This window comes from Triticum aestivum, chromosome 3D (assembly GCF_018294505.1).
Source record: "Triticum aestivum cultivar Chinese Spring chromosome 3D, IWGSC CS RefSeq v2.1, whole genome shotgun sequence".
NCBI lineage: Eukaryota > Viridiplantae > Streptophyta > Magnoliopsida > Poales > Poaceae > Triticum > Triticum aestivum.
The window spans coordinates 156,823,813-156,895,901 of record NC_057802.1 but is presented as its reverse complement, the minus strand read 5'-3'; the positions used below and the strand labels follow the sequence as shown (position 1 = coordinate 156,895,901).

The 72,089-nt window shown below is 49.7% G+C and overlaps 1 protein-coding gene and 1 pseudogene across 1 annotated transcript; one reads left to right on the top strand and one right to left on the bottom strand.

Annotated features, from left to right (window-relative positions):
• The first annotated feature begins 24,154 nt into the window (after positions 1-24,154).
• LOC123076220 (uncharacterized) lies at positions 24,155-28,605 on the top strand (annotated as a pseudogene).
• A 10,391-nt stretch (positions 28,606-38,996) lies between these two features.
• Positions 38,997-44,586, bottom strand: LOC123076219 (uncharacterized). Its single transcript, XM_044498589.1, has 2 exons — positions 44,207-44,586; positions 38,997-39,255 (listed from the first exon to the last, which is right to left on the bottom strand). The coding sequence occupies exons 1-2, from the start codon at positions 44,584-44,586 to the stop codon at positions 38,997-38,999; spliced, it is 639 nt and encodes a 212-aa protein (XP_044354524.1).
• Between the last annotated feature and the right edge of the window lie 27,503 nt (positions 44,587-72,089).

Here is a 72,089-nt window from a genome sequence, read left to right as displayed (position 1 = left end):
AACATTAAAAGTAAGCCACATGTCTCAGAGCTATAGCTTAAAATTGACTTCGTTTCTGTAGGAAACCCGAGTCCCATTGCACATATGTGTTTCCCAGAAAAGCAGCAACTTACTAAATGAAGGTCAGTGATCTGAATTCAATAATTTAAGGTTATTGCACTTCAGTCATTCTGTGTATTACTCTGCTGGATTTCAAAAGTATGTTGTTGATTAAACTACTTTTCTGTAAATTAGCGCGATTCACTCACTGAAGAATGCATGCGTACTTGTTCACTGAGCATGTGGGTTACATAGCTTTTGTGTGTGTGTGGGTGCCTATATATTTTTGGCAAGGTTGGAAATAATTATTAATTATGATACTTTGTAACTATCATCAGATGCTCAATAATGCCTTTTTTTGGTAATACTACATCCACACCTCACACGTCACAGCTCGTGCTGTGATTGTTATATGTATCCTTTCAAAGTTCTCATAACCTTCACATCTTTGTGCGGTTGATACTGTCGGCGTTTTGGGAACGGGGGTCCACAGACTTGCCTGCCTGCGGCCCATGGCGTGGCTCCACCAGCGGCCCCGTACGGCCCATCTTCACCAGCAAACACTCAAGACCCTCGCGAGGGGCCAAGCCTCGTGAGGCGGACAACGCAAGACCTCCTCGGGGACGGCCTCACCAGGCTGGCTGGCAAGGGCGGAGAGATCAAGGCAAAGGGCACCTCGCGAGGTTCCTATGACGCGAGCCATGACGACCAAGGCCAGGCAGGCGCTAGGCGGGCGCCAGCGTGCGTAGTGTCCTCGTTTCCTCTTTGGTGCTAAAGAGGCAGGCGCAGGCGAGGAGTCTTGAGGCATCACGAAAAGGTTTCCATATCGGTGCAACGAGACCAAGACCAGCAGGACGGCAGGATGGAGGTCACCGTGGAGCCCAAGACGGCGTCACCACCAGAGCCTTTGGCAGGCGAAGACCACCTTTAGTCATGATAACTTGTACTAGTTGTCTCCCTTCAAATTTGGCCGTTGTGGCATCCCTTCCCGCTCAATATTTGGGAAGAGGACCGGGGCCTCCATAAATAGGACTAGCCACCACCATAGGGGGACAGATCTAGATCGGCTAGAGAGACACCACACCAGCCCACCGAGCACAAGAACACCTCTCCTCAGGAGGCTGTTCTTCCCTTGTAACTGTTCATCCTCAGCCCAAGAGGCAATCCACCACACCACACTGGAGTAGGGTATTACACCACATCGGTGGCCCGAACCAGTATAAACTCTTTTGTCTCTTGTTCTATGGGTTGGACGCGCTAGGCCTGGCGATCGTTGCGAGAGCGAGCCAGGGGGAGGGAGAGATCTTCATGCGCACCCCAGTGTTCGAACCTCAAGGGTTTTGCCGGAACCCGAAACCCGACATTTGGCGCGCCAAGTAGGGGTGCTCCGAAGCTTCCCCCCCCCCCCGATGGCTTCGCCTCTCCGACTGGCTCTCATGGACGGCCGCTTCTCCGACTGGATCGACGGGCGCCATCAGTAGTGCCATGGGGCTTCGCGCCTTCACCCCCGCCTTCCGGCGGGTGCGGTGGCCGCACAAGTTCAAGCCGGAGATGCCGCACCGCTACGATGGTGCGGCAGATCCGGCGGCTTTCCTGCTGGCATACGAGGAGGCCGTTCTGGAGGCTGGGGTGATAATAAGGTCATGGCCAACTGGCTCCCCATGGCCCTCGCTGGTGTGCTGCGCGCTTGGCTCCTCCACCTGCCGGGATCTTCTGTGGGCTCCTGGGGGGAGCTGCGCGACCTCTTCATCGCGCGCTTCGGGGGACCAGCGCCCCCCGCCGTCGCGGCTCTCCTCGGCGGCTCGCAGGTGCCGCCCTCGGACGGTCACACCAAGTCGTTCTTTCGCCAGATCGGCGCCGCCTCCACGTGGCAGGGGGCTCCCCCGGGTTGGGCGGCGCCCAAGGCCGACCTGACCTTCGACTTGGGGGATCACCCAGTCACCAGCGTCGGCTCGGGCATGCTCCCAATGCTTCGCATGCCCACCATCTGCAACGTAGCCGTCACCAAGACCCTCACCGACGGCGCCGGCGGCCTCAACGTGCTCTCTGTGGAGACTTTTAGCCTCCTTCACGTACCGCTTGAGCGGCTCCGCCCCAGCAAGCCCTTCTCCGGGGTCGGCGGCGGCTCCTCCAACCCCCTGGGGCAGATCCGTCTCCCCGTGACCTTTGGCACACGCGACAACTACCGCACCGAGCTAATCGACTTTGACATCGCCCGCATCGACCTACCGTACAACGCCATCCTCGGGTACCCGGCACTGGCCCAATTCATGGCAGCTACTCATCCTTCCTACAACCTCATGAAGATGCCAGAAAGCAAGGGCGTCCTCACCGTGGCCGGAGATACCAAGGAAGCCTTGGAGGCCCTCAAACTCACTTTCAGGGCCACGGCGGCAGCTTGCGCGGCCGACAAGGCCGTACCCAGGACCAAGGGGGCTGCGCCGACCAAGAAGAAGCAGCTATTCACTCAAGGTCAAGCCAAGACGAAGCAAATATCGGTCGACGAGGACGGGGCCTTAGGCGCCACCTTTACTATAGGCGCTGACCTCGCCCCAGATCGAGAAAGGGAGTTGGTGGACTTCCTGCGGGCGAACAAGGAAGTGTTCGCCTGGGAGCCCAAGCAGCTAGTTGGGGTCCCGAGAGGAGTGATTGAGCATCATCTGAAGGTATGCCCCAACATGCGCCCTGTGAAGCAGAGGGCGAGGCGACAGTCCACGGAGAAGCAGTCTTTCATCATCCAGGAAACCCACAAGCTGGAGGCAGCAGGTGTCATTCGCGAGGTCCGGTACCCAGAGTGGCTGGCGAACCCGGTCGTCGTGCCGAAGAAAGGAGGGAAGGAGCGCATGTGTGTCGACTTCACCAACCTCAACAAGGCCTGCCCTCAAGACCCATTCCCGCTACCGCGCATCGACCAAATTGTCGACTCCACCGCCGAGTGCGACCTGCTATGTTTCCTGGATGCGTTCTCGGGCTACCACCAGATCAAGATGGCGGTAGAAGATGTGGAGAAAACAGCTTTCTTGACCCCGTGCGGGGTATACTGCTACACTTGCATGCCATTCGGACTGCGCAACGCAGGAGCAACCTTCCAGCGGCTGATGCACATCGCCTTGGGACGATAGCTCGGGAGAAACGCTGAGGCCTACGTCGACGACATTGTGGTGATGTCTCGGGAGGCGAGAACTTTGATTCAGGACCTAGAGGAGACCTTCGCGAGCCTGCGCCAAGTGGACTTGCAGCTCAACCCGGAGAAGTGCGTGTTTGGTGTCCCATCCGGCAAGCTGCTGGGCTTCCTCTTGTCCCACAGAGGGATCAAGGCCAACCCGGAGAAGGTCAAGGCAATCAAAGACATGAGCCCACCACAAACCCTCAAGGAGATGCAGAAGCTTGCAGGCTGCGTGACTTCGCTAGGGCGCTTCATCTCCAGGCTGGGGGAGCGCGCCTTGCCGTTCTTCAAGCTGATGAAGAAGAAGGGCTCGTTCGAGTGGACCCCCGAGGCCGACCTGGCCTTTCAAGACCTCAAGAGATACTTGACCAGCCCGCCGGTGATGGTGGCACCTCGTCCTCTCGAGCTCTTGGTACTCTACCTGTCTGCCACACCCCACTCCGCCAGCGCGGCGCTGGCGTCCCTCAGAGAGGAGCGCCGGGTCAAGGGCCCGCCAAGTGGAGCCGCCAAGCCTGACAAGGTAGCGCAACACCGAGGTGATGCTCCTGAGACAGCGGCTGCCCCGGCAAGTCATCAAGCCCCTGAAGCTTGAAATCCACAGGAAACACCTCAATCCCCGGGAGCCAAAGACTCCGTCAGCTCTCCCGCCCTCGTCGAGCACCCAGTGTACTTCGTCAGCACAGTGCTACGAGATGCGAGAGCACGATACCCCATGCTTCAGAAGCTCTTGCTCGCGCTCCTGGTGGCCTCGCGTAAGCTGCGCCACTACTTCCAGGGTCACCCCATCAAGGTCGTCTCAGCTTACCCACTGGAGAGAGTGCTCAGGAGCCCCAATGCTGCGGGGAGGGTTGCCGAATGGAACATCAAGCTGCAAGAGTTTGACTTGGAGTTCAGCACGACCAGGGTCATCAAGGGGGCTGCGCTTGCCAACTTTGTGGCAGAATGGACCGACACCCCGGAACTCGAAGCAGGCGAGAACCGATCCCTCTCGCCAGGGAGTGAAGCGCCGGATGGCTGGGTCATGTACTTTGACAGCGCGTTCGCACGCCAGGGTGCGGGGGGTGGAGCAGTGCTCATCTCGCCCACTCAGGACAAGCTTTACTACGCCGTGCAACTCTGCTTCCAGCGGGGCGAGAAGGTCTCCAACAACATCGCAGAGTACGAGGGCCTCATCACGGGCCTCAAGGCTGCGGTGGCCCTGGGGGCGAAAAGCCTCACCATCAAGGGAGACTCGCAGCTCCTCGTCAACTTCTCCAACAAGGTGTACGAGCCGAAGGATGAGCACATGGAGGCATACCTCGCGGAGGTACACAAAATGGAGAAGCTGTTCCTGGGCCTGGAGCTACAGCATGTGCCTCGTGGCACCAAAAGGAGGCCGACGACATCGCCAAGAGAGCATCCAAGCGGCTACCCCAAGAACAACTCAAACATGGGCACCCGTTGAGCACAGCTCAAAATGTTGCTTGGGGATTCTTTGCTATCGCAATGAACAAAGAAATCTACACTTGCAATAGGCTATCAAGCCGTGGCTTGGAAGCCTGGTATATACACCTAAAACCCCGGGTTAACCTGCCTTCATTATGTAAGTCACTCCACCCAGGTAAGCCTGGTATGACCCGCCAACTTGACAAGTCAATCGCATATGACCCTGAACTTATCAATGATAGGCCGGCGATTGGTTAAAGATGGAGGACCATCTTAAAAGGCTTTGTGAAATGGTTTAACTCAGTGGCCTGGCAGCCCATGAAAAGCCTCGAATTTGGGGGCTGGCAGCCCGTGAAAAGCCTCGACTACAAGTTTTTCATATGCTTTTGTTTGCCAAGTTTTTTCTCTTTTGGTGACATTTATAATGTTTTGATAAACCGGTGTTCATTAAACCGGCTTGACTTTCAACTACGAGTTGTCAGTACATGATCAGTTCTAATCCGGTGTTTATTAACCTGGCCTGGCTTTCGACTATAAGTCGCCAGTATATATTTGGATTGCGCCATTGGAATCATGCGCTTATAAATCATTGGATTATATTATTCAAATCTTTAATAGCCAACATGGCTGGATTTTTATTATGGTTATCAATAGCCAATATCATGATGGAGGTCTTCAAAGTTGCTTCAGCGCAATGGTTATTATTTTATTAATGGACATGATTTATTTTTACAATGGAGGGAATAGTCCCGAGTCGCTGCAGGCTCACGACCCGGCGCTTGGGGGCTACATTATTCAAATTGAGATTACATCAAACATGCAAGTCTCATGTCGGTGCAAACATGCACCATGACACTTGGGGGCTAATGCAAAGTCATTTTTACTAGTCTTATTGAAGACCCGACTCATCATATCATAATGAGCCGGCCCTTGGGGGCTACCAATTGCTCCTATCAACAATTCAAGGTACACAAGTTTTCATCCATTATATTGAAGGATCCACTGCTCAGTTGGTAAAGCACAAAGCTCTTAACCTTGTGGACGTGGGTTCAAGCCTTACGCTGGAAGCTACATTATAAGATGTTATTTTCATTGAAGTATATATCAAGTCCCAGTTCAGTATTATCTTACTAAGCCGGCCCTTGGGGGCTACACATCACTGCTCAAGTCTACATGATTATATTTACAAAGTCCATGCTCATTATTGCATAATGATCCGGCCCTTGGGGGCTACACTGATTGAAGTTTTTATAAGCAATTACAAGTCCCAGGTTGCTGCAAGCATGACAACCCGGTACTTGCGGGCTACATATATGGAGTATTCAGTTTTTTACTAGAGATGAACAACATGGATTTCTTCAAAGTGGCAGTAATTATATGAAAACAAGTCTCAAATCATCACTTTGTTCTGTTCAAAACTTGGGGGCTACAGGTAATATGGATAAAAGAGAGAAATATCTTCCAATTTTCAGTTTTGAGCTAACCAGATTGACCCGGTGTCTGCAACAACTATGACCCGGTGTCTGCAACAATCATGACCCAGAATTATCAGTTTCTATAACCCGGCAGTTTTTGGCAAATGATAAACCGGCAAAGTTCTACATCTTCAAACCGGTTGAATATCAGATGAGTATTTCAAGACCAATATTTCTTAAACTGGCGCTTTGGAAGCCAACTCAAGTGGATTATTCTTCACAATATTTCTCTGTGAGAAACCAATATCAGCAAATTGAGTATGAAGCTGGCTTATTGACCTGGATTTTCTAGAAGAAGGAAATGACAAGGAATTAAGGATGATCAGGAGATGGTTTACAAGAATTCTTAACCCGAAGCATAATCTGTCAAATTCATTCTTGTGTTTATGTTGCAGGATCAGTTTAACATGGATAAATCCAAATTAAACTGGGGGCAATGTCGGGGATATACCCTGCGGCGTAAACTGGCCGGAAGTATAACCCGGCCGGACTTGGCGGTTTATTTGAGACCCCGCTAACACTTGGCGATTCACCAGCGACCCGCACAGACCAGACGGTTTACAAGCAACCCGACTGAACATTATGATTCACTAGTAACCCGGCGGGCGGGACAGACGGTGACAAGGCCCAAGGCCCAGAAGGCCGGTTCATGTTATGGTGGGCCGGTTTAAGAGGAAAGGCGTGAGGAATATTTGTCTTACAAGGAGTTAAGACCTGGACTTGTATCCGGTTTGTATTAGAGATAGACTAGTCCTAATCCTAATAGGACTCCACATGTAACTCGCCCCTTCAGCATATATAAGGAGGGGCAGGGCTCCCCAAAGGGGGACAAGCGACAAGCAAGAATAAACAATCTCTAGGGCTAGACACAAAGAGCCGGTTTACCGGCGACTCCCTCGTGATCATAATGAGACCTAGCCTCAAACAACATGTAGGGTTGTTACCGGATGATGTTTCCCGGGGCCCGAAGCTGTCTAAATCCTCGTCTTGTGTTGCGTCTCTCGATTCCACTCAACCCCTCTCAAGCTACTACATAGATGCGTTGGCCTCACGACTAAGTCCTGACACTAGGACATCTGCCGTGACCAAACCACGACACCTGGCGTCTTCGAGGAGCGGCTCTTCAAGCCTTCGGCAGCACCTCCGCCTACGAAACCGGCGCCACCTAAGGAGGAACTCCCCCAGCCACCAGCTCGGGAGCCCCCGCCTGCGGCCCGACCTCGGGAGCGCGCCTGCTCTTAGTGCTCGAGCCTCAGGAGGGGTGCTGGATCGAGGAGTTCAAGGCATACCTGACGCAAGGCACGTTGTCGGAGAAGGAAGAGGACGCGGAGCGTGTGGCCCGGTAGGCTACGGCGTACTGCATTCTGGACGGTGAGCTATACAGGAAGCGGCCAAATGATGTTTCTCTATGATGCATCTCCAGGGAATAGGGGAATGAGTTGCTGGCTGACATACATAGCGGAGAATGCGTGCACCACTCGTCGTCGCGCACCTTGGTCGGCTAGGCTTTCCACAGCGGGTTCTACTGGCCCACGACACTCAACGACGCGGCCAAGCTAGTGAAATCCTGCGAGGCCTGCCAATTCCACGCCAAGCAGATCCACCAGCCAGCTCAGGGCCTCCAGACTATCCCGCTCTCATGGTCGTTCGTGGTCTGGGGGCTGGATATCCTGGGCCCATTCCCTCGAGCGCCTGGAGGTTACCGCTACCTCTACGTCGCCATCAACAAATTCACCAAATGGGTGGAAGTGGAAGTCGTCCGCACCATCCCGGCCGGGTCAGCAGTTAAGTTCTTCAAGGGCCTCGTAAGCTGCTTTGGGGTCCCTAACCGCATCATCACCGACAACGGCTCACAATTCACTAGCAATCTCTTCAAAACATATTGTGCTAACCTTGGAACGCAGATCTGCTACGCTTCCGTGGCGCACCCCAGGAGCAATGGCCAAGCCGAACGCGCCAACGTGGAAGTGCTGAGGGGCCTCAAGACCAGGACCTTCAAGAAGAAGCTCGAGGCCTACGGCAGGGGCTGGCACGACGAGCTCCAGTCCGTGCTGTGGTCCATCCGCACCACCGCCACCAAGCCGACAGGCGAGACCCCGTTCTTCCTCATCTACGGAGCAGAAGCGGTTCTCCCACACGAGGTCAGGCATCACTCCGCGCGGGTCCTGGCATTTGATGAAACGCAGCAGGACGCCATGCGGGGGATGGACCTCGTGATGGGGGAGGAACGCCGCCGTGAAGCCTCGCTCTGAGCCTCAAGGTACCAGTAGGCGCTGCGGCGGTACCACGGCCGCAGCATCCGCTCCAGGACGCTCGAGGTGGGTGATCTCGTCCTGAGGCGGTGCTCTCTAGGGAAGGGTTACACAAGCTCTCACCCATGTGGGAGGGCCCGTTTTGGGTCGCCCACGTTCCAGGCCTGGCGCCGCGCGCCTGGAGACGCAGGACGGGATCCCCATCCAGAACGCCTGGAACATCCAGCACCTCCGGAAGTTCTACCCATGAAGCAAGGCCCGGCGCCTCTGAAGCAAGGCCCAGTGCCTGTGAAGGTCTCTGCTCGTGACACTCTCACGTAATAATGAGTGGGGTTGTACATGCCCCGGAGTCTCAGGAGTGCCGCCCTCGGGCCTGAGGGGCTCCCTCCCACATCCTAGTGGCAGCACTTAGCTCCGCGCTGGTGAGAAGACAAGAAGACTAGACTAGGTGTCGGACGCGGCTTTTCATTTGCTTTCCGCAGTTGGCTTTCCCCTCTTTAATGAAAATTTGCTCTTTGATGTTCCTTGCCGGCTTGGTTCCATCGCCTTTTGCCTCCATTTTCTGCCTTCGAGTCCTCGTTTTGGCCCGTACTCTTCCTCGCATGCCTCGCGAGGGGGCTGGACAGGTGCCCTCATGAGCATTTTTCCTGTGCCCTCGTGAGCACTTTTTCCTATTCTTCGCGAGGCACCCTCGCTTGAGCTCGCAAACTGGCGCACCCCTCTAATTCCGTGCCCCTCAGGTACCGCGATGCGAAGCGCCGGGTCGTGGCCGGCTGCGCCCGCGAACAGGGCTCGGAAGGGCTTGGAAGAATAAGAGTTTCCGAACGAATTTTTGTAGTTCCTAGAAGCCTCCCAAGTCAAGGAGGCCTCGCCATGTACTGGGAAACGCATGCCTCACAAGACGGAAACTGCTTCAAGCGCGTCGAGCTAAGTTATTTCTACGCGTTTACATAAAACATTGATGCTGCAACACGACATAGGAACAATAAACATAGCATAGAAACTTGGAAATTATGGTTCATTGCACGCCCCTACGGGGCCCCATACTTGTCTCTCTCTCAATGCAGGAAGAAAAGGAAGAACGAAACAAAAGTGGCGTGTGCCCCTGCAGCAGTTCGCGAGGATGGACCCATGGCGCTCTCCTGAGCTCAGCCGGACCCCTCCTCGCGCTTCACTGGGGCACGGCGACGAGACGACCCTCTGCCACCCTCGAAGCGGGCACGGCGACCCGGTGGCTGGTCGTAGCCGCCGCTACTGGAGCTGTCGCGGGAAGAAGAGTCATCGTAGCTGGACGAGCCATGGCCGGCGCCAAGGACAAGCCCGCCATCACCCTCGTCGCGGCTGTCGCCAAGGCCGAGCACCTCACCACCATCGTTGTCCTCAGGGCAGCACCCCACGCGGCGACCATCTTCCCCGAACACCCTCACATAGAGGGTCCCGGTTCCGTCATACTTTAAGTGGAGGGTGCACCGCCAGCCCAGGCCGCGTGCGCGGGCGAACGTCTGCCAGCCGTGGGCCAGGGCTGCGTTGCCCGCGACAGAGACCTCGACCGCAACCCATGAAGCCTTGCTGCAGCAACCGTCCGCCTGTAGCCAGAGACCGCCTAGACCTGTGGCCGGCAGCTCGCCGGCGAAGAAGCGTGGGAGCTGAAGCCAGGTGCCGGCCGGGTTCTCCGACCACACGACGAACTCCGGCAGCACCTCCGCCGAGTGGAAGCACGGCCGGGGAGGCTGCGCGACCATGGCACGCCTCCCTTCATCGACGGGGCTGCCATGACCTGGGCGACTCCCATCGCGCGAAGAGGCGTCGCCGCGGCCGCGAGGGGCCACGGCAGGGATCGCGGCGTGCTTGCGTGGGCGGCCGCGCCCTCTCTTGGGCGGCGGCGAACTGGGCCCCTCCTGGCGGGCCTTCCCCTTCTCTGCGGCCGAGAACCTCTTCGCAGGCGCCATGGGAATCACTCCTAGCAATGAAGCACGGGAGCAGAAGCGAGCGGAGCAGGAAGAGATGAGCGACGGGGGCTCCGCCCCCCTCCTCATTTATAGCAAGAGAAGGCCAACCGGCGATCCCCATGATCACAGGTAATGATGATTTTTCTCTGCATGCAGCAGGGACTCGTCAAGTCGGGCAGTTGCCGAGGCAGCGTGGGGAAGCGGAGACGCCCACGTCCAATCAATTGCCACGCGTCAAGCAACGCCGCAGGCTGTTGGGGCCCGTGGCGCTCCGCACTTTCCCTTTGGCTTCGCCTCGAAGCCAAGTCCGAGCGCGCCTTGGGCCCGGGGGCTACTGTCGGCATTCTGGGAATGGGGGTCCCCAGACTTGCCTGCTTGTGGCCCACGGCGTGGCTCCACCAGCAGCCCCGTACGGCCCATCTTCACCAGCAAACATTCAAGACCCTCGCGAGGGGCCAAGCCCCGCGAGGCGGACAACGCAAGACCTCCTCGGGGGCGGCCTCACCAAGCTAGCTTGCGAGGGGCGGAGAGATCAAGGCAAGGGGCACCTCGCTGTTGGGGAACGTAGTAATTTCAAAAAAAATCCTATGCACACGCAAGATCATGGTGATGCATAGCAACGAGAGGGGAGAGTGTTGTCCACGTACCCTCGTAGACCGAAAGCGGAAGCGTTAGCACAACGCGGTTGATGTAGTCGTACGTCTTCACGATCCGACCGATCAAGTACCGAACGCACGGCACCTCCGAGTTCAGCACACGTTCAGCCCGATGACGTCCCTCGAACTCCGATCTAGCCGAGTGTTGAGGGAGAGTTTCGTCAGCACGACGGTGTGGTGACGATGATGATGTTCTACTGACACAGGGCTTCGCCTAAGCACCGCTACAGTATTATCGAGGTGGACTATGGTGTAGGGGGGCACCGCACACGGCTAAAAGATCAAGAGATCAATTGTTGTGTCTATGGGTGCCCCCCTGCCCCCGTATATAAAGGAGCAAGGGGGAAGAGGTGGCCGGCCAGGAGGAGGCCTGCCAGGAGGAGTCCTACTCCCACCGGGAGTAGGACTCCCTCCCTTCCTTGTTGGATTAGGAGAAGGGGGAAGGAGGAGGAGGAGAAGAAGGAAAGGGGGCGCCGCCCCCCTCCTTGTCCAATTCGGACTAGAGAGGGAGGGGGCGCGCGGCCTGCCCTGGCCGCCCCTCCTCTTCTCCACTAAGGCCCATGTAGGCCCATTAATCCCCCGGGGGGGTTCCGGTAAACCCCGGTACTCCGGTATATATCCGATAACCCCCGGAACCATTCCGGTGTCCAAATATAGTCGTCCAATATATCAATATTTATGTCTCGGCCATTTCGAGACTCCTCGTCATGTCCATGATCACATCCGGGACTCCGAACAACCTTCGGTACATCAAAATATATAAACTCATAATATAAGTGTCATCGAAACTTTAAGCGTGCGGACCCTACGGGTTCGAGAACTATGTAGACATGACCGAGACACGTTTCCGGTCAATAACCAATAGCGGAACCTGCATGCTCATATTGGCTCCCACATATTCTACGAAGATCTTTATCGGTCAGACCGCATAACAACATACGTTGTTCCCTTTGTCATCGGTATGTTACTTGCCCGAGATTCAATCGTCGGTATCTCAATACCTAGTTCAATCTCGTTACCAGCAAGCCTCTTTACTCGTTCTGTAATACATCATCCCGCAACTAACTCATTAGTTACAATGCTTGCAAGGCTTAAGTGATGTGCATTACCGAGTGGGCCCAGAGATACATCTTCGACAATCGGAGTGACAAATCCTAATCTCGAAACACGCCAACCCAACAAGTACCTTCGGAGACACCTGTAGAGCACCTTTATAATCACCCAGTTACGTTGTGACGTTTGGTAGCACACAAAGTGTTCCTCCGGTAAACGGGAGTTGCATAATCTCATAGTCATAGGAACATGTATAAGTCATGAAGAAAGCAATAGCAGAATACTAAACGATTGTGTGCTAAGCTAACGGAGTGGGTCAAGTCAATCACATCATTCTCCTAATGATGTGATCCCGTTAATCAAATGACATCTCATGTCAATGGCTAGGAAACATAACCATATTTGATCAACGAGCTAGTCAAGTAGATGCATACTAGTGACACTCTGTTTGTCTATGTATTCACACAAGTATTATGTTTCCGGTTAATACAATTCTAGCATGAATAATAAACATTTTTCATGATATAAGGAAATAAATAATAACTTCATTATTGCCTCAAGGGCATATTTCCTTCAGTCTCCCACTTGCACTAGAGTCAATAATTTAGATTACACAGTAATGATTCTAACACCCATGGAGCCTTGGTGTTGATCATGTTTTGCTCGTGGAAGAGGCTTAGTCAATGTGTCTTCAACATTCAGATCCGTATGTATCTTGCAAATTTCTATGTCCCCCACCTGGACTAGATCCCGGATGGAATTGAAGTGTCTCTTGATGTGCTTGGTTTTCTTGTGAAATCTAGATTCCTTCACCAAGGCAATTGCACCAGTATTGTCACAAAATATTTTCATTGGACCCGATGCACTAGGTATGACACCTAGATCGGATATGAACTCCTTCATCCAGACTCCTTCATTTGCTGCTTCCGAAGCAGCTATGTACTTCGCTTCACACGTAGATCCCGCCACGACGCTTTGTTTAGAACTGCACCAACTGACAGCTCCACCGTTCAATGTAAACACGTATCCGGTTTGCGATTTAGAATCGTTCGGATCAGTGTCAAAGCTTGCATCAACGTAACCATTTACGATGAGCTCTTTGTCACCTCCATAAACGAGAAACATATCCTTAGTTCTTTTCAGGTATTTTAGGATGTTCTTGACCGCTGTCCAGTGATCCACTCCAAGATTACTTTGGTACCTCCCTGCTAAACTTATAGCAAGGCACACATCAGGTCTGGTACACAACATTGCATACATGATAGAGCCTATGGCTGAAGCATAGGGAACATCTTTCATCTTCTCTCTATCTTCTGAAGTGGTCGGGCATTGAGTCTTACTCAACTTCACACCTTGTAACACAGGCAAGAACCCTTTCTTTTCTTGATCCATTTTGAACTTCTTCAAAACTTTGTCAAGGTATGTGCTTTGTGAAAGTCCAATTAAGCGTCTTGATCTATCTCTATAGATCTTGTTGCCCAATATATAAGCAGCTTCACCGAGGTCTTTCATTGAAAAACTCTTATTCAAGTATCCCTTTATGCTATCCAGAAATTCTATATCATTTCCAATCAGCAATATGTCATCCACATATAATATCAGAAATGCTACAGAGCTCCCACTCACTTTCTTGTAAATACAGGCTTCTCCAAAAGTCTGTATAAAACCAAATGCTTTGATCACACTATCAAAGCGTTTATTCCAACTCCGAGAGGCTTGCACCAGTCCATAAATGGATCGCTGGAGCTTGCACACTTTGTTAGCTCCCTTTGGATCGACAAAACCTTCCGGTTGCATCATATACAACTCTTCTTCTAGAAATCCATTCAGGAATGCAGTTTTTACATCCATTTGCCAAATTTCATAATCATAAAATGTGGCAATTGCTAACATGATTCGGACAGACTTAAGCATCGCTACGGGTGAGAAGGTCTCATCGTAGTCAATCCCTTGAACTTGTCGAAAACCTTTCGCAACAAGTCGAGCTTTATAGACAGTAACATTACCGTCAGCGTCAGTCTTCTTCTTGAAGATCCATTTATTCTCAATGGCTTGCCGATCATCGGGCAAGTCAACCAAAGTCCACACTTTGTTCTCATACATGGATCCCATCTCAGATTTCATGGCCTCAAGCCATTTTGCGGAATCTTGGCTCACCATCGCTTCTTCATAGTTCGTTCATGGTCTAGTAACATAACTTCCAGAACAGTATTATCGTACCACTCTGGTGCGGATCTTACTCTGGTTGACCTATGAGGTTCAGTAACAACTTGATCTGAAGTTTCATGATCATCATCATTAACTTCCTCACTAATTGGTGTAGGTGTCACAGGAACCGGTTTCTGTGATGAACTACTTTCCAATAAGGGAGCAGGTACAGTTACCTCATCAGGTTCTACTTTCCTCCCACTCACTTCTTTCGAGAGAAACTCCTTCTCTAGAAAGATTCCGAATTTAGCAACAAAATTCTTGCCTACGGATCTGTGATAGAAGGTGTACCCAACAGTCTCTTTTGGGTATCCTATGAAGACACATTTTTCCTATTTGGGTTCGAGCTTATCAGGTTGAAGCTTTTTCACATAAGCATCGCAGCCCCAAACTTTAAAAAACGACAACTTTGGTTTCTTGCCAAACCACAGTTCATAAGGCGTCGTCTCAACGGATTTCGATGGTGTCCTATTTAACGTGAATGCAGCCGTCTCTAAAGCATAACCCCAAAACGATAGCGGTAAATCAGTAAGAGACATCATAGATCGCACCATATCAAGTAAAGTACGATTACGACGTTCGGACACACCATTACGCTGTGGTGTTCCGGGTGGCGTGAGTTGCGAAACTATTCCGCATTGTTTCAAATGAAGACCAAACTCGTAACTCAAATATTCTCCTCCACGATCAGATCGTAGAAACTTTATTTTCTTGTTACGATGATTTTCAACTTCACTCTGAAATTCTTTGAACTTTTCAAATGTTTCAGACTTATGTTTCATTAAGTCGATATACCCATATCTGCTTAAATCATCTGTAAAGGTGAGAAAATAACGATACCCGCCGTGAGCCTTAAGATTCATCGGACCACATACATCAGTATGTATGATTTCCAACAAATCTGTTTCTCGCTCCATTGTTTCGGAGAACGGCGTTTTAGTCATCTTGCCCATGAGGCACGGTTCGCAAGTACCAAGTGATTCATAATCAAGTGGTTCCAAAAGTCCATCAGTATGGAGTTTCTTCATGCGCTTTACACCGATATGACCTAAACGGCAGTGCCACAAATAAGTTGCACTATCATTATCAACTCTGCATCTTTTGGCTTCAATATTATGAATATGTGTATCACTACTATCGAGATTCAACAAAAATAGACCACTCTTCAAGGGTGCATGACCATAAAAGATATTACTCATATAAATAGAACAACCATTATTCTCTGATTTAAATGAATAACCGTCTCGCATCAAACAAGATCCAGATATAATGTTCATGCTCAACGCTGGCACCAAATAACAATTATTCAGGTCTAAAACTAATCCCGAAGGTAGATGTAGAGGTAGCGTGCCGACCGCGATCACATCGACTTTGGAACCATTTCCCACGCGCATCGTCACCTCGTCCTTAGCCAATCTTCGCTTAATCCGTAGTCCCTGTTTCGAGTTGCAAATATTAGCAACAGAACCAGTATCAAATACCCAGGTGCTACTGCGAGCATTAGTAAGGTACACATCAATAACATGTATATCACATATACCTTTGTTCACCTTGCCATCCTTCTTATCCGCCAAATACTTGGGGCAGTTCCGCTTCCAGTGACCAGTCTGCTTGCAGTAGAAGCACTCAGTCTCAGGCTTAGGTCCAGACTTGGGTTTCTTCTCCTGAGCAGCAACTTGCTTGCTGTTCTTCTTGAAGTTCCCCTTCTTCTTCCCTTTGCCCTTTTTCTTGAAACTGGTGGTCTTATTGACCATCAACACTTGATGCTCCTTCTTGATTTCTACCTCCGCAGCCTTTAGCATTGCGAAGAGCTCGGGAATCGTCTTATCCATCCCTTGCATGTTATAGTTCATCACGAAGCTCTTGTAGCTTGGTGGCAGTGATTGAAGAATTCTGTCAATGACGCTATCATCCGGAAGATTAACTCCCAGTTGAATCAAGTGATTATATACCCAGACATTTTGAGTATATGCTCACTGACAGAACTATTCTCCTCCATCTTGCAGCTGTAGAACTTATTGGAGACTTCATATCTCTCAATCCGGGCATTTGCTTGAAATATTAACTTCAACTCCTGGAACATCTCATATGCTCCATGACGTTCAAAACGTCGTTGAAGACCCGGTTCTAAGCCGTAAAGCATGGCACACTGAACTATCGAGTAGTCATCAGCTTTGCTCTGCCAGACGTTCATAACATCTGGTGTTGCTCCTGCAGCAGGTCTGGCACCCAGCGGTGCTTCCAGGACGTAATTCTTCTGTGCAGCAATGAGGATAATCCTCAAGTTACGGACCCAGTCCGTGTAATTGCTACCATCATCTTTCAACTTTGCTTTCTCAAGGAACGCATTAAAATTCAATGGAACAACAGCACGGGCCATCTATCTACAATCAACATAGACAAGCAAAATACTATCAGGTACTAAGTTCATGATAAATTTAAGTTCAATTAATCATATTACTTAAGAACTCCCACTTAGATAGACATCCCTCTAATCCTCTAAGTGATCACGTGATCCAAATCAACTAAACCATGTCCGATCATCACGTGAGATGGAGTAGTTTCAATGGTGAACATCACTATGTTGATCATATCTACTATATGATTCACGCTCGACCTTTCGGTCTCCATGTTCCGAGGCCTTATCTGTTATATGCTAGGCTCGTCAAGTTTAACATGAGTATTCCGCGTGTGCAACTGTTTTGCACCCGTTGTATTTGAACGTAGACCCTACCACACCCGATCATCACGTGGTGTCTCAGCACGAAGAACTTTCGCAACGGTGCATACTCAGGGAGAACACTTATACTTTGATAATTTAGTGAGGGATCATCTTATAATGCTACCGTCAATCAAAGCAAGATAAGATGCATAAAAGATAAACATCACATGCAATCAATATAAGTGATATGATATGGCCATCATCATCTTGTGCTTGTGATCTCCATCTCCGAAGCACCGTCATGACCACCATCATCACCGGCGCGACACCTTGATCTCCATCGTAGCATCGTTGTCGTCTCGCCAATCTTATGCTTCTACGACTATCGCTACCGCTTAGTGATAAAGTAAAGCATTACAGGGCGATTGCATTGCATACAATAAAGCGACAACCATATGGCTCCTGCCAGTTGCCGATAACTCGGTTACAAAACATGATCATCTCATACAATAAAATTTAGCATCATGCCTTGACCATATCACATAACAACATGCCCTCCAAAAACAAGTTAGACGTCCTCTACTTTGTTGTTGCAAATTTTACGTGGCTGCTACGGGCTTAGCAAGAACCATTCTTACCTACGCATCAAAACCACAACAATAGTTTGTCAAGTTGGTGCTGTTTTAACCTCCGCAAGGACCGGGCGTAGCCACACTCGGTTCAACTAAAGTTGGAGAAACTGACACCCGCCGGCCACCTGTGTGCAAAGCACGTCGGTAGAACCAGTCTCGCGTAAGCGTACGCGTAATGTCGGTCCGGGCCGCTTCATCCAACAATACCGCCGAACTAAAGTATGACATGCTGGTAAGCAGTATGACTTATATCGCCCACAACTCACTTGTGTTCTACTCGTGCATATGACATCTACGCATAAAACCTGGCTCGGATGCCACTGTTGGGGAACGTAGTAATTTCAAAAAAAAATCCTACGCACACGCAAGATCATGGTGATGCATAGCAACGAGAGGGGAGAGTGTTGTCCACGTACCCTCGCAGACCGAAAGCGGAAGCGTTAGCACAACACGGTTGATGTAGTCATACGTCTTCATGATCCGACCGATCAAGTACCGAACGCACGGCACCTCCGAGTTCAGCACACGTTCAGCCCGATGACGTCCCTCGAACTCCGATCCAGCCGAGTGTTGAGGGAGAGTTTCGTCAGCACGACGGCGTGGTGACGATGATGATGTTCTACCGACGGAGGGCTTCGCCTAAGCACCGCTACAGTATTATCGAGGTGGACTATGGTGGAGGAGGGCACCGCACACGGCTAAAAGATCAAGATATCAATTGTTGTGTCTATGGGGTGCCCCCTGCCACCGTATATAAAGGAGAAAGGGGGGAGAGGCGGCCGGCCAGGAGGAGGCGCGCCAGGAGGAGTCCTACTCCCACCGGGAGTAGGACTCCCTCCCTTCCTTGTTGGATTATGAGAACGGGGAAGGAGGAGGAGAAGAAGGAAAGGGGGGCGCCGCCCCCCCCCCCTCCTTGTCCAATTCAGACTAGAGGGGGAGGAGGCGCGTGGCCTGCCCTGGCCGCCCCTCCTCTTCTCCACTAAGGCCCATGTAGGCCCATTAATCCCCCGGGGGGTTCCGGTAACTCCGGTACTCCGGTATATATCCGATAACACCCGGAACCATTCCGGTGTCTGAATATAGTCGTCCAATATATCAATCTTTACGTCTCGACCATTTCGAGACTCCTCGTCATGTCCGTGATCACATCCGGGACTCCGAACAAACTTCGGTACATCAAAACATATAAACTCATAATATAACTGTCATCAAAACTTTAAACGTGCGGACCCTACGGGTTCGAGAACTATGTAGGCATGACCGAGACACGTTTCCGGTCAATAACCAATAGCGGAACCTGGATGCTCATATTGGCTCCCACCTATTCTACGAAGATCTTTATCGGTCAGTCCGCATAACAACATACGTTGTTCCATTTGTCATCGGTATGTTACTTGCCCGAGATTCGATCGTCGGTATCGCAATACCTAGTTCAATCTCGTTACCGGCAAGTCTCTTTACTCGTTCTGTAATACATCATCCCGCAACTAACTCATTAGTTGCAATGCTTGCAAGGCTTAAGTGATGTGCATTACCGAGTGGGCCTAGAGATACCTCTCCGACAATCGGAGTGACAAATCCTAATCTCGAAATACGCCAACCCAACAAGTACCTTCGGAGACACCTGTAGAGCACCTTTATAATCACCCAGTTACGTTGTGACGTTTGGTAGCACACAAAGTATTCCTCCGGTAAACGGGAGTTGCATAATCTCATAGTCATAGGAACATGTATAAGTCATGAAGAAAGCAATAGCAGAATACTAAACGATCGTGTGCTAAGCTAACGGAGTGGGTCAAGTCAATCACATCATTCTCCTAATGATGTGATCCCGTTAATCAAATGACAACTCATGCCAATGGCTAGGAAACATAACCATCTTTGATCAACGAGCTAGTCAAGTAGAGGCATACTAGTGACACTCTGTTTGTCTATGTATTCACACAAGTATTATGTTTCCGGTTAATACAATTCTAGCATGAATAATAAACATTTATCATGATATAAGGAAATAAATAATAACTTCATTATTGCCTCTAGGGCATATTTCCTTCACTCGTGAGGTTCCTGTGACGCGAGCCATGACGACCAAGGCCAGGTAGGCGCCAGGTGGGCGTCAGTGCGTGCAGTGTCCTCGTTTCCTCTTTGGTGCTAAAGAGGCAGGTGCAGGCGAGGAGTCCCGAGGCATCAGGCAAAGGTTTCCATATCGGTGCAACGAGACCAAGACCAGCAGGACGGCAGGACGGAGGTCACCGTGGAGCCCAAGACAGCGTCACCACCAGAGCCTTTGGCAGGCGAAGACCACCTTTAGTTAGGATAACTTGTGCTAGTTGTCTCCCTTCGAATTTGGTCGTTGTGGCATTCCCTTCCCGCTCAATATTTGGGAAGATGACCGGGGCCTCCATAAATAGGACTAGCCACCACCATAGGGGGACAGATCTAGATCGGCTGGAGAGACACCACACCAGCCCACCGAGCACAAGAACACCTCTCCTCTGGAGGCTGTTCTTTCCTTGTAACGGTTCATCCTCAGCCCAAGAGGCAATCCACCACACCACACTGGAGTAGGGTATTACACCACATCGGTGGCCTGAACCAGTATAAACTCTTGTGTCTCTTGTTCTTTGGGTTGGACGCGCTAGGCCTGGCGATCATTGCGAGACCGAGCTAGGGGGAGGGAGAGATCTTCGTGCGCACCCCAGTGTTCGAACCTCAAGGGTTTTGCCGGAACCTGAAATCCGAGAGATACTACCTTTTGTGCTTTCATAACACCTTATCCTTAGCAGGGCACAACTTATTTTGTTCAACATGGATACTCTTTATATCAGTTCCAGTTTCACCAGGGTTTCTATAGGTGCCCGAAGTCTAGTGGTTCCTTCTTTTAGGAAAATACTTGTAGCTTTCTGTTGAATCGGGAGAGAAGTACCTTCAGACGGGGTTTTTTCTCGTGTCTGGTGGCTCGCGCAGGTGCACTTTGTGTGTGGCGGCTCACCACGAGGACTGGATGCCCCTTCTAGTTCAGCTCCTCCACATGGGCTTGGGCCCTAAGTGACAAAGTATGATGGGCTTGGGCCCATACCGGTTCAACACTCCCCCTCAAGATGGGTGGTAGATATCTATCATTCCCATCTTGTCACATGCCAAGTTACAGTCCTTTGTTCCCTGTCCCTTTGTCAAGCAATCTGCAAATTGATGCCCAGAGCTGACATGAGTAAGGCTGATGATCCCAGCATCAAGTTTCTCCTTAATGAAGAAGCGATCAATTTCCACATGCTTTGTCCTATCATGTTGAACTGGGTTATTAGCAATGGTTATAGCTGGTTAATTGTCACACCACACCTTCAAGGGTCCCTTCCTCAGAAGTTTCAACTCGCTCAGTAGGTACTTCACCCAGAGCATCTTACACAACCCTGAGATAATGCTCTATACTCAGCTTCTACTGTAGATCTAGACACAACCGTCTGTTTCTTGCTTCTCCATGACACCAATTTTCCTCCCACAAACACAGAATAGCCAGAAGTTGATCTTCTATCATCTTAACAACTAGCCCAATCAGAGTTACTATAGCCATCCACCTCAAGATGTCCACTCTTTGCAAACCACAACCCTTTACTCGGAGTCCCCTTCAAGTATCTCAGAATTCTGTTCACGATATCAAGATGACCACTCCTTGGTTCATGCATGTATCTGCTCACCACACCCATGGCATATGTAATGTCAGGCCTGGTATGACACAAGTACAATAACCTCCCAACCAGTTTCTGATAATCTTATTCACCAGCTCTCCTGATTGTGCCGTCACTTGATGATTTTGTTCAATTGGAGCAAGGGGTTGCACGACATCCCATCATGCCCATGTCACTCAAGATATCTAAGGTTTATTTCCGTGCCACTTCAATACCAAGGAAGTATTTTAGGTTACCCAAATCCTTTACCTCAAACTCCTTGCCCAGACACCCCTTCAGTCTCTATTTCCTCCTTATCATCTCCAGTGATGATAAGTCATCCCCATAAACTGCAAGAATGGTGATCTTTCGATCAAAGTGTCTGTAGAACACCGTGTGGTCACCGTTGCACTGACCATACCCCATACCACGAACAACACGCCTGAATCTATCAAACCATGCATCGATGATTGCTTCAGTCCATACTCCATACAAGGATTTCTTCAATCTGCATACCTTCCCCGTGGCCTCTGAAGTACCAAAACCTGGTGGTATCTCCATGTACACTTCTCCTGCAACTCACCATGCAAGAAGGCATTCTTGACATCTAATTGATGCAATTTCCAACCAAAGTTTGCAGCACAGGAAACCAATATCCTTACTGTATTCATCTTTGCCACAGGAGCAAACTTCTCGTCATAGTCAATTCCATAAGTTCGACTATATCCTCTGGCGACCAATCTGGCCTTATACCGTTCCACCTTCCCCTCAGTGCTTCTAACTCTTCTATCATCGCTTCACGCCACTTCGGATCTTGCTTTGCAACCTTCCAATCCTTTGGGATTGACAGTTTGAAGAGAGGCAACAAACGATCTATAGGAAGGAGACAAAGCCTCATAAGACATAAAATTTCCAATGTCATGATCATCAAAAACATCTGGTGGTAAAGCCTTCTGTGCCACTTCATGTGTCCCCTTTCGCAACGCAATAGGCAGTTCCACTGTGTCAGATGAGCTTGCATCACTGCCTTGCTGCTCCCCCTGCACTTGTGGATGTGGTCGAGAGTACACTAGGGGAATCTCCTGCCATCGATCTCAAACAGCGAGCTGGAGATTACCAATCTGAATGGAACCCACTGTTGGCTGGACCTAAAGCTGCACATCACCATCAGTGAGAGTACCAACCGAAATTGTACCCACAGTTGGCTGGACTTGAACATGAACATCATCATCAGTGTTAGTGCCTACAGAATCATCCCGAGAATGAGACACAACCTTCTCCCCCCTTGACCATCCTGCACAGAGTGTAAGTGGTCAAGCTCTTCGAACAACAGACTTAGGTCTGTCAGCCCACCATAGAATGGTTCCGACTCCCTGAAAGTGACATCCATACTTATAAATCGGCGTTTCTCAGAGGGACACCAACATTTGTACCCCTGCTGACTTGAAGCATAGCCCAGAAAAAAACACTTCACTGCTCGCTGATCTAGCTTCCCAACAGAAGGTTGGTGATCACGAACAAAGCAGGTACTACCAAACAACTTTGGGGGAACAACAAACTTATTTTCTCCAAACAGCAATTCACATGGCGATTTCATGCCGAGTATCCTTGAAGGTGTCCGGTTGATCAGGTAGTGTCGTAACTGCTTCACTCCACAAGAACTTGGGCACATTCATGGTAAACATCAATGACCGAGCAACCTCAAGGATATGTCGATTCTTCCTTTCTGCCACTCCATACCGAGGGGGGGTGTCCGGACAAGAAGTTTGGTTAAGAATCCCTTGGTCAGACAAGAAGGCCCCAAAGATGTTGTTCGTGCCATTGTCAGTCCTGATCACATGCACCTCCACCTTAAACTGATTCTTTACCAAGGCATGGAAATCCTGAAAACTGCTGAACACCTCATCCTTGTGATGCATCAAATAAATCCAAGTCATACGAGTATAGCAGTCAATAAAGGTAACAAAGTACTTCATTCCATGCACTGACACAACCGAGTTCTTCCATACATCTGAATGAATAAGCATAAAAGGAGATATGCTCCTAAGTCACATATGTGTCTCTTGTGTGTTTGCATCTTCGCAAGCATCACATGTCAGCTTGCCCTTGCCTATTCCACACATAACATCTGTAAATATTCTACCCATCTTATCAAAAGAGACATGTCCCATCCTACAGTGATGGATCATCGCCTGCTTCTCCTTGTCCTCCATGGTCGCAGCACAAACCAAGTCCGGCTGCACCCCCTTGTCCATATACCAGAGACCCCTACGCCTGGTGCCAGTCCCAACCCCTGCCTCGCCTGTCGCTCCTGAATCTGTCAAGGATCACACGACAGTCTATTTGATCAATGAGAGCACTGAAAGAGACCAAATTGACAGGAAAAGCTGGCACATGTAAAATTGTGGATAGGGAGATGGTCGGAGTGCACTTTACTGTACCAACCCCAATGACAGGCTGTTTTGTGCCAGCAGCAGTTTGTATAGTGCCCCTCTGAGAAGGAGGATGCTTATTGTAAGACTCGAACACGCAGGATTTGCCCGCAACATGCCTAGATGCTCCAGAGTCTAGAACCCATTCTGGACCATTCTCATTAGTAGCAAGAGATGCCTTTTCCGGATTATCTTCATCGGTGAAGGTCCAGTGAGCACAGTCTCCATAGCGAGCATTCAAGCCTGCAGTTTGGAGCTGTGATATGAAAGCATGAAGCTCCTCTAACTCAGCCCTCAACTTAATGGTCTGAGCATCCTTCTCACGTGTTGCCCCCTCGTCTGTTTCCTTGCCAGCCTGGATTTCCTCCACCTTCCTCTTGAGGCTTTCCAATTCCTCCCTGAGCCTCTCAACCTCTGCTACAGTCATGATGTATTCCTTCTCTGACCCTGCACCGGCCTTCTCTGCACTGTCCTCACCACTCTTCTCTGGCTTAGCATCACCCCTTCTCATGTCATCATTCCCTAGATACTCCTTACTGCATGGTGAGCACCAACCGCAGCTATGGTATCACCCATCTCCTCCAGAACAACAACAATCTTGGCACTGCCAGCAGCACCATCGGCCCCTGCAAAACGGGCCTCGATGGTCACAAGATGACATCCCCTGCCGACCTACTGCTCCATCAGGAAGAGCCTATCCTTGAGCGTGAAGCTCTGCCCCTCAAGCCCTTCTCCTCTACAATCAGCAGCAGCAGCTCCAACACACAACACCTCGTCCACTTACAACAGCAGCAAAACCAGCAACTCAGATGCCTAGCAGCAGCTCCAGCAGCTACAGCACACAGCAGCACTCAAGTGCAAGCAGCAACAATAGCCTCTTCCTCCTTCCTCTGCAAACAGAAGCAGCGAGCACAGCAGACCAGCACCAGCCACCAGCACACAGCTGCACCCTTCTCCAGCAGAATAGCAGCAACAGTAGAAGCAAAGCAACAACAAGCAGCAGTGCAATTCAGAATAGCAGCAGTTCGTCACCTCCTTCCTTTACCAATCTGCAGCAACAGCAGCTCGTCTGGATCCTCACGCGCAGCAACAGCACCTCGTCTGCTTCACCTCCTCTGCTCCAGCAGCCGCACTCAAGTGCGAGCAACAGCAGGAGGACCCTTCTTCTTTCCCCTGGCGCAGCCGCTCCTTTCTTCTGGCCTCTCCTACCAAGCTTGCCGCCTCCAGCTCGCCGGACCCAGCCAGTCGTCGTCGCCCACGCAGCTCCTCTTGCAGCGCCCTGCCGCTCAGCCGCGCACGCACGCGCGCACACAGACACGCCCGCCCAGATGCGCCGCCGCCTCCTCGTTGGACCCCGCCGCTGGCCGGCGACTAGGCCACCGTCGCCAGTACCTCACCTGCGTCTTATACCATGTTGAATCGGGAAAGAAGTACCTTCAGACGGGGTTTTTCCTCGTGTCTGGTGGCTCGAGTAGGTGCACTTTGTGTATGGCGACTCACTTGGGAATAGGTGGACTGGATGCCCCCTTCTTGGTCAGCTCCTCCACATGGGCTTGGGCCCTAAGTGACAAAGTATGGTGGGCTTGGGCCCATACTGGTTCAACACTTTCTTTTTTCAACCTTTCATGAAAACCTATATGCATGACAGGCTTCTTAAATAATATAGTAGAGACTGACACCACAATCCTCTTTAAATACGTACATGGAAAACAACAACTGAATGCTGTAGAGTTGTTAGTGGATGTGCAGCAGCAGAAATTTAGTGATACTAAACTGCATACTATGTTAATCCTCATCAATGCTAAACTGTTCACATATCTTAGGGAGTTTTCCACTCTCAGTTGAGCAACTGAGTATATTTTGGAGGGAAAAATATGACGAGTCAGAATGGGTGAGCCCTTATTTAGCTTCTAACCCATCTCCCAGATTTCATCGCACTTAATTATTTTTTATCCTATGGTAGTGTGTTGTACGAGTTGTCCATAGTTATTTGGATTACTTAAACAAGGACATATCAGTATGCAGCAGATCTGTAGTTTGGAATTTTGTCAACTTATGAAAATAGTTGACCGTGGTAGGATCTGAAATGTTTTCCAGCGAATGGTATTTTTCATGTACACAGTAATTATCGACTAAATCATGTTAATCAGTGATATCCGTATATTTCCATGATTGTTGTTTCAACCCATGCTGACATATAATATTCTTATTGCAGATCAAAGCAAATGATAATACTGATCTAGAGGAAGGATATGATAGTTCGAAAGATGAAGTTTCATCGGTTTCCTCATACAACCCTTCCAAATCAAATTCTGACTTTCCATCAGGAACTGAACATCGACGCACTCCTTATCATCACGTCTTTCAACGAATGAAGCATTGTATTCTCAGGGAGAGCGCCCCACTTTCCCACCATATAATGCAATTCCTCGATTGTCAGTGTCCGAGATTTCTGATGACCATGGTGGAGGTAAAGAGTGAACCTTATTGTTTCTGTGGGACTGCTAGAGCTGCGATATTCACAAGGAAATACCAGTTTCATACTGTTAAATTCTGCTCTATAGGATTCTATCTGCCTTCTAATGATTAATGCTGTCTCATCTTACATATTGTCATATTAATTTTTAGTGTTTTAGCTCCCCGTTTTCTTTTCATGCACAAGGACCTCTCTTCAGTTCTCCTTAAAAAAAATTCAAATTGACTGGGCTTATTCCCCTTCCATTTCACAATGAAATAATGAGACTTACATTAGTCAGGTCTCCATGAAAATGCTACCTAATTGTCCTTTCTGTAAAAAAAGTCGTGGTTCTGTATGAACAAATTTTGATGAGCGTGTGTAAATGTTTAATGGTAAATACTTGGGTGTTTAATGAAGTAAATGGCACAAACAGGAATAGTGTCACCTCTAAGGAAGCTAGATCATTTGCATTTGGATCATCATCCATCAAATGGTCAAAGATTTTCTCTAGATTCAGATCGCCCAAAAGATGACGTTGGACTCCCTCTCATCCCAAAACATGTTGAACCGTCTGGATGTAAGCCACCATGTATCAGTTATGGAGTTATATTAATCCATCATTGCTCCTTTAGTTGTAAATTTACATGCCATGGGACCAACATTGATTTTGAATTCTTAGTTGCACATTCAATGTTTTGCAGCGGAAGGCTTTATGAGAGGAAGATCATACAATATACAAATAGATGATCAAGTCATGCTTCGTTTCTCACCAAAGAACTCTGACTCAACTTATTACTTTGGTGATATGGTATTCTAATTACCCTTATTGCGCTTGTTTACTGGCTTACTGCTTTGTTGTTGGTAGATTGATTATCTTAGTTTGCCGATTGCAAATTGGTGGAGCACTCACTTTTTTCCATGGAACTGGAACGCGAAGATGTCTAGAAGTAAAAGACCGAGTTTAATCTATTATTATGTATTGAATTGTGATTTAAACATATAACTAGTTAATGTGCTTCACAGATATCTATAACCTTGGAAACATCAGAAACAATTAATCCTCGTGTAATACACCCTTCACGAAGGGTCTCATCGACAGTAACCAAGGTATCATTTTTGCAGCTTGTGTTGTGAAAAATTGTACTATGTGCAGTTAATGTTTACTTGTTTAGCATTAAAGTCTAATTCGACAGAACATTTTAAAAGTAATCCTTGTTGTACATGTTCCATTCTATGATTTACAGACTGAACTTTGCCTCTAGTCCAAATGATGAGTAATTTAAGATATATATATATATCTCAAGTGTTAATGCCACATCGCCTATGCTTTGGTCTCAAGTCTTGACTAGTTCATGAAACTAGTACAAGGTTATGTTTGATGGTTTAGCTAAAGGGGTATCTCCATGATCAGATGCCATTTGTGCATGTAGTTTGATTAGGACGTAAACTTGATTTTGTTTGTTGGGATTACTTTAGATGCATGCCATTCCAAAGTACCCAATCTTGATAAATGGTACAATGAAGTTCCACCTTCAATAAATGCCACTGCAAAATCACCGTATTCACAAACCTGCCAGTAGACTTTGTTTTCACATGTATTGAATGCAAATGTCCTCGCCTTCTACTCCCTCGCCTATTTGAATATCGACTTCTATTCTGTAAAACACTAAGGCCTGTGTTATTTTGTGATCCAACGTTGACTCTTTGATCAGGTACACAACGAATATCATGAAGTTGTTGCAGATCTTCACCAGACAAGTTTTCTCTTTTCAATTCCTATTGATGGACCAATGTCATTTGCTACCTCAAAGGTTTCTGTACAGTGGTCCCTTAGATTTGAGTTCTTCACAACTCCGGCAGGAATGGACTCATCGAGGTATGGGACGTGATGATCTTCTGGAGTCGATTTTTGTTTACTATTACTCTTTCCATGTGTATGTGTTTATCGCAAGTTAGTCAAAAAGTCAAAATGATATACCCACCTTTTATGGAATTATATAAGCTGCATTTGGCTATTCAGTCTCCAACGAGCGATTTTGACTATAATTTTTTTACTTATAATAATGCCAAAATAGTAAAGAGATATATAGCATAAAGATTTTTGCTAGAAAAATACAATAATAGGATTCATGTATGCTCAGTACTTTTACACGTATTAGGGGCCAAAATTTTAAAACAGACTGCAGGCAAATAATGCACCTTGTATTTCTGGACAATACCTCTGAACATTTCAATACGCTCACTATGGTAACCAGTTTCTTGAGTTAACATTGCTTTGCTTATGTTTAGCAATTTTGGCAAAAGTATTGACTCGTATTGGTGAAGTGTTACTATTTCTAGTTTGTTGCTGCTAGCCTTGAGTGGTCAATTCTGGTCTCTCTTTGGCAGGTATGAGCACCCACTTCTTGTTGAGAAAAGAGAGAAAGGGGACTGGGTCCTCCCAATAACAGTTTATGCACCTTCAATGCGTAGACGAGCTACTCATGGAAGAAACGACAGATCTACGATAGTTGGAAATCTGTTCAACTCTTGAAGGTACGTAGTCTTGCTATATCTATAATCAAATTCTTACCTGTCGTCTCACCTTTTCCAAAACTGTTGCTTCCTGAAGCTGCATTACCAGAGTATCTTTTTTGCTAATGCAACAATGTCAAGGTAGTTGTTCACTACTAGGAATAGTTCTTAAGCGAGCAGTAACATTTTAATACCAACTGAAGTGTTCGTTCTTTTGGGTCGCAATTTATCTTCTGGTTGGTGTATAGCTCTAGGTTACAACTTGTATTTTTCCTCCTAGTTCTAGCGTTCACATATGATTTTATCTCTGGTCCGACTATGTTCAAACCACCTCTGTATTAGTTTATCGCTGTGGTACGCAGATAATCTGAATATCCTACTGTCTTGTATCTTACCTCAGACACACAAGTTGCTGCTGCTGTTATTTGAAAATCAGTACCTACGGACCTTGGGTGAGTACTATCTGTAGCTTGGCATGCATAACTGGGCCCAGGTCATATGTGTATACAATACCTTAAAGGTTTTGAAGAACAAAGGGAGTGAGGGGAAACTTGGGTTACACAAATAGTCTGCTTCTGTCTGATGCATAGGTCATTACCAGAGAACAGAACAGGAACTGTGGAACTTGATTTACCTGATGTGGACATCAGTAGTGCAAGATACCATACCGTCCGTTGGCGCATCCAATGTATACCATTTTACCGATGGACTGAATTTTTGGGGTGCTTGATTAAGCTATTGCACCCTTGTGGTTGGTTATATATACTTGGGATATCTTGCGTGTAATTCCATTGCTTTGTGGAAACCATACATGATTGTTTGCTTGCTGTCCGGGCTACACATTGTTTCCTCGAGGCTGCTCCGCAGAGCTGCAGTAATTTTGCACAGATGGCTTCCATTTACTTGTGGATAGATACTTGTTCAATTCAAAGTTGTATACTTGCTTGTTCAGTCGCGGAAACCTGAAATCCAGGCTCCACTCGGTCGACGATTAGTCAGGCCTTTGTCCAGAAACGGCGCCGCTTGGGTCACAGATGTTTCTTTGGAGGTGTTTGGCTACAGAAATGGTAACGGTACTGTGAACGTAATCAGATCACAGCGTTTAAGGTGTAATGAGTTTTTTTGAGTTTGTTTGGTTCATGTCTGGTAAAGGAGTATCGGGACTCTTCGTTTATGGTCCTCTCTACAACGTGTGGAGAATCGAGACCTATTTATGAAGGTGTGTACACGATTGAAGGCTACGGCGAGGGATACTTTTACCCAACATGGGTGGCAGCATGATCTCAGGATTGGCCCCCCTCCGCTTTTGGCGTTATACGAATGCTGCATGTTTTCCTTGTATTTCTCCTTTTTATTATTTTTCATTTGAATGAGAGGATATTGTTTGCCTATGTGCATCTTAGCTATGCACAGGCTGGGTGTAATGCTTAAATCTTTTACGTAATAAAGCGTCCCTTTTCGAAAAAATGTCTAGTAAAGGAATTGATCACCGTCGCTGTAGGGATTCGAAGGGGATAGGGGAGGCACCGGCGCCGGACTCAAGAGGATCATGGAGGCGGCAGCAGAGGGGCAGGAGGGGTTCGTGCGGGGAGGAGGGGGTCGTGGGCTCGGTATCGTAACTGTTATCAGTGGGTTGTGGGCGGTATCGATCAATAACTGGGTTGGACCCGTTTATGGCGGGGAGTTGAGTTTCCAAATTCAGGTAGCATTTTTTCATTATGGTGTAAATAGGTGCGGGGCAAAAATCTCTGAAACAAACACCTCCTTTGTGATCTTCTGGTGTCCGTTGGCATGCCATAAATAAGTGCTGCGATTTGACTCTTCCTTTTTCTTTTGAGGGAAATTTCATTCTTCTTTTTCATGTTGCCAGTGCCGTTGGTTCCTAGCAACACAAGGTTTTGAGGCTTTGTTGCCGCTTCGGTCCGGAGCATGATCGCAGATCCGTAGTCACTTAGAGCGCGTTTGGTTGCCCGTATAAGGCCCAGTCAGGCCCGCGCGGGAAGGAATCCGGCTGTTTGGTTGGCTTGTATACACTATTTGGCTTGCATGACACGAACTTTATAGCACTTCGAGCCAGGCCTTTGACCTACGCCGGGATCGATAGTTTCTCTAGAGCCAGGCTTGTGCGAGGCAGTGGAGGGGAACGCAGCGCTGAGCTCCTGTGACCAGGGAGATGGAACGAGGTCGCGCACGTCTCCGAAAAATCGGCGGGAGGATTTTGGCTCACCTCCCGCTGATTCGGTCGCCCTATTTAGCCCCCATCGTCTCACTGCCCAAAGCCCTACCACCTTTCTCCCCCCTTTCGATCTTTCCCGCCGATGCGCATCGGCATCGACGACCAGGTAAGCAGAGCTCCTTCACCGGTCGGTGGTCCACGGTGGCAGCGACTGCTATTGCAGCCATGGCCACTGTGAGTTTAATGACCTCTTTCTCTGTGTTCGTTCTAGCATGTGGTAGGGTTGATTCGTGCATTGATATGTGAGCAGATGCTAGATTTTGATGTAGTGGTAGCTATCTATGCTGGATCTGTGTAGATTGAGTAGTATGATAGAGAAGAACACTATGGATGAACACTGTGGATTCATAGCTAGTTGTGTAGGATTTGTAGCATGCTAGAGTAGCTATTTGTGATGGATTCATAACTAGTTCTGGTGTTGTGGTAGCTATTGGTGATGGATTCATATCTAGTTGGCATGTATGCTCCTACTTTCATAAATCGTCCGGCTGTTTATGTTGTGGTACTGTGTGTGCTATGCTTATTGTGTATGCGTGATATTATTGTAGAACATGACCACGTAGAAACAAGATCTTAGTCATGCCCTTGTCCTATCGGACAGCCAGTTTGCGGCCTCCTATGTCGAGGACTCATAGCCCCTCCTCGATTAGAACATGCTTGCTGATTCAGAGGTGTTCGAGGTATCACCTGATGCTTCTATCTTTGTGCCAGTTGTGCTCATTGAGCCAAATGCCACTTCCGCTGCCGCTGCACTGAAGGCCAAGAAGGATGGTAGGGGGAACAACATGAACTGGTAGCCGTTCATGTCCACGTTCGTCCTGAATAAGATGTGTGAGCTCATCTCTAGTGGGGTTAGGACTGATAAGGGCTTCAAGGAGGTGCACTTGAACACCGTTGCGAAGCAGGTGTTCGAGTTCTGTGGCCAGGAGGTGACCGCCACCCAGGTGTCCAAAATCAGAGACCTTAGCGACACCTCCTGGGATTGGAGCACTTGCTCTATCGTTCTGGAGGTAGAGCACTACACCGGCAATGTCGCGGTTAGCTCACTGTCCCCTTGTTTTGCACACTGTCAACCATTGCCTTCTTGCAACTAACAACACTTGTGCTTCTATCATAGGACCACCCCAAGGACGCTGAGTTCCTCATCACACCCATCCAGAACTACAACCAGATGCAACACATCTTCTCCTTCGCCCTGGCAACTGGCACGCATGCCATGGGCTCCGGTGAGGCTCTCGGTTCTCCTTCGGCCTAGAAACCGCCAACCATCCCAGGCACCCCGAACGTAGAGGCGGTCCTTGATGGCCTTGACAAGCCATTTGAGCATGTCCCTGTGGTCGATAGGAAGAGGAAGAGGGGCAGCGTGATGGAGGAGGAGATCAGTGTCTTCGCCTGCATGACTGAGGTCGTGAAGGAGGTGGCAACCACCATTAGGGAGAGCAAGACCCTCGACGTCCACCCTGACCTGTACAATGCCTTCATGGAGCAAGGTAGCTTCATCGATGATGGTAGCTCTGAGCCACCTGCTAGACAACAAGGCCCAGGGTGTTGGGTTTGTTTCCATGGCAGACGCCCACATGGTGCTCTGGCTCAGGAGCTGGCTGGGCAAACACTACTACTAGAGCTTGTTGGTTACCGCGTGCATGATCCTGGATGGTGATGGCGATGGCGATGATGACGTATATTTTGTGTAGCTAGGGATTGAAAACTGTTTGATGGTTTGTATATTTTGTTGAGGTGGTATATACTAACCCCTCATGATGACAGTGAACTTGAGGTGGTAGGATGACACCATAGCACTGCTAGGTTAGAACTTGCTATGCCATATGATCATGCATGCTTTCTACTTCTGCTCCATTGCTTTCTTCTTGATTGTTCTTTTGCTTGCTGCTTCAACTGCTGCTCTTGTGCACCGCTAGGACAAATGGTATGCGGTGTTCACCGGGAGGGCACTAGGGGTTTACAGTTCGTGGGAAGCTTGCAGTGAACAAGTTGCATCTTATAGCAACAACAGCTATAGAGGGTTTAAGACTAGGCATGTGACAGAAAAAGCTTACGCCAACTATGCACACAGTTGGCGTGGTTGCAGTTGCCAATGCGACGCCACGCCTTGTGGTGAAGAACTTCATCATCGTCGTGCAGTTCGTCGCCATTGCAGTGCTATGGCGTTGGTGTGCTAGATGTGATTATGTGTAAGGTAACCTCATCACATAGGGTACAAGGTTAGCACACCTTGCACCGTGTGTGCAATCAAAAAACGTGCTTATGTGTGAGTTCAGACAATGCGGGCAACCAAACACCATGCACTAAGCTATCCCCTAATACGTGAGAACTAAATGCAGGCAACCAAACAGGTTGCAGATGTTGATTTAGAGGCTGCATTTGCTTAACCAACCTCACGTGAGCCACGCTTGAGCTAGCTGGCCTGGCTGGCTGCCAAACACGCCATTAATCTTGTGGCATGACACAACGATCGCATCCTGCTCGGCAGGAACGACGTGTGCACGAGGCGTCATTCGCAGACATTCACCTCCCATCTTACCCTGTGCACTCGTCGCTGCGTCCCCTGTCACCCCGTCACCTTGCCCGACGCCAGTTGCCACTATGATCTCTAGACTACAGTTGACGATCCGCTTCGTTTTTCTAAGCCAAGTGGCCCCTGACCGAGACCACAAGTAACAAAACAAGGGCCGCCACCGCTCGGAAAACCGGAACGCTCGCCTGACTGAGAAGTCAAGCCGGAGAAATCGGTTTGGAAAAGGTGGCCTGCACCTGCACCTGCTGCTGCCTGCCCCAGGGGAGGGGAGGAATCCAGGAGGAAACAACTTCTCAAGGGCCGTGTTCCCAACCTGGTCGTTGTCCAACTTGCTCCTCCCAAGTGGTACTTCTCGTACCTGCACCCTTTAATTAGGAGTTGACAATCGGGTCAAGCAGAGATCCGCATCATCACCATGTATCCGTCGATGATCGATCTTTCGCCTCCCTTTGGAAAAGTCTTAGCAGTATTTCTCTTCGGATAGTCGGCATGTGAAGGAACACCGATATTTCATATGTACTCCCTTTGTATACTAATATAAGCTCTCTTAGATCACTACTTTAGTGATCTAAAAGATTTTACATTAGTTTACAGAGGTCTGAACACACACACCAGGATTCTTATATAGGACACAGTTCACAGTTCAGTTTTTGTAGAACAAAATTTTTTTTTGAAATGAGGCAAAAGATTTGCCATTTTCATTGATTAAGAGAGAAGTTTTAGAGGTTTAAGGCCCATGGACTTGTTCGCATAGTGGACAAAGATTACAGTTTGGCCACCCACGACGTTGAAGCCTGTCCGCTGTCCAGATCCTATTGTTGATTGCCAGCCATGCGAAGAACTTACATTAGGAGGAGCCCAAATCTTCCAAATGGTCGGGATCATGGTTGTGTCAGTATGGCCCAAGAATTGCGCCTTGTAGGCCGACACCGCTGAATAGAGATCGTCTGTAGTGAACTTCCACATTATGTTGTCGGGTGTGTCGACGTTGAGGTTGACGTGGGAGACCCTCTCCCAAAGGGTGACAAACTCAACGAGGTGTTCGACGGTGATGCCTTGAAGAATGTCCACCTGGGAAGTCCAGAAGTTCTCATGCATAGCCATTCGGACCGAGCAATTCTTCTTCTTCGACAAGTCAAAGATTTTAGGAGCCAGGTCTTTGGGTCTAATCCCATCAAGCCAGATTTTGTAGAACAATTACCGTGTTAGAAATGTGGACTGGTAACTGTCTTATCTTGGCTTTTTTCTGATATAGTTGTCTTGTCTTGTTAATTTGCTGGTGATTTCCTTCTTTTGTTTCTGGAAACAAAGCTCTTCTTCTCCAGCGGAGAAACTTTTAACCAGATTCCCTTAGTACGATGATAACTATCTTGTTAATTTGCTGGTGATTTCCTTCCTTGTTTTCCGGAAATAATTGTTCTTCCCCTGTGCAGAGACTAATAAGCAAAAAAAGATGATGAAGTGGACACATACCCTTAATGCGATGATAATTTTGTTCTACATATAGCTAATATCAGTTCCCTATTCATTTTCATGTAATTACTCATTCTGTTTCTATTGTACCCACAAGATTGGAGGGAAATTAGCTATGCACCTGTTTCTACTGTACGTACCCACAAGCTTGGAGGAAAATTAGCAATTCACTAAGTAGTTTAATTAGTGCAACATCAGTTAATTACCTAGCCTGCTGATGCCCACCGTGTGACATAGTCACAACCTCGAGGTCCAGGGTGTAAGAGATTATGATTGCACGATGTATTGCTCTCATGCATAGGCACGTATATATGATGTACAAAGGTAGGCCACGGACCTCAACTATACAAGGATCTAGGAGGCGGGCCCAATACACAATAGGCACATAACACATATACTCAACACCTCCCCCCCCCCCAGTCGAAGCGGCACCGCGGCTGACGCTGACGCAAAGACTGGACCGGAACTCCTCAAATGACGCCGTAGGCAAGCCCTTGGTCATGATATCTGCAAACTGTTGGGAAGTAGGAACGTGTAAAACACGAATATGGCCAAGGGCCACATGTTCCCGAACAAAATGAATATCCAATTCAATATGCTTGGTCCGTCGATGATGCGCCGGGTTAGCGGAGAGGTAGACCACCAAGACGTTGTCGCAGTAGACCACCGTGGCACGGTCAACAGGGCAAGAAAGCTCCTGAAGCAGCTGGCAAAGCCACGAACACTCGGCGACGGCGTTGGCCACCGCACGATACTCAGCCTCAGCACTGGAACGAGAGACCGTAGGCTGCCGCTTGGACGACCACGAGATAAGTGAGGGTCCAAGATAGACACAATAGCCCGAGGTGGAGCGACGAGTGTCAGGGCAGCCCGCCCAGTCTGCATCGGAGTAGGCGGTGAGGGCGGTGTCGGTGGAGGCGTGAAGCGTGACGCCAAGATCCATAGTGCCACAGACATAGCGGAGAATCCGCTTGACGACAGCCCAGTGAACGTCTCGGGGGGCATGCATATGAAGAAACACCTGCTGCACGGCATACTGGATCTCCGGTCGAGTCAGAGTGAGGTACTGGAGAGCACCGACGATAGACCGATAGAAAGCAGCATCCGAAGTAGGAGAACCATCCGTGGCAGAGAGCTTGGCCTTCGTATCAAATGGCATGGCAGCGGGCTTGCAGTTAAGCATGCCGGCGCGCTCCAGGAGCTCGTGAGCGTACTTCCGCTGATGAAGGAAGAAGCCATCCGGACCACGCACCACCTCGACACCGAGGAAGTAGTGCAAAGGACCCAAGTCCTTGATGGCGAACTCAACGCGAAGACGAGCCGTGAGCTGACTGAGGAGACCGGGCGTACATGTCGTCAGGATGATGTCGTCGACATAGAGCAGCAAGTAGGCCGTGTCAGAGCCCTGATGATAGACGAAGAGCGAGGCGTCTGAGCGGGTAGAGTGGAACCCAAGCTGGTGGAGGAACGCCGCGATGCGCTGGTACCAAGCGCGCGGAGCCTGCTTGAGTCCGTACAAGGACCGCGAAAGCAGGCACACGTGGTCGGGAAGCGCCGGGTCAACAAACCCGGTGGGCTGCTGGCAGAACACCTGCTCCTCGAGGTGACCATGGAGGAAGGCGTTGGAGACATCCATCTGGTGCACCGGCCAAGCACGGGAGACCGCAAGGTGGAGAACCGTGTGTATCGTACCGGGCTTGACGACCGGAGCGAAGGTGTCGGTGAAGTCGATGCCAGCACACTGTCGGAAGCCACGAACGACCCAACGCGCTTTATAGCGGTCAAGGGTACCATCCGGACGAAGCTTGTGTTTAAAGACCCACTTCCCGGTAATCACGTTGGCGTGCCGGGGACGGGGAACAAGCTGCCACGTCCGGTTGCGCAGCAGGGCGTCAAACTCCTCTTGCATCGCAGCCATCCAGAGCGGGTCACGAAGAGCGGCTCGAACGGAGGATGGCAACGGCGACGGCTCGGAGGTGGATGCCGCATGGACGTAGTCGTCCGAGGCGTAGCGCGAGCTCGGGCAAAAAACACCCGTACGGGCACGGGTGACCGGACCGGCCACAGGCGCCGAGGGCGCCGCGGAGGCTGGGGGCACTGGGGGCACTGGGGCTCCTGGCATGCTTAACTGCAAGCCCGCCGCTGCGCCTGTTGATACGAAGGCCAAGCTCTCTGCCACGGATGGTTCTCCTACTTCGGATGTTGCTTTCTATCGGTCTATCGTTGGTGCTCTCTAGTACCTCACTCTGACTCGACCGGAGATCCAGTATGCCGTGCAGCAGGTGTGTCTTCATATGCATGCCCCCCGAGACGTTCACTGGGCTGCCGCCAAGCGGATTCTCCGCTATGTCTGTGGCACTATGGATCTTGGCGTCACGCTTCACGCCTCCGCCGACACCGCCCTCACCGCCTACTCCGATGCAGACTGGGCGGCTGCCCTGACACTCGTCGCTCCACCTCGGGCTATTGTGTCTATCTTGGACCCTCACTTATCTCGTGGTCGTCCAAGCGGCAGCCTACGGTCTCTCGTTCCAGTGCTGAGGCTGAGTATCGTGCGGTGGCCAACGCCGTCGCCGAGTGTTCGTGGCTTCGCCAGCTGCTTCAGGAGCTTTCTTGCCCTGTTGACCGTGCCACGGTGGTCTACTGCGACAACGTCTCAGCGGTCTACCTCTCCGCTAACCCGGTGCATCATCGACGGACCAAGCATATTGAGTTGGATATTCATTTTGTTCAGGAACAGGTGGCCCTTGGCCATATTCGTGTTTTACACGTCCCTACTTCCCAACAATTTGCCGATATCATGACCAAGAGCTTGCCTACGGCGTCATTTGATGAGTTCCGGTCCAGTCTTTGCGTCAGCCGCGGTGCCGCTTCGACTGCGGGGGGTGTTGAGTATATGTGTTATGTGTATATTGTGTATTGGGCCCGCCTCCTAGTTCGTTGTATAGTTGAGGTCCGTGGCCCACCTTTGTACATCATATTTACGTGCCTATGCATGAAGAGCAATACATCGTGCAATCATAACCTTCTATAGGCACTAATCTACTTAACGCAGGGAGAAACTTCTTCCATGCATTTAAGGGCTGAAAGTGAGATCAAAGGTTGCTCATTGCGCATAATATCCTAGGATTTTTATCATTGGGATAAGATGAATCGTAGATGAGTACAGTACTGGATATGTCCTTGAGTCTTTGGCCATTGATTGACATTTGACAAGGAGCTATGAATAAAAGCTAATAGTCAACTAAATTTGGGCACCCATATCTTGATCTGAATTTTAGTGTTACCCTTTGGTACATCTATCTTTTCTGAAGCACAGAAGTACCACATCTTAGATCAGTAGTACTTTTATGTGTGATTGTTCCAAAATTAAGACGAAATTATTAAAAAGGAACCACTGGATCTTGTTTAAGATGCCAGAACAAGCAAGTATTTGCTAGACAAGTTACCTATACGGATTAGCATACCGCAAGCATCATTTTCTGCCAGTGTGCTTACGCCTCTGCATATTGCTCATGACAATACACAACCCGTCTATTAAAGACTTCACCTAGAAGAATGCTGGTATAAAAATAGAGTTATTCCCGTCAAGGTAATAGTCACATACACACACCTGGCTGTCCACATCATTTTGCAATTAGTAAACAGAAAAACAGATATATCACTTATCAGAGCATCCTTTGTCTGGTGTAGCTACTGAATTGATGGAATTAAGCAAACAGAGGAAAGTATTATTCAGTTTGAGTATGGTTTTCCTTCCAAAACAAGGGTACTTGGAATGATTATGAAATTCCAACTCAAGTACAATTTGGAAATAGAAGTGAACCGGTTCCGATGGAGTTTTGAAACCATCACTGTTCTGATTGTTCTCCACATGGCACTATCAAGATAGAACAATTATTTACATTTCTGATAGAGACCAAAAACAAATGTAGGCACCCAAACTGATCATTCCTTGAATGATAATTGATTATCATCCCAGCAGGGGAGCTTACATAATCACTAGTATTTGCAACCATGCATGGGTGCAAGTTCTTCCAAGACCACTGAAATTATGTTCATTAGACAAAGGGACGAGAGAAAAGAATCAAGTTCTCTCAACCAAAGTGCAAAAAATCCTCACAAAAACAAGAAAAGGGTCACAAGAACAGCTCTAGCTAACAAACTAAGCTAGACAGGAGGCGCACATTTCGCCAACCAAATCCATCCTCGGTGTCGGTGCACCCAGAGGCTGCTGCAGCAAATCCGGAGCTATCATCCCCTGGAAGACGTCCTCCTCCAAGAAGCTCAGGAATCCCCCGGGGTTGAGATCCATCCACAGCTCGCTGAAATCGATATCACCGCCGACGCCGCAGCCGAACCCTCCTTCCTCCACCTTCACCACCTCGCACTTGATCTTCTTGTTAGAGTAGTCATTATGGTATACGACTTTTAATCCAAGTCAGTTTTGTACCCCTATCCCAAGTCGGTTTGTACCCTCTTATATACTCTTGTATGCCGCACCAAATCATCAATAAGAAACAGTTTTATTCAGCTTTCATGGTATCAGATACCGGTCCCAGGGTTTAGGGTATGGCTCCGCCACGCCACCGCCGCCGCCGCGCCCGGCTACTTCGAGCGCCGGGCCGCACTCATCGCCAAGGCTGCCAACGCCGCGGCCGCTTCTCTCTCGGCCCTTACCATAGCTCCACAAAACTACCCTGCACCCATCCTCGCCGCACCAATATCTCTTGCTGACACAATCTCCGACGTCAGCCCCTACATCCCCATAGTTCTTGATCTCGCCGCCCACAACTACTACCATTGGAGACATCTCTTCGATCTCCACCTCGGCCGCTGCAACCTGCGCTCGCATGTCGCCGCCAACTGTCTTCCCCGCCCCGACGATCCGCAATGGTTGAAAGACGATCTCGCGATCGTCCAGTGGTTCTACACCCGCATCACCACCGAGATCTTCAACATGCTCGATCACGACGGCGCCACCGCTGCCAACATCTGGCACTCCCTCCGTCAGCTCTTCCAAAGCAACACCGACGCTCGGAAAAACGCTCTCCACACCGAGCTTCGCAATATGGTGCAAGGAGACGCCCCGGTGAACCTGTTCTGCCAGCGCGTTAAGACCATTGGTGATGAGCTCCGCGAACTCGGCGATACAGTTAGCGACTCACAGCTAATCAATATCGTCGTCGTCGGCCTCAGCGAAGACTTTGACAAGCAAGCCTCGTTCATACCGATGATACGGCCCCCTCCTACCTTCGCTGAAGTTCGTTCCTTGCTACAACTCGCGGCGGAAACACAAGCTCGCAAGGACTCTCGCCCCAAGGTCTTTCATGCTGCGGCTCGTCCTCCTCTGTCGTCTACACCAGCGCCGCCTTCCAGGCCGGCTCCTGCCGCCGGGCCGTCCGCATCGTCATCTGTTCAACCGCCCCCAGGCTGGCGTCCTAGTCCGAACTACCGCGGCAAAAACCCTATCTACAGGCCGCCGTCGACTCGTTCGGTTCCGCCTACGACATCACCAGCACCGAGTCCTGCACCACCCACCAGTGCTCCATCTGCGGTTGCATGGCGGCCTCCTCATGATCCTTGGACGGGGCTTGTTCAAGCATGGCCCATGCCCTGGTCCGCTCCGTCCACCCTCGGTGCTCCGCCGGCATACTCAGGTGCCTGGCAACCCGGCCTTCGGCCGCCTACTGGTGCTCCCGGGGTTCTCAACCCCCGACAGCCGGCCAATGCCTATCACGCCGCCCCGACGTATGCTCCTTATGGTCATTACAGCACCGACGGCGGCGCCTACTACACACCTCAGCCGGCCCTGCTCCCGACGCCACCCCCACCACAGCCGGCCAATGCCTACTACACTCCCCAGCCGGCCCTACTGCCTTCACCATCGTATCCGCCGGCACTGCTTCCGACGCCACCCTCACCTGCGACGCCGAGCTGGGATCAAGCTGCCTTTCTCCAGGCCATGAATAACTTTGCTGCACAAGGAAACTCAGGTACGGATTGGATCTTTGATTCAGGGGCCTCTAGTCATATGTCTGCATCTAGTAATTGGTTATCTTCTTGCACTAAATCTCCTTTCCCTTCCATTATCCTTGGAGATGGATCATCTATTCCTATATATTGTGTTGGTCAGGCTCAACTTCCCTCTTCCACCAAACCTCTTTTACTTCGCGATGTTCTAGTTGCACCCGCCCTCATTAAAAATCTTATCTCTGTTCGCCAATTTACTTGCGACAATCTAGTTTCGGCTGAATTTGACCCTTTTGGTTTATCTGTGAAGGATTACCTGACCAAGGCCGAGATCGCTCGCTTCAATAGCTCCGGTGATCTTTATTCTCTTAATGGAGTTCCTGCCGCCACCCCTCCAACATCCATGCTGGCCTCCGTCGATCTCTGGCATCGTCGCTTGGGCCATCCCAACCCCGCCGTCTTAGCTTCTATGCTTAGTGAATTTACCATACCATGTAATAGGGACTCTCATAATTCTGTGTTTTGCGAGTCTTGTCAATTAGGCAAACATGTGCGTCTTCCCTTTAGTTCCTCTAGTTCTTGTAGCACTTATCCCTTTGAATTAATACATTGTGATTTATGGACCTCTCCCATTGCAAGTGTTTCGGGTTTTAAATACTACCTTGTTATCCTAGATGATTTCACCCACTTTGTCTGGACTTTTCCTCTACGCAACAAATCCGAGGTCCATTCTCTTTTCCTTAATTTTCAACGCTATGTGTCTGTTCACTTCTTCCTCCCAATTCGCTTTATCCAATGTGACAATGGTCGCGAGTTTGATAACATTAAAAATCGTACTTTCTTCTTACAACATGGCATCCTGCTTAGGTTCTCATGTCCCTACACCTCCCCTCAAAATGGTAAAGCAGAACGCTCTCTTCGCACCCTCAATGATATAGTTCGCACTCTCCTCATTCAATCATCTATGCCTCCCAAGTTTTGGGCTGAAGCCCTACACATGGCCACCTTCCTTCTAAATATTCGACCTTCTAAAACTAAACCCAACACTACTCCCTATTATTCCCTCTTTCTTTCCCACCCCGACTACTCCGCGGTTCGTGTTTTCGGCTGTCTCTGTTTTCCCAATGCCTACGCCACTTCTGCAAATAAATTGTCACCACGCTCTATCCCATGTGCTTTTCTCGGCTTCTCTGACGAGCACAAAGGCTATCGCTGTCTCGACCTTCACACCGGACACGTTCATGTCTCTCGTCATGTCACGTTTGCTGAGCACATTTTTCCTTTCTCACAACGCACTACTACACCATCCAACACCCCTAGCTCCGCAAACACCCCCTCTCCCCGTCCTTTCCAACTATATACTCCCCTACCTGCCGAACACAACTTATCACCACCACCATTAACACCCACCATAGCCAATCCCAACCATACACTCACCCCACCCGAGACGTCCCCAACACCCCCGACCCCTGCTCCCTCCCCAACACCCCCGGCCCCTACTCCCACTCCACCACCCAGCCCTGCTCCCACTCCACCACCCAGCCCTACTCCTTCGTCCGACTCTTCCGCTGCGCCGGACTCACCAGTACCCACCTTACCCCCTCGTGCTATTCCTACAGCAGCCCCGATTAATGATCATCGCATGCGTACTAGGGCCAAATCAGGATTTCATCAACCCCAAGACCGCCTAAACCTTCATACCTCCGTATCTCTCACTTCTCTTCCAAAGAATTACAAAACTGCTCTACTTGATCCCAATTGGGCCGCTGCCATGCAAGAAGAATATAATGCTTTACTTCAAAACAACACCTGGCAACTTGTTCCTCGTCCTCCCAATACAAATATTGTTTCTGGCAAATGGATTTTTCGCCAAAAGTTCCACTCCGATGGGAGCCTCTCACGATATAAAGCCAGGTGGGTTTGTCGTGGCTTTTCTCAGCAACAAGGAATTGATTACGAAGAAACCTTCTCTCCTGTTGTTAAACCTAGCACCATTCGCACCGTTCTTAGTGTTGTTGTCTCCTCTTCATGGCCCATTCACCAACTTGATGTTAAAAATGCTTTCCTCCATGGTTCCCTTCAAGAAACTGTCTACTGCCAGCAACCTCTGGGTTTTGAAAATCCATCCTTTCCAACTCATGTATGTCTTCTTCAGAAATCTCTCTACGGTCTTAAACAGGCCCCACGAGCTTGGTTTCAACGCTTCTCCTCCTTCATTCAAACAATAGGCTTCACTCCATCTCTCTCCGACACCTCTCTTTTTGTGTATCATCAAACTTCTGACACTGCCTATTTACTTCTCTATGTAGATGATATCATTCTTACCGCCTCCTCTCAAAAGTTCTTAGATCATATTGTCTCTCTTCTTAGATCTGAATTTTCTATGACTGACCTAGGACTCCTTCATCATTTCTTAGGCATTGCTGTTGTTCGAGATTCCTCCAGCCTTTTTCTTTCCCAACGCCAGTATATTCTTGATCTTCTTAATCGTGCTGGTATGCTTGACTGTCAATCATCTCGCACTCCTGTCGATACTAGTTTTAAACTTTCGGCTACCGGTGAACCCTTTTCCGATCCTACTCTCTATCGTAGCCTAACAGGTGCTCTCCAATATCTCACCATTACTCGTCCTGAAATCTCTTTTGCTGTTCAACAAGCATGTCTCTATATGCATGATCCCCGGGTTCCTCACTATAATCATGTTAAACGCATTCTTCGGTATTTAAAAGGAACTCTCAATCATGGTCTCCACCTCAATAATTCTTCTCCAAACTCGCTTACCGCATACTCTGATGCAGACTGGGCTGGTTGTCCTGACACTCGAAGGTCCACTTCCGGTTTTTGTGTTTTTCTTGGTAACAATTTGATTTCTTGGTCTTCGAAAAGACAGGTTACAGTCTCACGTTCGTCGGCCGAGGCTGAGTATCGCGCTGTGGCACATGCCGTTGCAGATACAATCTGGATTCGGCAGTTACTCTCCGAGCTACACAGGCCTATTGAGCAGGCCACTATTGTCTACTGTGACAACATATCAGCAGTCTACATGACCAGCAATCCAGTTCAACACCGACGCACAAAGCATATTGAGATTGATATTCATTTTGTTCGTGAAAAGGTTGCTCTTGGTCAGGTTCGGGTGCTTCATGTTCCCTCTACGGCTCAGTTTGCTGACATTTTCACCAAGGCACTGCCTACTAAGCCGTTTCAAGATATCTGTTTCAGTCTCAACGTCGTCGAGCCTGCCGTTGATACTGCGGGGGGATGTTAGAGTAGTCATTATGGTATAGGACTTCTAGTCCAAGTCAGTTTTGTACCCCTACCCCAAGTCGGTTTGTACCCTCTTATATACTCTTGTATGCCGCACCAAATCATCAATAAGAAACAGTTTTATTCAGCTTTCACTTCTTCCTCCTCCCGTTCTCCTGTTGCACAACGAAATCGTCGGCTAGCCTCTTCTTCTGCGACTGTGGCTTCTCCTCTACTGGGGACGTCGGCGTTGGCGCCACGCCCACCGTCACTTCCTTGTTGTTGTCATCCTCGTCCGCCCTGGCATCGGCGTTCTGGTGGTGGTGCCTCCCGGTGAGGCGCTGCACGAGGTCCCGGAAGTTGGCGGCGTCGGTCTTGATGATCTCCGGCGAGATGATGTGGATGATCCTTATCGCCGGTCGCGTTGTGGCGGCCCTGGGCACCGTCGCGTGGCGCGAGGGCCCCCTGCGCTGCTGCACTGGCGGCGTCGACGGGCTCATGCCACCGCTGCTGTGGTCGTACGCGTGCTCCTCCATTAGAGATGGATGTAGAGGCCGGAGTGTAGAGCTCGGAGGCGTAGAGATAGAGAGCCTTGTGTTTCTCTTGAGGGGAGTAAATTGCTCAAAGCCACCACATTCGTGGCTAGGGTACTCCAAAACCACCGCTTTTGCCAAAAAGCACAAAATACCACCACCTCCGCGGCAAGTGAGTAACAAATCACACTAATTCCGAACTGAGCCGCGTCTAACAGCGAAACTGACGGGTGGGGCCTATCCGTCGGGCTGATGTGGCAAAGATTAGTCCAAGTTAATATGTTGATCTGCTGAGGTGGACGAGGTCCCACCTGTCAGCCACACATCTTATTTCCCCCTATTCTTCTTCTTCTACCTCGCCTGTAGTCTGCTCCGGCGACCACAAATCCCAGCCAGCCCGTGCCCTCGCCCCTGTCCCGAGAGGAGCCGCCGCCACCAGCCACAAGGGGGACTGCTCGCCGCCCTATTCCTCCACGCCTCCTCCTTCCTTCTCTCTCCCCTTGCTCGAGCTCAGCTGCAGCCGACTGCCGCCGGGGCTCCTGCTCTAGCCAGTCGCCGCCCGCGCCGGCATGGCCCCGACGACCCTGGATGCGTCGTGCCTTGTCCCGCTTGACCACCCCAGCCAGCCCGCGAGGCATCCACGGCCGCGACCTTGAGCTGCGGGTGTGGGAGTGGGGCGGCAGGGGCGGCGGCGGCGGCGCTACAGGTGCGGGCGTGGGGCGGCAGGGGGCGGGGGCGGCGGCGCTGCAGGTGCGGGGGCGGGGCGGCGGCGTTCCAGGTGCAGGGTCGGGGCGGGGGCGGCGGCGCGGCGGGTGCGGGTGCGAGGCATCGACGTTGGAGGCGCGAAAGCGGGATGGCGGCAGGCGGGCGCGGACGCGGGATGGTGGTCGGCGGGGGACGACGACGCTGCGGGTGCAGACGCCGGATGGCGTCGCTGCAGGCGCGAATCGGCGGTGCGGAGGCACTGTCGCGGGATGGCAGCAGCGGTGGGGCAACGGCGTTGGGGGAGCGGGGCGGGGCTTGCCGGCAAGCGCGAGGCAACGACACTGCAAGGCAGGCTTGCCGGCGGGCACGCCTCTTGAGCTCAGCCTCCGGCCGCCGGTGGAGGTGGTGAGAAGGGGAGAGAGAAAATTGAGGAGGAAGAAGAAGGTGCGAGACAGACAAGTGGGACCCTCGTCCACCTCAGCAGGTTGAACATTGACTAATACTAGTCTTCGCCACATCAGCCCAGACATGTGGGTCCTACCCGTCAGTTTTGCTATTAACACGGCTCAGTATTGAATTAGTGCATTTTGTTATTCACTTGACGCAGAAGTGGTGGTTTTTTGTGATTTTTGGCAAAAGCAGTAGTTTTGGAGTACCCTAGCCACAAATGTGGTGGCTTTGAGCAATTTACTCTCTTGAGGGAGACGAGAGACTTTAGTTTTGTCGATCGAGGGAGGGTGACCTTGCTAGGAATGATCGATGATGAGATGAGAAGGGCGAGGAGGAGGCGTGGAGGCATATATGGCGGAGGCGGGAGGAAGGAAGGGAAGGGGGTGACTTGCAACTTGTCGCGACGATGGCGACGGTGAGGAGGAAGGCTTGAAATATCGATGAACGGACGTCGCCAACCGTGTGTTCTCGTACTCCCTCCGTCCCAAAATAAGTGTCTCAACTTTGTACTACTTTTAATATATCGCATTGTCTGCCCATCGATCGCCGGCCATGTGGATTTTTCATGGGTTATTGCGGGTGATCGTATTGCCTTGTAAGTTTGCGACGCGTGCTAGGTACCATCATCTCGATAGAAAGTTGATATCTTCCGTCGACGATCCACTAGCTGTGTTTGTCTTGCTTGACTATCTGGTTAGCGCGCGCGCACATACATAATCTTTTGGAAATAAACCTGACCCCGCGAGCAGTTGGTAAGTAAACGCGGGAGGCACTAAAAAGAGAAGGAGCTAGTGTGCAGGTTGGTTGACTAGACTTGACCCATGGGTCATGGGTGGACGACGCACAAGCAGAGAGAGTAGAGTAGAGAGACAGACACCGCTGTACACACCGGGGGTATATGGGGAGTTGTCCGAAATACTCCACGGCGTACGTCCAGCCAGCCACGGAGTTCTCCGAAATGTTACTGCAATGCATGCGTTGTCACGGCGTCCAGCTAGCTTTTTCGAGGCCCATGCGAAAACGACGTGCCCCGATCGAGGATTTTCCACGGGGAGCTAGCGTGCGATCAATCATGGACCGCGGTGCTCGTGTTAATTGGGTTTCGCCGTCGGCGTCTCATCACTACTCCCACAGCGATCGATCGCGCACGAAACGTACTGTAACGACCCCTTCGGGATCGACAGGAGGGGATGAGGGATCGAGCAAGAACAAGGGGAGATTGAGAAGAAAGAGGGGTAGGTGAGGGGCAGAGCTTGGAGAAGGGGAAAGAATATTTCTCAATCGCTGTTTGTTACAACGCACGCTCCACTACATATCACCTCTGCGGGTCTTGGTTCCCACCTGTCATACACACACAAGACTAGTCCTCTATTTCTCTCTGACCGTGGACCCCTTGCTTGCCTCTACTCGTCTCCTTCCTGGCGCTCTGATTCATCCCTCTGTTGCACTGGTGCCTCACTGTCCGCCTCCTCGTCAGGTTGGCTAGATGGCGAGGAGTGCGTGACATTCGCCCCTCCTTGAGATGGATCCCCGTCGGCTAGGTCGACCTCGGGAAACCGCTGCTTGAGGACATTGTAGTTATCCCATGTTGCGCTTGCCGGAGACAGGGTGCGCCAATGCACGAGTACTTGAGAGATTGTCGCGTTACCTTGCTTGACAAGTCTGCGCTCGAGAATTGCTTGTGGGATCAGGTCGCCGACTGTGAGATCTGGTGGTGCTGGTAGCTGATTGAAGACGGGCGAGTAATCAGCAGTGAATGGCTTGAGCCGTGAGACGTGAAAGACAGGGTGAATCTGACTCCCAGTAGGCAATTCCAGCTTGTAGGTGAGAGATCCGACGCGGCCGATTATCTTGTAAGGTCCAAAGAACTTGTAAGCTAGCTTGGGGCATGGCCTGTTGACGACGGATGATTGAACATATGGCTGAAGCTTCAACAACACTTGATCGCCAATGGAGAATTCACGCTCTGTCCGCTTGCGATCGGCTTGATGCTTCATCCTGTGTTGGGCCCGCAAAAGGTGAGTCTTGAGCATCTCTGTGAATTGTTGGTGCTCCGCTGCGAGCTCGTGCAAGGAGTCCAGCGTCTTGGAGTTGAATAGGTTAGGGAGGGCGCCGAAGTTGGGATCCACACCGTAGAGGGCTTTGAATGGTGAGCATCCGAGGGCGCTGTGGTGGCTGGAGTTGTACCAGAACTCGGCCATTGGCAACCATCGCTTCCAGCGGTGGGGCGTGTCGTGGACGGCGCAACGCAGGTAGTGTTCGACACACTGGTTCACCCGCTCGCTCTGCCCATCCGTCTGAGGGTGGTAGGCAGTGGTGTAGAGCAGTTTGGTGCCGACTAGTGTGAACAGCTCCCGCCAGAACGCGCTGGTGAAGATCTTGTCACGATTGGAGACGATCGAGTCTGGGACGCCATGAAGTTTGACAATATTGTCGAGGAACGCCCGCGCCACCTGTGGAGCCATGAAAGGATGATGAAGAGGGATGAAGTGTGCGTACTTGGACAGGCGATCCACCACCACCAGAATGACGTCGGCGCCCTCTGATTTTGGCAGACCTTCGATAAAATCCATGGTGACTTCTCCCCAGGCACGCGCTGGTATGGGTAGGGGTTGGAGAGCTCCAGCTGGATGAGTGTGCTCATGTTTGGCGTGTTGACAGGTGCTGCACTGCTTAACAAATTCCTCCACTTGTAATTTCATACCGGGCCAGTAGAAGAGATTCTTCAGGCGCATGTACGTTGGGCGGATGCCAGAGTGGCCACCCACTGCTGCAGTGCGCATCTCCGTAATCAACTTGGTCTGCAGCGCAGCATTGTCCCCAATCCAAAGGCGACCTTTGTATTTGATCAAGCCCCGATCCAGTTCATGGCCTTGTTCATCTGGACTGTGCACCGCCAGAGCTTGCAGTAATTGGGTTGCCTTGGCGTCCATAACATATGAGTTTCTGACTTCCTGGATCCATGAAGGTTGACAAGTAGATGTGGCCTGGATGGTCAGCAAATGACCAATCCTGGACAAAGAATCTGCGGCCACATTGTCGGCCCCTCTACGGTACTTGAATTTGAATTGTAAACCGCCCAACTTTGCCATTGCTTTGCGCTGCAGCTCAGATCGAGGTGCTGCTCCCCCAGGTTGCACAAACTCTTGTGGTCTGTCAGAATTTCAAAGGGTCCTCGCTCCAAGTACTGACGCCAATGATCGACAGCGAGTAGGACTGCCAAGAACTTCTCATAGACTGATAACTTGTGATTGTTCACCCCCAAGGAACGACTGAGGAAGGCAATTGGGTGGCCTTGTTGCATCAGGACGGCGCCGACACCTGTGTCGCAAGCATCTGTTTCAACAGTGAAGGGCAAGGAGAAATCCGGTAGTGCAAGGAATGGTGTTGTTTTCATTGCCACTTTGAGTTTGGCAAAGGCTTTTGTTGCTGCTGGTGACCAGACAAACCCTTTCTTACTGAGTAGCAGTGTCAATGGTTTAGTGATGATGCTGTAATTGCGAATGAATTTGCGATAATACCCTGTTAGACCGAGGAACGCTCGCAATTCTGTCGCTGTTGTGGGTTGTGGCCACTGTCGAATTGCTTCCGTCTTGTATGCCTCTGTTGCAACTCCATCAGCTGAGATGATGTGGCCGAGATAGTTGATGGATGGCTGGGCAAATGAGCATTTGGAGAGCTTTGCGTATAACTGATGGCGACGCAGAGTATCAAAGACCTGACGAAGATGCTGTAAATGCTCGTCAAACGATGAACTGTATGTCAGAATATCATCCAGAAAGGCGAGGACAAACTTCCGTGTTACCGGCGCGAAGACTGAGTTGATCAAGCACTGGAATGTTGGCGGTCCGTTCGTCACACCGAAGGGCATCACACGAAATTGGAAATTACCATGATGCGTTTTGAAAGCCGTTTTGGCTTCATCTTCCGGGCGCATCCGGATCTGGTGATATCCTGCGAGAAGATCCAGTTTGGAGAAGAATCGAGCGCCCGCCAACTCGTCAAGGAGCTCGTCAATGACTGGCAACGGAAACTTGTTTTTGATGGTGATGTCATTCAAGCGACGGTAGTCCACGCAAAAGCGCCATGTACCATCCTTTTTCTTCACCAAGAGGACCGGTGCGGCGAACGGGCTGATGCTTGTGGTGATCAGGCCTGCTTGCAACATTTCTGCTACTTGGCGCTCAATCTCGTCCTTTTGAAGAGGAGAGTACCGATAGGGTCGGGCATTTGGTGGAGACGTTCCTGGCTCCAGGTGGATCGCGTGGTCAAAATCCCGATGCGGTGGCAAAGTTTTGGGTTCCTGGAAGACATCGGCATATTCATCCAGCAAGGCTTGCAGTTGTGGTGGAACTTCATCAGTTGTTACTGCAGGATGATTATCTGTGTGAACGACAGCCAATGCCCATACCTCGGTGCCCTGAATCCACTTAGACAGCTGATCGGCTCGCATCTCTGTCAGTGTAGGCTCGGTGGGAGTGCGCACACCTTGCAACTTGATGTTAACACTGTCATAACGGAATTCCATGGTCTTGAGTCCCCAATGACAGTTCATAGGGCTGAACTGGGCTAGCCAATCAACTCCGAGGACCGCATCGTAGGCACCCAACTCGAGCAGACGCATGTCAGTGCTGAATGTGTGTCCCTGGCACCACCAATTCAGTTAGGATACTTGCTGTGTAGATTGGAGAGTGTCGCCATTGGCCACACGCACGGTGACCGGCTCTGCCGCTTGCACGACACAGCCTGCCCGGGCAGCGAACGCAGCATTGACGAATGTGTGTGTGCTGCCAGAGTCCACCAGCAACAGCATTACTTGGTTTCCAACAAGTGCGCGGAGGCGCATGGTTCCGGTTGCTTCCGTGCCTGCGACAGCGTGAACTGAAATCTGGTAACAGGTTGCGGTGTCTTCTGGATGTTCATCAAGCAGTTCAAGGGCACGGATGGCATCATCTGACAGAAGTTCACCATGATCGCCGACCTCGATGGTGAGCAGCTGACCGATCTTGTTGCACTTGTGTTCTCTGTTGTACTTGTCGCCGCACTTGAAGCACAAGCCATTGGCGCGCCTGAATTCCCGCAGTTGGCGCTCTCTGCCGAAGTCATCCGGGCCACGTTTGGCGCCGTCGTTGCGTGGTGGAACTGGTCCCGCCGCGACCGCGGCCACTGGTGGTGGCGGTAGAGCACGCGCGTAGATCGCGGGGCGCCCGCGTGGCTTGGCCTGCTCGGTCTCTTCCTCTTGGATGTGTGCCAGGGCCGCCGCTCTGGACACGCTTGTGGGCGCGTGCTGGCGCACACTCGTGCGGACGTCGTCGCGCAGGCGATGATGAATTGAGAGACGAAGAACTTGTTGTTGAGTGACGGGTCCAGCGCGATCAGATGGTACATGATGGACTCGAAGGCGAGACGGTAGTCCGTGACACTGCCTGATTGCTTCAGATGATGAAGGCGGTGTAGGAGTGCATCAAACTCGTCCTGACCGAACTCCGCCTGCACAGCGGCAGTGAACATAGCCCAATCCCCGAGTCCATGGACTCGTTTGAAGGCTTGACACCACAAAGTGGCATGCCCCTCCATGTAGAGCACCGCCGTGGTCACCCACTGCTTCGGTGGCGTCTGGTAGAGCTTGAAGTAGGTGTGGCATAGGTCGAACCAGAGGCATGGCGCTTCACCCCCGAAGCGCGGAAAATCATGCTTGGGTGGTTTGTGGCGATAGTTGTCACGGGGAGATGGTGGAGGAGAGGGTCGACGCTCGCGGTGGTCGTCGTGGCGACCCTGAGCGGGGCGAGCGTGGACCGGTGGTGGATGGAGCAGCGGTGGCCCGTTGTTGATGAGGAGAGCCGCCGCGGGTGCCGTTGAGGAGGAGGGTGCAGCACGAGCGGCTGCATCCTGTTGAGCCTGCTTCCGCTTGACTGTGTCGAGGCCCTCGCCGAAATCGGCCACCTGCGTGCCCAGTTGTTGGACCTCTGTTGTGAGGGAAGAAAATTTTTGCAGCAAATCCTCCAAGGTTTTCTGGACGCCCTCCATGGCCTGCAAGACGAATTTCGTCTGCGCAGATGGGGCTGCCGGCGGCGCCGTTGCAGCCGCCCCAAATCGGACCTACCCCGCTTGGGATTTTGCGTCCAGTCGCCGGAGCAACCAGACACCCTTCGCGGTGGATGTTACGGCCGGATCGAGGGAGTGAGGCGCAGTGGCGGACCGAGAGGCTCTGAGTACCAAATCTGTAACGACCCCGTCGGGATCGACAGGAGGGGATGAGGGATCGAGCAAGAACAAGGGGAGATTGAGAAGAAAGAGGGGTAGGTGAGGGGCAGAGCTTGGAGAAGGGGAAAGAATATTTCTCAATCGCTGTTTGTTAGAACGCACGCTCCACTACATATCACCTCTGCGGGTCCTGGTTCCCACCTGTCATACACACACAAGACTAGTCCTCTCTTTCTCTCTGACCGTGGACCCCTTGCTTGCCTTTACTCGTCTCCTTCCTGGCTCTCTGATTCATCCCTCTGTTGCACTGCACTGGTGCCTCACTGTCCGCCTCCTCGTCAGGTTGGCTAGATGGCGAGGAGTGCGTGACACGTACCTGCGCTCGCGGAAGGATCGCCGCCTTCTTTTTATTTGCTGCTGTTGCGGGTGGCCCGGGACCGACGGCGACGTGCGGCGGCAAATGGCGACCCGCTGGCGTCATGTACGTACGCAGCCTGTTCGGCTGCTCCAGCACCACCACCTCCACCAGCTCGACCAGTGACGTGACGGCGCCGGCGGCGAGAGCGTGAGACGGCTGGCCGGCTCAATAGTCGATACTGCTCCAGGGTACGTATATTATTATTACCTCTTTGGTCATGTATAATTGGGAACAGAAACAATGCGGTGGCGTGCGTGGTGACCAGTCCGGCAGTCCGGGGCCCCGACCATCTCCTTCCCAGGTCGTGTCACCACAAGCTGAAACGAACGTGAGGAATCGTCCGCTTCGGCGTCGTTGCCTCGACCGTCGCTCTCACTCGTCCCGGTCCCGCTTTTAATTCTCGAGAGGCCTGCCTATTTGTATACAGGGAAGCTGGCTGAATGGATCGGATCATGCATCATCCAGGGACGACGTCCTGCTGCGAACGTTCTCATCTTCCGCATTTAAACTCTTGGGGGTTCGTATGTATCCACGACGTTTCCGATGGAGCAACTTGTGCTTCTGCTAGTGGCGCCAGAGTCAACATCCGGAAAAGAAGAGGGAAAGGGTGTGTGGATTCGGGCGCTCCTCCTCCTCCTCCTCCTCGAGCCGGAGCGCCTTCGCGTCGTGTTGGAGCATGGCCTCGTAGCGCATCTGCTCCTCGCCGTTGGCCTGCTCCTGGCGGAGCCAATGCTCCTTCCATCGCTCGAGGTGGGCCGCCGCCTCCTCTGACGTCGCGGCGAAGTGGACGGGAGGCGCGCTCACCCACTCGCGGTACTGGCCCGTCCACGAGTAGGCCTCCTCCGGCCAAGTGGATGGAGGCGGGGAGCGCTTACGCGTCGGCTCCGGCTCCGGCTTGGGCTGGACGGGCGGCGACGGTGGCGGTGGCGGCACGAAGAGCGAGGTGTGGAGGGAGTCCCCCGCCGCCGACAGGGCAAGGGCTTGCTCCAGCCCATCCCAGTGTGCATCCTCCTCGAGGCGGCTAGCCTCCAGCGCGTGCTGCAGGGCCTCCTCGAGGGCGGCTTAGTACTCCGCCTCCGCCTCCATGTCCTCCGACTCTACCTGCGTGTGACGCCCGGATAATCAAGCTACAGCAAACCTCTGCTAATGATCCCACGTCACCTCGATTACTGTTACTAATCTCGCGTTAGTTTGAAAACGATTCAAATTCTAATTCAAAATCAAGCAAACAATAAAAGTTTTTAAATATTAAAACTAAAATGTTCGGAGTGAACCAAATATTGCATAGGTAATTATGGTGGAGAAACCACACTTTTATAAAATAACTGAATGCTCGAAAGTAAATAAATAGTAGCTAAAACCAATAATTAAATTCCTTTTGTAATATATAAAATATTAAACTAATTTGTTTGGGTGCCCAAGTTATTGTGGCAGAGGTATATTTAGTAATGCAATTTGGGTGTTAATTACATATTTTACAAAAAAATAAATATATTGAGAAATAAAATAAAAACAGTAAAAGAATAATAATAAAAAGTAAAAACAGAAAAGAGAAAAGACTCCAGCCCAACTGGGCCATCTCCCAGCCAGGCCGGCCCACCCCCGGCCTACACATACCCCCCACCGAACCGAACCCTAGCCCCGCACCCCCCCCCACGATCCCCATCTCTCCCCTCGTTCCCCTCCACCCAGCGCCGCCACACACAACACACACACACGCGCATCTTGCCAGGGAGAGGGGCGCCCCTGTTTGATCCCCTGCTCCCGCACGCCCGTGCCCGGTGCAAACCGCCGCCGGCGCCGCCCCTCTCGGACTCCTTCGTGCCCCTCCTCTCCCTCGCACGACGCCCGCCTGAAGCTGCGTCCTCGCCTCGTCGCCGACCCGATGTCTGTCGCCTGTCGTCGCCACCACCACGTCGCCGGCCTGCCTCCTCCTCCTCGCCGGCCTACCACCTCGAAACCACGTCGCCGTCGTCCCCGACTCCTCCCCGAGCACGCCTCGCTCAACTACAGGGCGCTGTGAGCTCCCTTCCCTTCTTCCTCCCTAGTGGATCCGCCACGCGTGCCCGCTGGCCGCCTCTGCCCGCCGGCGTCGTCGCTCCGCCCGCCTGGGCCACGCCCCCCCTCGCGCACGTCCACGCCTGCTCGCGCATGCCTCGGTCATCACCCGCGAGTGGCCATCCCCGTCGACGGCGCTCCAAGCCACATCGCCGCTCGCACCCGCGCGACCTTCCTGCTCCTCCTCCCCTCTCACGCGCGGCCTGCAGCTTCTGCATCAACTGCCGCCGACGTTCGCCCCCTGCTGCCCGACGCACCTCGCCGCCGGCTACGACGCCCCGGCGCCTCCACTGGTCTGGGCGGGCGCCCAAATGGGCAGCCTCGCCCGCGCCCGTTAACCCGCCCCGTTGAGCCCACAGGGGCCTATGACAAAGGGGGCCCACGCCCCTGAAACATTTATATAAAAAAAGAAGATTAAATAATAAAAAACTATTAATTAATTAATTAAAGAGTTAATTAACTTAATTAACCTGTGTTAGTTAAACTGATAACCTAATTAGACTATTTAATCTGTTAGGTTAGTAAGATAGTATATGACAAGGGGGACCCACCCCCTGTTGACCAGTCAAAGTTTGACTGGTCAACTGGGACCCCTTGGACCCACATGTCAGCCCCTCTGGTACACTTATGTGTACCCAGAGCTGGGTGCACCTAGCAATTCACTTTTATTTCGAATTAAATTAAATTCAGAAAATGAATAAAACTTTGAAAAATAATATAAAATAATCCGTAACTCGGATGAAAATACTTTGTACATGAAAGTTGCTCAGAACGACGAGACGAATCCGAATACGTAGCCCGTTCGTCCGCCACACATCCCTAGCATAGAGAACACACAACTTTCCCCCTCCGGATCACCTGCCCGAGAACGCGAAACACCGGGAAAACTTCCCGGATGTTTTCCCCCTTCGCCAGTATCTTCTAGCACTGCGTTAGGTCACCCTAGCACCGCTTATTGCCATGTTATGTTTTGAGATGTCTTGTGTGCTCCGTATTTACTATTTCTTCCCCCCTCTTCTTCTCCGGTAGACCTCGAGACCGACGCCGCTGCTACCCAGTACGACTACGGTGTTGACGACCCCTCCTTGCCAGAGCAACCAGGAAGCCCCCCCTTGACCACCAGATATCGCCTATTCTTCTCTATACTGCTTGCATTAGAGTAGTGTAGCATGTTACTGATTTCGGTTAATCCTATTTGTTGCATAGCCTGTCATTGTTGCTACAGTTGTTACCCTTACCTGCTATCCTACTGCTTAGTATAGGATGCTAGTGTTCCATCAGTGGCCCTACACTCTTGTCCGTCTGCCATGCTATACTACTGGGCCGTGATCACTTCGGGAGGTGATCACGGGTATATATTATATACTTTATATACATGACACATGTGGTGACTAAAGTCGGGTCGGCTCCTTGAGTACCCGCAAGTGATTCTGATGAGGGGGCTGAAAGGACAGGTGGCTCCATCCCGGTAGAGGTGGGCCTGGGTTCCTGACGGCCCCGACTGTTACTTTATGGCGGAGCGACAGGGCAGGTTGAGACCACTTAGGAGAGAGGTGGGCCTGGCCCTGGTCGGCGTTCGCGGATACTTAACACGCTTAACGAGATCTTGGTATTTGATATGAGTCTGGCCATTTGGTCTATACGCACTAACCAACTACGCGGGAACAGTTATGGGCACTCGTCGTCGTGGTATCAGCCGAAGCTCTTCTTGACGTCAGCGACGGAGCGGCGCGCGCCGGATTGGACTGGAACGCCTGCTAGGCTAGGTCTGCTTCCGGCCGCCTCGCAACGTGCAGGTGTGCAATGGGCGACGGGCCCAGACCCCTGCGCGCATAGGATTTAGACCGGCGTGCTGACCTCTCTGTTGAGCCTAGGTGGGGCTGCGACGTGTTGATCTTTCGAGGCCGGGCATGACCCAGGAAAGTGTGTCCAGCCAAATGGGATCAAGCGTGTTGGGTTATGTGGTGCACCCCTGCAGGGAAGTTTATCTATTCGAATAGCCGTGTCCCTCGGTAAAAGGACGACCCGGAGTTGTACCTTGACCTTATGACAACTAGAACTGGATACTTAATAAAACACACCCTTACAAGTGCCAGATATAACCCGGTGATCGCTCTCTAACAGGGCGACGAGGAGGGGATCGCCGGGTAGGATTATGCTATACGATGCTACTTGGAGGACTTCAATCTACTCTCTTCTACATGCTGCAAGATGGAGGCTGCCAGAAGCGTAGTCTTCGACAGGATTAGCTATCCCCCTCTTCTTCTGGCATTCTGCAGTTCAGTCCACCGATATGACCCTTTACACATATACCCATGCATATGTAGTGTAGCTCCTTGCTTGCGAGTACTTTGGATGAGTACTCACGGTTGCTTTTCTCCCTCTTTTCCCCTTTCTATACCTGATTGTCGCAACCAGATGCTGGAGTCCAGGAGCTAGAGATCCCAGAGGATGATTCTACGAGGAGTTCGGCTTCGAGGAGTAGTTAGGAGGTCCCAGGCAGGAGGCCTTGCCTTTTCGATCGTTGCTAGTTTTGTGCTAGCCTTCTTAAGGCAAACTTGTTTAACTTATGTCTGTACTCAGATATTGTTGCTTCCGCTGACTTGTCTATGATCGAGCACTTGTATTCGAGCCCTCGAGGCCCCTGGCTTGTATTATGATGCTTGTATGACTTATTTATGTTGTAGAGTTTTGTTGTGATATCTTCCCGTGAGTCCCTGATCTTGATCGTACACATTTGCGTGCATGATTACTGTACGGTCAAATCGGGGGCGTCACAAGTTGGTATCAGAGCCAACTGCCTGTAGGAATCCCCCTTCCCAACTCCTTCGCCGAAGTTGAGTCTAGTCGTTGCAAAACTTTTACTAACATGGTTGTGCGGCTTATGGGCCCACGTCGCCATTGGGTGGTATTAGGATCTTTTATTACTCGACCTATACTCTGGGACTCTGACCTCTCTTCTATTCGGGTGAAATGATTTTACTAACTCTGACTCTAGGTTCTCGTAACTACTTCCTCCCGGAGAGCCCCTCACTCCAGATGATTGCTTGGTCCACCGAAGGATTGCGAAGATACTCTCCGATATTCTCGAGACCTTGTGCTCGTTGCTTTTGCAATTCTCTACTACTGATCTATCCCTATGGATAAATACTTACACCCGTCATTCTTAATTTTATTCCAAGTTGATCTTGTTAATACAAGATGCCCCGAACCGCTCTCCGTTGTTCCAAGAATCCTTTGAGCTTACTGCTATACAGTTCTTGCCTCATGAATACCCTTACGGATAATTCCTCGCGCTTATCGAGTATCCGCTCTTTCCCAGTTGTTCATGTGTTTCACAAAAGTTTTCAAAATACCATTCGATCTTCCAAAAATCCTGAGCATCGTCTTGCTCTTGAAATTCTTGCTTGCTTGCATTATGGCTAATCCCATAAGTCTGGTAATCTTATTGGCATCCTTTGTCAAATATCATTTTGAGTCCATTGATTCAATATGTTGCGAATGCTCGCAATCCTCAATCATATCCTAGAATTCATCCTTCCGTCTCAGACGTCATTTTTTTGAACATGAGCTTGTTCTCGACCAATCTATTTGCTGTCAATTGTACCCTTAGGTCTATTGAACTTATCCACCCTTGATCAGAGTGTTTGCTTCTGACCCCTTGATTTGAAAATCATAATTCATTTGCATTGAGCTTTGAATTGGTCGGTTGTTTCTATAATTTGATGCCTTTGCATTCTTTTTCCTTCTGATTGAGTATCGATACTCACATCAGATTTGTTGTGGTCCGCGAGACCAATTGCTTGGTTATTATTCGACAGTGTCCTTCATATTTAATCGCCTTGTGAATTCCTCTCGGATACATAATGCCTCTAGTAAATTGTATCCTCTTCTTTGGTCAACCATGCTCTGCTTTCGAGCTGGTGATATTTACTATTGAAGCTTGTGGTATATGTTTCCACGATGCCCCGATGGGTTGAACCTATGCCTTCCTTAATATGTGTGAACTCGAAGTTTTCACGATTCATACTCTTCTAGTGTTTTGCCATATAAAATTTCAATGCTACAACTTCTTCGAAAGCGAGAAGTGAATGAAAGGTTTTGCATTGAAGAAGTGGGAGTCGACCTTGAACCTTTGTGTTCATGCCCATGGACCCGATGTGTAACTTATCACGGAAGCTTCTTGCAAAATATCTAATCATTTGGGCAATTCTTCCGGTGTCATTAAGTGGAATCCCTTGCAGCTATGGTTCCGACTATATTGTTCTTCTTTGTTCCCATTTCTCGGGCAAGTTTAAGCCTTTGTCTTCTGCGGATCAATACCCCAGTCCACCTCTATTTTGATCTGCCTTCGAGTACTACTCCCTGGTATCTCGAGGATATCATGCCATCGCACTACATCTTATGAATTTCTGATGAAGTAGTACATTTCCATGTCATAGTCACTCCAATGGTTCTGGGTTGTCGTCAACCGAGGACTCCGAGAATTGAATCAAATCCGCACCACAATTCAGTACTCCTAGTACTTTGTTGTTGAGAAGTTTAATACTCCATCATGTCATTCCTAGCCTGATCGGTTACATCGTTATCATGCTAAATTTAACTGTGCTACCTGGTCCTTATTCCCAGAGCACCACTTTTGACGATGAGCTAAGCTTACGTCAATTTTCCTCGTCATATCATTTCGCCTTGAACAACAAGCTTGATTTCGAGTTTGTGTCGTACTCATGGTTCCAATAACCTTTCGCTTCATCATTCCTTTGACTTGATGTCATCGTCGGTCAATTACATCTTCGTGAAATCTCTCGACAATTGTGTCGTGCTCATCATCAGCATTCTGAGCTCTCCCAGGGTATCAAGAATTCATGATGAGAAATACCATCCTTTCCCTCGATGATTTGTGTTACTCATCGACCACTTTATTGCCTTCCGTTCAACACAGACTTGTTCGTGTTCTGTCTTATACCTTGAGTTCCTTGCTACCCATCATTTGTTCTTCTTTACCTTGAAGTATTACCATCATGTCAAGAATGTCGTGAGAATTTCACCACCTCTTAAGAATTCTTGATTCAAGTGATACTTCTTGCAATCTCTGTTCAATTCTTGGTCCCTGTATTGTTGCTAACCAGAATACCAACAAATCAAATGTGTGGTGTAATTCCAAACTTCTAGCAACCCTATTGCTTGAAGTTAATGGTCGACAGTTCATTCTTAGACCATCGGTTATTGAAACACCATTACGACATCGTTCCTACCTAAGCCCATATCTCGGGTGCACCTTTCAACCAATGTTTAATTGTGTATGTTTCCTCGAACATACATCATTATATCAATTGATCTGACAAATGTTATATCCTTGTTCACATGATTGTGGTAATCCATCTTTTTGGAAATCTCGGTGAATTGTCGATTAGTCAATCAGCCACCTCCTCACCTCTCCTTGGTTTAATGATGAACTCTTGTTTTGGAACTCGCTTCCATGGTTCATTTCCCGAGAATCTTACAATGTCATCCCGTCAATTTGTGTCGCACCTTCTCTTCTCAGGCATCCTAAGTCTGAGGTAACCTGACAACAATCAGATCTGAATCTCGGTCAGATATGATGGTTGGAACATATTTCAAAGAGTTATAACATTGGTCTTTATATGACCCGGTAAGGTGATGTCATGCCTGGCACATCTGGCCGGAGGGCCTATTGTTATAGCTTGCTTTTGGCAAGGTTATCCATTCTTCCATGAGGAAATTGTAAGACTTATTCTATAAGTTGTTCCTGGTGGATCCTTTGTGTATCCATAGCCTGATCTTTACCTAATGACCATGTCAATGCTATCTCGAAGCATGACTGTGCTACTCCGATCATCAATAAGAGCACTTGAAGCACAATGCTAAATTCTCCTTATCAATTATCCAAACACTGTTGTATGGGTAATGTCATGAAATTTCTTCCCCCTTTCCTAAAGGGTTTTCTACGTTATATCCTGTCATGGATATCATGCTCTGCTTGTCCTTGGGAAGGATATACCCCTGAAATATGTGTTTAAACACATTTTTCTTTCCATGCTTCTGATTAAATCTAATAGACACTTTTTCCTTTCCATTGGTTTGTTTAAACCCTTACTGTGATCTATATGATATGAGCAGTAATAATTTCCTGCTTGTGCAAACACCTCGGTGTACAACTCGGTCAGTAAGACCCTGTTACTATTGTTGATAACATTCCGGTAACCACCGATGGACGAGAACTTTGCCTATTGGTCCGCCTCGTTCAACGAGCAGGAAAATGGTTCTCTTCGTCCCTCGCCCTTGGTACCGATATTGTTGCCGACCTAACTGACAGGCTACCCTCTGACATGCCTTGCTTGCATGATCATGCAGGACGTCTCCGCCCTTCCTACTTTTAACCCACTTGGTGGGCCCATAACCCAAAGTTCCACAGGATCGAAACCTGACTCTCCTATACCCCCCTGTTTCCAAACTTATTCCTCGCTCTTGGCTTCGTATTTAAATTCACGGGCCACCTTCCTAGTGCTCCATTTTGGTATCAGACGCAATACTTACTCTCGCTGCTCTGAACCCCTTTCTCACTCTGGTTCAGACTTCGAGCAACTACCTATCCGCTTGGAACCTCTTATTGTACCTTCGTACCATACTCTCGATGTATTTTATATGTTCAACTCGAGAGATAATCTTATGCTCATTCATGGGTTAACCCCAGATTGTTTCCCTCTTAAGCATTCTGTCGTAGCCGAGTTGTCCCTTACCTATTCGTAAGTACGTTGGAGTTCCCGAAGAAAATGATAACTTCATCATGATGACCTGAAGCAGAGAAATGAAGACATCAATGAGCAGAGCAACCAAGAACGAGAAGGTTCGTTAGAATTTCGTAACCAAATCCCTTCCCCCTTACTCCCGCTCCTAAATCTCGGGACGAGATTTCTTGTAGTGGAGGAGAATTGTGACGCCCGGATAATCAAGCTACAGCAAACCTCTGCTAATGATCCCACGTCACCTCGATTACTGTTACTAATCTCGCGTTAGTATGAAAACGATTCAAATTCTAATTCAAAATCAAGCAAACAATAAAAGTTTTCAAATATTAAAACTAAAATGTTCGGAGTGAACCAAATATTGCATAGGTAATTATGGTGGAGAAACCACACTTTTATAAAATAACTGAATGCTCGAAAGTAAATAAATAGTAGCTAAAACCAATAATTAAATTCCTTTTGTAATATATAAAATATTAAACTAATTTGTTTGGGTGCCCAAGTTATTGTGGCAGAGGTATATTTAGTAATGCAATTTGGGTGTTAATTACATATTTTACAAAAAAAAAATATTGGGAAATAAAATAAAAACAGTAAAAGAATAATAAACAAAAAAAAGTAAAAACAGAAAAGAGAAAAGACTCCGGCCCAACTGGGCCATCTCCCAACCAGGCCGGCCCACCCCCGGCCTACACATACCCCCAACCGAACCGAACCCTAGCCCCGCACCCCCCCACGATCCCCATCTCTCCCCTCGTTCCCCTCCACCCAGCGCCGCCACACACAACACACACACACACGCATCTTGCCAGGGAGAGGGGCGCCCCTGTTCGATCCCCTGCTCCCGCACGCCCGTGCCCGGTGCCCCTCCTCTCCCTCGCACGACGCCCGCCTGAAGCTGCGTCCTCGCCTCGTCGCCGACCCGATGCCGTCGCCCGTCGTCGCCACCACCACGTCGCCGGCCTGCCTCCTCCTCCTCGCCGGCCTACCACCTCGAAACCACGTCGCCGTCGTCCCCGACTCCTCCCCGAGCACGCCTCGCTCAACTACAGGGCGCTGTGAGCTCCCCTTCCCTTCTTCCTCCCTAGTGGATCCGCCACGCGTGCCCGCTGGCCGCCTCTGCCCGCCGGCGTCGTCGCCTCCGCCCGCCTGGGCCACGCCCCCCTCGCGCACGTCCACGCCCGCTCGCGCATGCCTCGGTCATCACCCGCGAGTGGCCATCCCCGTCGACGGCGCTCCAAGCCACATCGCCGGTCGCACCCGCGCGACCTTCCTGCTCCTCCTCCCCTCTCACACGTGGCCTGCAGCTTCTGCATCAACTGCCGCCGACGTTCGCCCCCCTGCTGCCCGACGCACCTCGCCGCCGGCTACGACGCCCCGGCGCCTCCACTGGTCTGGGCGGACGCCCAAATGGGCAGCCTCGCCCGCGCCCGTTAACCCGCCCCGTTGAGCCCACAGGGGCCTATGACAAAGGGGGCCCACGCCCCTGAAACATTTATATAAAAAAAGATTAAATAATAAAAAACTATTAATTAATTAATTAATTAAAGAGTTAATTAACTTAATTAACCTGTGTTAGTTAAACTGATAACCTAATTAGACTATTTAATCTGTTAGGTTAGTAAGATAGTATATGACAAGGGGGACCCACCCCCTGTTGACCAGTCAAAGTTTGACTGGTCAACTGGGACCCCTTGGACCCACATGTCAGCCCCTCTGGTACACTTATGTGTACCCAGAGCTGGGTGCACCTAGCAATTCACTTTTATTTCGAATTAAATTAAATTCAGAAAATGAATAAAACTTTGAAAAATAATATAAAATAATCTGTAACTCGGATGAAAATACTTTGTACATGAAAGTTGCTCAGAACGACGAGACGAATCCGAATACGTAGCCCGTTCGTCCGCCACACATCCCTAGCATAGAGAACACACAACTTTCCCCCTCCGGATCACCTGCCCGAGAACGCGAAACACCGGGAAAACTTCCCGGATGTTTTCCCCCTTCGCCAGTATCTTCTAGCACTGCGTTAGGTCACCCTAGCACCGCTTATTGCCATGTTATGTTTTGAGATGTCTTGTGTGCTCCGTATTTACTATTTCTTCCCCCCTCTTCTTCTCCGGTAGACCTCGAGACCGACGCCGCTGCTACCCAGTACGACTACGGTGTTGACGACCCCTCCTTGCCAGAGCAACCAGGCAAGCCCCCCCCTTGACCACCAGATATCGCCTATTCTTCTCTATACTGCTTGCATTAGAGTAGTGTAGCATGTTACTGATTTCGGTTAATCCTATTCTGTTGCATAGCCTGTCATTGTTGCTACAGTTGTTACCCTTACCTGCTATCCTACTGCTTAGTATAGGATGCTAGTGTTCCATCAGTGGCCCTACACTCTTGTCCGTCTGCCATGCTATACTACTGGGCCGTGATCACTTCGGGAGGTGATCACGGGTATATATTATATACTTTATATACATGACACATGTGGTGACTAAAGTCGGGTCGGCTCCTTGAGTACCCGCAAGTGATTCTGATGAGGGGGCTGAAAGGACAGGTGGCTCCATCCCGGTAGAGGTGGGCCTGGGTTCCTGACGGCCCCCGACTGTTACTTTATGGCGGAGCGACAGGGCAGGTTGAGACCACTTAGGAGAGAGGTGGGCCTGGCCCTGGTCGGCGTTCGCGGATACTTAACACGCTTAACGAGATCTTGGTATTTGATCTGAGTCTGGCCATTTGGTCTATACGCACTAACCAACTACGCGGGAACAGTTATGGGCACTCGGCGTCGTGGTATCAGCCGAAGCTCTTCTTGACGTCAGCGACGGAGCGGCGCGCGCCGGATTGGACTGGAACGCCTGCTAGGCTAGGTCTGCTTCCGGCCGCCCTCGCAACGTGCAGGTGTGCAATGGGTGATGGGCCCAGACCCCTGCGCGCATAGGATTTAGACCGGCGTGCTGACCTCTCTGTTGAGCCTAGGTGGGGCTGCGACGTGTTGATCTTCCGAGGCCGGGCATGACCCAGGAAAGTGTGTCCGGCCAAATGGGATCAAGCGTGTTGGGTTATGTGGTGCACCCCTGCAGGGAAGTTTATCTATTCGAATAGCCGTGTCCCTCGGTAAAAGGACGACCCGGAGTTGTACCTTGACCTTATGACAACTAGAACTGGATACTTAATAAAACACACCCTTACAAGTGCCAGATATAACCCGGTGATCGCTCTCTAACAGGGCGACGAGGAGGGGATCGCCGGGTAGGATTATGCTATACGATGCTACTTGGAGGACTTCAATCTACTCTCTTCTACATGCTGCAAGATGGAGGCTGCCAGAAGCGTAGTCTTCGACAGGATTAGCTATCCCCCTCTTCTTCTGGCATTCTGCAGTTCAGTCCACCGATATGACCCTTTACACATATACCCATGCATATGTAGTGTAGCTCCTTGCTTGCGAGTACTTTGGATGAGTACTCACGGTTGCTTTTCTCCCTCTTTTCCCCTTTCTATACCTGATTGTCGCAACCAGATGCTGGAGTCCAGGAGCTAGAGATCCCGGAGGATGATTCTACGAGGAGTTCGGCTTCGAGGAGTAGTTAGGAGGTCCCAGGCAGGAGGCCTTGCCTTTTCGATCGTTGCTACTTTTGTGCTAGCCTTCTTAAGGCAAACTTGTTTAACTTATGTCTGTACTCAGATATTGTTGCTTCCGCTGACTCGTCTATGATCGAGCACTTGTATTCGAGCCCTCGAGGCCCCTGGCTTGTATTATGATGCTTGTATGACTTCTTTATGTTGTAGAGTTTTGTTGTGATATCTTCCCGTGAGTCCCTGATCTTGATCGTACACATTTGCGTGCATGATTACTGTACGGTCAAATCGGGGGCGTCACACTGCGGGGGCAGCGGTGGGAACGACGGCGGGACGGCGTCGACACCCGAGCGCCGTTGCTCCTCGTGTTCGAGGGCGAACCACGCCTCCCAGTTGGGGGAGTCGGCGGCGTACTCTGGCAGCCGACGCCGCTTCGGCGTGAGCTGCGCGCGGCGCCTGCGCACCTCGTCGTCGTGCGCCCGCTGGGTACGCGGAACCGCCGGCACCAGGATTCGTTGCGGATCCAGATGCCAACGGTGCGGCAGCGTGACATCCGGGTACGGCAGTGGCTGCCTGTACTCCCAGTGCCACCGCGCTTGGTGCACCGGGATGTGCAGGCGCTGGCGACCAGGGCGGAAACGCGTCGCCGCCGGAGGAGGAGGGGGAAGGGGAGCACGGAAGGACGAGGCGCCGGGGGTGCCCTTGCCCTTGCCATTGCTGCTGCCGAAGAGGCCCATGGGTGCGCTAGGGTTTGCGGTCGCCGGCGAGGAAGCAAAGGAAGTGTTGGGGGGCCAGATGTGGACGGGAGAAGTGGATGAGGCCGACCCCGCCTCACGCGTGGTTAAAAAAGGACGCATCCACTGGCTGACGCGTGGGCCCGCTGTTGGTGGTCGTCATAAATAAGACGACCGGTGGCGGTTGGGTGGCCGCCAGGTGGGGACGCGGCAGACGGCGAGGAGACGCGCGGCGCGTCCGCGCCGACGCATTCCAGGCGCAATTGTGGGCCGGTAATGGGTCGGCGCGGACGCCAGGAGGACATGATTTGAGTTTGAGTCGGCGCGCCGGGCCGCCACTTTTGACCGCGCCGACCCAATCGGACGTGGGCGGACGAAATGGGTCGCCCCATTAGAGTTGCTCTTATAGGCCTGTTTGGAGTCCCTCCCCTCCACATTTCCACTGGAGCAGCTGTTTAAAATCGCGGAGCAGGGAAAGAGCTGCTCCATAGATCCTAAGATTTTACGGGGTGGGAGTATTGCCAAATACTCCCTCCGTTCCGAATTACTTATTGCAGAAATGGATGTATCTAGAACAAAAAAATGTCTAGATACATCCATTTCTACGACAACTAATTCCGAACCGAGGGAGTAGCTTCTATAAGTCCACTCGCTCACCGAGTAAGAGCTTATGTAATATATTTTTTTCCAGTGTGGGTACTAACCGTGTGATCTGTTCTAACACTGACCTCTCAAGGGACTATACTCATGACCTAGCTAGCCGGCTAGCCCAGTTACATGAATCCTCGCACAGCCGTCCGTACTCACCTTTTTCTAGCACAACCACCCCCCCCCCCCCCCCCCCTCTCTCTTTCTTTTGGAGAATTTGCCAAGCTTTATTGATCAACAGAATGAACATTGGGATACATACTGGTCATGTGGTTATCCTAGCAAGTTGTGACCCTGATCAAGAGAATGTGAAAACTCTGGCAAGATTGTGGGCCTCGTTGTAGGAGGCTGGGCCTTCAAAGGTAAATCTGTATATACTAATCACTCATGATCATTGATCAATAAAGCCGCTCATACTGTGCATGTGATCTGGAGGCCGATTTCCCTCTCCGAAGGCTATATCTCGCTTACAGAGGATATAGCGTCCGTCTCGTCTGAAGGATCCCTCCACATGTAGCTACTGGGCTGCTCCATTTTTTGTGTTCTCTTTTTGTTCGTTGGGTTTCCATCGAGACGAGTGTGGTTTTGTTCGGCCACTGTACTGGTTTTGGCTCGTTTTCTTAGTTTTCTTTTCTGTTTTTTTGGTTTCTTTCTCAGTTTTTACTTTTTTTTCATTTTTTCTTTCTTTTTTCACCGATTTCTTTGTTTCTTACTTAGTTTTTATTGATTTTATTTTCTTTCTTTTTCCCTTTTCTTTTTTGTCGACTTTCATCTATTTTTCTTTTTTAACACATGTCTAATTTTTATCCACAATATACATTTAAGTGTACACATGAACTAGTTTTTTGATACATGTTGAACATTTTTCAAATACATGATGTATAATTTTTTAATATATGGTTTTGAAAACCTTTTTACATGGTTAATATTTTTAAAATACACATTGAATTTTTAATGGAAATAATCATTTTTTAAATGCAAAACATTTTTTTAACATTGTATAAACATTTTTAGGAAGCACATGAATATTGCTTTTAAAATGCCATGCACACATTTTTAATAGAAATAAGCATTTTTTTTAAACTACGCGGACATTTTATTACATCATATAAGCATTTTTTGTGTACACGTTGAGCATTTTTTCAAATTCATGATTAATATTTTTCAAACATATATTTTCATGCCAACTTTTTTCAATACATATTCTACAATTTACATATACACCAGTAATATTTTTTTTATATACATGTTTAACATTTTTGCATATACATCATTAACATATTCTACGTCTTGTTTACACACATTGATGTGGACATCACTGATGACGTAAACTTCAACCGGTAGGCAAACCTGCCGACCATATCTTCATATGATTCTCGTTCATCTCTCGATTCTTTGTGCTCTGAGCTCAGAATGATTCTGCTAGACTTTCAAGATAACCAAGAGTTTCCGCTTGTGAGGTCTGACCTTCACCCGTCTTACACCCCATAATCCGTTTGTACTCATGTGGACATGAAGTACTTCGAAAAGCTATGTGTTGTAGACCGTTGCTACACTGGGAAGAGCACTAACAACTTGATATTTTTTATGAGAGATCACTCTAGTAATCGGCTATCGTGCAATCAAAAGGTTGCAATCAAAAAGGGATAAATATCTCAGGTAATTCATAATAGCATGATATGCTATAGCCTTTGGCACTTGGAAGTCTTCTCAATCTTCTTGAATCTTCAATCGAAACGTCACCATGGCAGCAGAAAAACTGTTGCCGTGGCAGCTGTTTCAAAATCGCTGCCTTGGTAGCAATTTTAGAAATTGTTGTCGTGGTGGCCGTTTCAAAAATGCTGCTTTGGCATCAAATTCAAGAAATGTTGTCATGGCAGCCGTTTCAAAAACGCTGCAGTGGCACAAACTTTTCAGCCCTTCTCCTCCCGCGCCTTGATGAAGCCCTCTTACTCCGGGTCCTCCGTAGAACGTTAGTCACTCCCGTTGATAAAATAAAATAACGAGATTGGGAACGTAGGTCATTAAAGTGTCAATCCCTTGGCTCCAGCCATCATGTCGTAAGGTGATGCGCAGGTCACTTAACGTTACATCATATAACCATCTCATACATAAACTCATTATCATGACGAAGGCTATACCACATCACATGTTTTCTGCAAAACCAAGTTAGACATCCTCTAGTCCGGTTCGACAAAATTTTAATTATGTGGCTTCTAGGGTTCCGGAGAACTCTAGCTACCTACATCCACCATTAAGGCGATAATTCTTGTTGCTATTAACTTTCAGGGTGTGTTAGGGAAGAGACTTAATTAAAAATCTCCATCCCCACAGTAAACTTCGTCAATATGTGTGACCCCCTAGAAGATCGAACATCTTCATTGCCCTCTCGCGTTTGCGACAGTTCACTATTCATGACTATTATGAAGCCCAAAGAACTGTTAGCAGATCGTCGACAGCCAGAATCGATTGATTGTCATAATTTTGTATAAAGCTACATCATGTCGTCAATGAACTGAATCGAGCAACACTCGAGGGAAGCAAAAGCAAGAACATCAAACCCTAACATCCATGTGTGATCTAAATCGAAACCTGCATCTACTCATAAAACCGCTCATGATGCCACTGTTGGGAAACACAGTAGAAAATAAAAAAAAGATTGTCCTATGATCAAACCAAGAACAATATGAAGATGCATTAGTGGTTTAGATCGATACCAACTCCGAGTTGCAGCGAAAGAAGAGTCGGTGTAGATTGTACTTGAAGTCCCTCGAACCGTCCACGGTGATCCCCCGAACCATCCACGACGACCCCTCGAACAAAAGAACGAAAGCATGGCCTCTCTATAGTTTGCAAGCGTACAAGCTTCACGATTCGTCAACGCTTCGCCGTTCAGAGCTAATCATCACCAGAGAATTAGAGGGAGAATATTGTTGCCACATGGGGCCTCTAATCATGAGGATTAGAGAGAACTAGATCTAGCTCTAATTGGATCAACCAGAACTACAGAACTAGTGGACGCTGCAAAAATTTGTATCTACAAAGGCCAAAATCCTCTAGTATATATAGGTTGGAGGGAGAGGGAAGCGTGGCTGACTTTGGGAGGGGTTTGCCTTCCCTTGCGCCGGTCTAGGGGTTGGTGGAATCCAACTCCACCTCCCAAATTCAGCGTCCCCTTTGGGCGCTTCCACTAATGGGCCATAGGGCCCAATAACTCTCCCCTAATAGGCCTTTTGTTATTTTTTTAGCCCATTGACTATAAGTAAATTCAAGGGGCTTCCTTATCATATTAGAGCCTTTTATTATTTATATTTAAGTCATAGAAACAATTTCCACCTATATATCAATTCCCGGTATTACCCGGTAAACCCCGAAACTCTTCTAGTGACTCTGAAACGCTTCCGGTTTCTCTCGAAACTATTTCTAATATTAATGAAATTATTTCACGAATATTTTCTCATAACTCTTACTCCACTAACACTCAATAGATCGTGATTCCCTTAAGCTTGTGCCCGTGTAGGTTCGGTAAATCATAGACATGAACAAAGTCCCTTTCGCTCAATGATCAATAGCAGAACCCTAGACATCCATATTGATTCCTATGAATACATGAATGGCATTTGAGTGAACTTTTGGTTATCATGTGCTATTCTCTTTGCTTCGCCATACTTTATAAAACCTGAGGTGAGATGTATCGGTATCCTCTTGAGTCATTCTCATGCTCACTATACCGGTTTTGTTTTTCTTTCTCATTGACATGTTTCGACATCCCCGTGACCTAGTCACCTGTGTCTGGCCAGACGATGATGGATGCCGTCACACCGAGAGGGTCCTAAGAATATCTCTCCATCGTCGGAGGAGAAAATCCCACTCTTGAGCTATCTAGTCCCTTGTCAAACTTACTGATGCACCTGTAAGTTATAGTTATGATCACCGTGTTACAATTGACGTTTGAGCAACCCCAAAGTCCATAATACGGTAAGAAGTGACTACGACACTCTCATGGTCTAAGAAACTAAAGCATATGTTAACTTGACTTGTGACGACAACATCTCAAAGTATAACAATCAAGTTGGGTCAATTTAATATGATTGTTCTTCCAACGTCATATTCTCAAAATTATTTTGGGACCATCGTTACACTTAACGGTATCCCAATATCTGGAAAGCATGATAAAAAACAACACTTGAGCTAGTCCTAGAGGCGAGACTAGGAATCAGATTTTACCATTTATAACACGTGCATACGAGTTTCCACTGAATCGCATATTCCAGGATCATAGCAGTTATAACATAGAATATAAATCTTAATTATAAACGTGAAAATAAATAATATAATATTATTGCCTCTAGGGCTTATTTCCAACAATTATCCCATCGTGTAATGACGACCATAATTGCAAAGGATGAGCATCTCCTGCAACAAGCCTTCCGAATAGTGGTGATCTCAAAAGCACACTCAGGTCATTATGAGAGCCATGTAATCCATAAAATGAATGTCAAATCCGTAGATCCTCTAATGCAACTCTCTCAAGAATAATTGTTCGGTCTTTGGAATGCCCTTTGTACTGACATTCCCACCCATAGGGCAATTCTTTCATGTTCGGTGCATGCAATCAATTGATCCGAGCATCTTTGGTCATCCTTGTTCTTCACTCAAACCCAAGAGTCTCTAGATGTCTTCATATTGGGTGCCCTGAAATACTTCACTCCATAGAGTCAATCATGGCTTGTGTGCATCTTTGAACAACCTCTAGGATTGCATCTTTCCCAATGTGTACATAGTTCATCAATGGCGTTGGCCGAACACCCATAGGGAAGCACTCGAACAGCCGCGGCACACTTCATTGATGAGCTCACACTTATTTCTCCCGATGCACTCCTACTTAGTTTAAACCATGGATCATGCTCCTCAATAGCTTTTGCAATGGTGTTGAAGAGACTTAAACGCGTCCGAAATCACCACTGAAAATACTTCTCCAATAGGTTGAACTGGGGTGTAAACTGTAAAGTAAGTCTTGATAAGCTTGACACAGCCTTCTGCTATATCCTGATTGACATAAAAGTGGCCAAACTGCGATCCTAGTTTTGGTTGCCAAAATTCCTTGTGAATGATCACGACAGCGGTCATTTCAAAATCATCATCTTATTCTTCCTCCTCCTTGGGTCAAAGAGTCTTTGAAGAACATCTCCCTTAACCTCTTGATCTACATTATGCAATATTTCATGTTGGATTTGATTGCAAAACTAGTAAAACACAATTAAAAAAGCAATGGAAATCTTACCTATGTGATTCATGGAGCACTTTGCGAACGGAGGAGGTGAGAGCCTCCGCCGACAACATTGAGGCGACGCCGAGGCTGCTGGTGGATGGCTGGGCTGTGGAGTGGCCTGCAAGTTCTAAGGAGGAAGATTCTCCTCCAAGTCGTGCTCCTGATTGACTAGGCTCTTCATGGTTGAACTCCGGTTTTCGAAATAACACTAGTTGGCCACAATTCCGACGCCGCCTAGCTCTTCCACGGGTGCTCAACATGGTCGTCCGCCGGTTCTGTTTTGGACGAAACCGAGCTCAGCGGTGTCGCCCACGAGAGCCCGGCGGCGATGGGGAAGATATGGGATGGTTCCAGCTGCAGCGTTGTCGGCGAGCGAATCTACCATAACCCGAGAGGTGGGCGGGGTTGCCTGGGTCAAGGGCGTTGAGCGATATGAAAGCGCCGCTCAAATTTGAGAGCCGGTGAAGGGTTCTCCTTGATTTTTTTAGCAGCGAAACCGAGTAGGAGTTCAGCTAGGCTCAGCTTGAGTTAAGACTTTTTGACGGTTTGGCTAGAGATGCTCTTAATAGTAGGCATCATAGCGAATTCCAGGATCCCAACCGCAACAGCTGAATTCTATCTGACCGTACTGAGCTTTTAGTACAATTAGATATTCACTATTGTGCCCA

Coding starts and splice junctions, on each gene's coding strand:
- LOC123076219 (XM_044498589.1), bottom strand. CDS start 44,586: ATGGAGGAGCACGCGTACGACCACAGCAGCGGTGGCATGAGCCCGTCG. Junction 39,256..44,206: donor GAGAACGGGAGGAGGAAGAA/GTGAAAGCTGAA, acceptor ATTAAAAGTCGT/ATACCATAATGACTACTCTA.